Below are 72089 nucleotides of genomic sequence, written 5' to 3' on the forward strand. Positions count from 1 at the left end.
CTCTCTCTCTCTCTCTCTCTCTCTCTCTCTCTCTCTCTCTCTCTCTCTCTCTCTCTCTCTCTCTCTCTCTCTCTCTCTCTCTCTCTCTCTCTCTCTCTCTCTTTTGACTTTTAAAAAAGGGAGGGGATGGGTGGCGGGGAGGCCCTCCTCTCCCCGTTTTTTTTTTTCTCTCCACAGAATTTTTCTTTCTTTTTTCGAACACGAAAAAGGAATTATACGGCATAAATGATGTGGATGGGGGAAAAGAAAAGAAAAAAAAAAACCGGGAAACGTGATCAGAAAATGAACCTTACTGGCATTGTATTAATCAGTCGCTCGTGTTGATATGTAAACCCCCAATCACAGCCCATCATTTGATAAGTGTGCCATATAAGATCTTTAACTCTTAGAAGGTCAGAGTGAATGAGTATGTCAAATTTGTCTTTATATATCCACACGAGAGACATAGTATATCTCTTAGAAGGTCAGAGTGAATGATCATGTCAAAGTTATCTTTATATATCCACACGAGAGACATAGTATATCTCTTAGAAGGTCAGAGTGAATGAGTATGTCAAAGTTATCTTTATATATCCACACGAGAGACAGAGTATATCTCTTAGAAGGTCAGAGTGAATGATCATGTCAAAGTTATCTTTATATATCCACACGAGAGACATAGTATATCTCTTAGAAGGTCAGAGTGAATGAGTATGTCAAAGTTATCTTTATATATCCACACGAGAGACAGAGTATATCTCTAGCCTCTATGATGTCCCCCCATCTTGCGTTCTGACAGAGCTGGAAAGTCTTCATTTAGCGAAGGATGAAAACCTAACCAGACGAACCAAATTTCAAAAGGATCTAAAAGATTAGCGGAGCAGTCGTGATATGGACTCAGACAGTGGCTGGAGTAGCCAAAGTTGGAATAGCCACTGCTGGAGTACCTACAACTAAAGTACTCACTGCTGGAGTATACCTAGTGCTGGAACATCTACTGTACTGCTGGAGTACGTACCGAAGCAGTACCTACTACTGCTGGAGTACCTGCTGAAGCAGTACCTACTGCTAGAGTATAGCTAGCTACGGAAGCCTTGCCTACTGCTGGGGTACTTAAAAGAGCAGTACCTACTGCTGGAGGACCTACTGCCGTCGTACCTACTGTAAGAGTAGGTCCTGCTGGGGTACCCACTACTGGAGTACTGCTGGAGGAAGCTATTTCATGCCACTCAACCTTTTGCAGACGCCAGACATTCCTCTCTGTAACCGAGGCTGGTCGGTGATCAGCTGTTTATGATAAGATGGCAAATGAGGAGACTGTCACGGTGCGTCGCTTTTGTTTGACTCAGTGTGAACCAACGTATGTAAGAAGAGCATGACGTTCCTGTGTGTGTGCCAGTGAGCACTGTCCCTCAGGATATTACTCTCTCTCTCTCTCTCTCTCTCTCTCTCTCTCTCTCTCTCTCTCTCTCTCTCTCTCTCTCTCTCTCTCTCTCTCTCTCTCTCTCTCTCTCTCTCTCTCTCTCTCTGGCATTGTTTCTTTCACTCTTCTTTTATTCTCTTTTTTTCTTTCTTTCTCTCTCTCTCTCTCTTCTCCCTCCGCCTTGCCACTTCATCCTTTTGCCTTTTATGCCACCGCACTCCCCGCTGCTGCCTCTCTGTCTCTCTCTCTCTCTCTCTCTCTCTCTCTCTCTCTCTCTCTCTCTCTCTCTCTCTCTCTCTCTCTCTCTCTCTCTCTCTCTCTCTCTGCTGGCTCCGTCTGTTCTCTGCCTCCCACGACCACAGTGTATTACATGCAGGAACAGAGTAAATATCACGTATTCATGACATCGTCGGACTGTCACTTTCCCAGCCAGTGAATAGATTAAAGTTGAATGAGTGAGGCGACAGACACTTTGATCAACAAATAGAAAGGCAGAAAGTTAGATCAATTTATAAAACAAAGGACCACGGAATCGAATGCCTAGAAACCTCAAACCTCAATCCAGTTTTGGTCTTAATTAACTCTGTGAACATCATGTATCTTCTTGACAGTAGCTTTAGACCTTATCGTCATGCATTAATTTCGATGCGATTTAGATAACTGATCAATGCTTTTATTTTGCATGCATTGCCAATATGGTGTCGTTACCCCTGAGGGAGTCCTGTGATCATCTCAACAGAAAACGAGACACGTTAGCTTAAGATGGATGAAGATGGAATCGAAGAGAGAGAGAGAAGAAAGAGGGAATAAAGAAGGACCCAGAAAATGAAAGAAGGAAGGAAGGAAGAAGAAAATCCAGAAAAGGATTTATCCTTTTTCCCACACGGACGTTGAAGGTGACGGGAGGCAGGTTTGGAAGCTTGGAGTGGGAGACAATGAGACACTCTAAGGGTCAGAATGGGAGATTGGAAGAGACTGTGAAAGGCAGTAAGAGACTGTGTGAGACCCATTGTGTCCGTTGATCTATGAAGCCGGAAGCCATTGTGCTGAGCGGAAAGAGCTTTACCCCCAACGTTGTATATTTAACTAGGAGGTGGGGAGGAGGAGAAGAGATGGAGGAAGGGATGGGGGAGAGGGAGATAGACAGACATATAGACAGGCAGACAGGCAGATAGACAGAGAGACGTCCAATGCCGACAGCACACAAGTATCGAAGCTGTATAACAGAAGAGAATGTTCAGTGAGACTAGGCTCCACGCGTGTCGAACTCCCTCTTCATACAGACCAAATAGGTAGTTACAAATAGGTTATTACAGACAGACTAACAGACAGACAGACAGACAGACAGACAGGCAAACAGACGGAGCCAATCAAGGTCACCAGCGATACTACCCCCCCATGGGTGAGGAGGGGTAAAAAAGGTAGACCTTTCTATATGACCCACTATCTACTGGTGACCAGGCCTCTGTCCTGGTAAGAACGGTGACCTCACCAAATGGATCTGTGTTGTGGATGCGCCATCCACCTCCTACATAGAGTGCCTGATACTCAAGCCTCTGTCTCGATGCGAAAACTCGACAATCCCTCAAGAATAAGTTGACAAGGACGTCTGAATCCTATTTTATCTTCTTTGGAGGTTTTGTGGCATCGGAAACGGTAAGTTCCCAAGTGCACTTTCCTGTAGTGATCACATCATCAGGGGAGATACAAGAAAGAATTTATAACAGTCATAAGGTTTAAAGCCGCTTTAGCGGGTCAGGTTCAGCCCAAGAGCAGAAATAGTATCAGGAGATAATAAAACAGAAGGGGGGGAGAGAGAGAGAGAGAGAGAGAGAGAGAGAGAGAGAGAGAGAGAGAGAGAGAGAGAGAGAGAGAGAGAGAGAGAGAGAGAGAGAGAGAGAGAGCAGGTCTTCTCTGACAATATGTTATAATTCTAGGATTTTCGAGCATTAGAGAGCAACACACTTTTCCCGGCCATAACTCTTGGTCCGGGTTAGACCAGCTGCCACAGGAGGTTTATTGGCCATTATCATTGGGTTTTGGTTATTGGTCTCGGTTGTATTAATGGACTGTTAGTGTCAGGAGTTTCTTGTATTAGTCAACAAAACTGAAGACAAATGCGAGCGGGGCCCGAGGTAAGCCAAGTCAGACGTGAAATGCCGTCGTGGAGGAATTGAGAAGCAACGAGGACATACTGTATATACCGTATTATACTCTACTTCTGACGTCTATTTGCTTCCTTATGATATACTCGAGAGGTATAATATAACATACTACAAGGGATGACCATCACTTGACCGCTTCTGAAAAATACTTAGAAAAAAGTAGTTCTTTTTTTTCTTCTAATTTTTTCCTCTTGCTACTAAGGAAGTGTATCAGTGTTATGTACCGTGAGGAGCCTAATGTCTTAGACCTACTTAAATACATCGGATGCCTGGTGCCTTCAGAGCCATGTCGACGAACGCTGTGTTCTCATAATTCTATCCGCTCGTATGTTTCTTATTTCCTTCAGACTTCTGTTAATAACAGGACTTAAGAAAAGAAAATTAACATATCATAGACTGACAGACTAAAGAACATTATGTGTGTGCTTCTTCTAAAGCTGTATAAGAATCGTGTCTTTCGTGAGCTGATTCATACAAGACCACAGACACATGGTGGTTATCTGTGGGGTACAAGTCACACACACACACACACACACACACACACACACACACACACACACACACACACTGGTGATATGAGGTATTAGGTACCGACACATACGTGGATGTCCCTTGTAGTCAAAGGTGTATTCATCACTTATCACTTATACACAAGAACCTTCTCTCAGTGACACGGAGTCTCTGCTTAAAAGGCTGCTCTGTGTTCAGTAGCAGGAACAGGATGGGTCCTTATGAAGCGAAAAACTGTATATAAGGAGATCGAAGGCTGAATATACTCGGGACTGAAAACTAAACACTCAAAATTTTTGGAAGCGAAGTATTGAGGTTAGGTTATGTAAGACCAATGGAAATGATGAGTTATTAATGCGTTAAAGTACTGAACATAGAGAAATGTTCTTAACTATATGTTGTGACAGTAACAACACGGGAGCTAGAGTTATATTCGCCAACTCTGTGAATATATCGTGTTATGCATATCTTAGATAATTGCAAGTGTCACCAGCATAATGCCATCTAGTTAAGGCGTGGAGAGGGAGTGACGTTAATATTCTTAGTACGACGGTATCTTCCACAAATTACTCTCCTTAATTCTGGTCTTAAGACGTCAACACATGGAATGGTCTCATTTGTACTGAGGAGAGTGTAAACTCCTCGTGCTCTAGTGAGTATATGAAACGCTCATCTTTTCTTAATAGTCCAAATATATATATATATATATATATATATATATATATATATATATATATATATATATATATATATATATATATATATATATATACACACACACACACACACGCACACAAACACATATTCGCCATTTCCCGAGTTAGCGAGGTAGCGTTAAGAACAGAGGACTGAGCCTTAGAGGGAATATCCTCATTCGGCCCCCTTTCCTTGAACCAAACTGAGTACGTTCCCAAGTATCCAGGTCCTTCCTTTAACCCATAGGATTGAATCCTTTCAGTCATTCCTCTTCAGTCAATCATGTTCCTCTACATACGTGAATCAAGTCGTTGAGAGACGGTACCTACAGACAAGCAAGCAGTCAAGGGGAGGCGTGTACACTAGGCGTGGACAACCGCTCCTTCACCACGCACTGGGGAGGAGGGAATACACACTCCAGACCTCCTTCCCCTTCTTCCTGTAGTCTGCCAGTGTTTATCATGCATTATTTTCCCCCCGCCCGTTCTCCCTAGTGATTGAGGGACGTTGCTAAGGAGGGTGTCGCTATCTTCCTTCGCCAGTGGGGTGGGCCATCACCAGCGTTCATATGATATCATCGCTGCTGCCAGCATTCTCGAGGTGTTGCTATCGCCAGCGTTCGTGTGATATCCCATGAACGCTGTCATCAACGCTGTTGTCTTCAGCGTTGAGATGACGCCTTTAACACAGGCGTTCACATGAGATCACGTCATCAAGCAGTGATAGGAGATGACATTACCTGATTAATTCCGTGTGATAACTGACTATTGATAACGGATATCATACTGATAGGAGAACTAAGGAAGATATAGCAGGTGAATGAATCGTTCAGTTATGCATTCATCCATCTCTCTCCAATCATCTCTCCTTTACTGCCACATTGGCAAAAAGATTTACTTTTTTCTTATTACCTTTATAAATAGTGGAATATACAGACCTCAGTCCTCCTCCTGATGTCTGGCTAGTAAAGTTCCTCCTCCTCCTCCTGACGTCTGGCTAGTAAAGCTCCTCCTCCTCCTCTTGACGTCTGGCTAGTAAAGCACGTCCACCTCCTCCTGACGTCTGGCTAGTAAAGCACGTCCTCCTCCTCCTGACGTCTGGCTAGTAAAGCACGTCCTCCTCCTCCTGACGTCTGGCTAGTAAAGCACGTCCTCCTCCTCCTGACGTCTGGCTAGTAAAGCACGTCCACCTCCTCCTGACGTCTGGCTAGTAAAGCACGTCCTCCTCCTCCTGACGTCTGGCTAGTAAAGTTCCTCCTCCTCCTCCTGACGTCTGGCTAGTAAAGCACGTCCACCTCCTCCTGACGTCTGGCTAGTAAAGTTCCTCCTCCTCCTCCTGACGTCTGGCTAGTAAAGCACGTCCACCTCCTCCTGTCGTCTGGCTAGTAAAGTTCCTCCTCCTCCTCCTGACGTCTGGCTAGTAAAGCACGTCCTCCTCCTCCTGTCGTCTGGCTAGTAAAGTTCCTCCTCCTCCTCCTGACGTCTGGCTAGTAAAGCACGTCCACCTCCTCCTGACGTCTGGCTAGTAAAGCACGTCCTCCTCCTGACGTCCTGGCTAGTAAAGCACGTCCTCCTCCTCCTGACGTCTGGCTAGTAAAGCACGTCCTCCTCCTCCTGACGTCTGGCTAGTAAAGCACGTCCTCCTCCTGACGTCTGGCTAGTAAAGCACGTCCTCCTCCTGACGTCTGGCTAGTAAAGCACGTCCTCCTCCTGACGTCTGGCTAGTAAAGCACGTCCTCCTCCTCCTGACGTCTGGCTAGTAAAGCACGTCCTCCTCCTGACGTCTGGCTAGTAAAGCACGTCCTCCTCCTCCTGACGTCTGGCTAGTAAAGCACGTCCTCCTCCTGACGTCTGGCTAGTAAAGCACGTCCTCCTCCTCCTGACGTCTGGCTAGTAAAGCACGTCCTCCTCCTCCTGACGTCTGGCTAGTAAAGCACGTCCTCCTCCTCCTGACGTCTGGCTAGTAAAGCACGTCCTCCTCCCCCTGACGTCTGGCTAGTAAAGCGCCCTCCCTCATTCCTGAGTTGCACAGCCACTGAACCTGAGTTGGGTGTGGACTTTGGAATTCACACCAGAAGCACCACATCCACTGAAAGCAACAGAATTAAGTAAAAATGATAATTATCAATAAGATAAAAGAGATGAAAAAAAAAAAAACATTCAAGTTCTTTATGAATTGTTTGTTTAGTCAACGCTTTACTGTTGTTCAGTATATTAGGTACACGATAGCTCACAATTATCACAAGAAAAGACATTGAACTATTACGTTCTTACTGAAAGTTGCTAGTGAACATTTGTTCTTGTCCTTCATGAGTTTGTCGATACATTGTTCAGCCGAGCCTGGGCGTAATCAAGCAATTAGTTCCCATTTCGACCACATAAACCAAGTGATAAAAAAAAAAAAGAGGATAATTGCCATATAGTTACCTACGACTCGTAACAACATAGTTACAACCCACCACCACCAAAAGCCCCCGCACCTTCCAATAACACAGGGACCTAAATATATCCAGCGATACAATCCCGTGTAACTTCCACGAGCAAAGTTATCTACAACTCCCAACAAAATTGTTGCCCTCTACAGTTTTCCAACAATATGGATGCCAACAATTTCAAGCAACGGAGTTTCCGATCACTTCCAACAGCATAGCTCCACCTATGCATACCAACAGCATAGGTACCTATAACTACCAACAACGTAGCTACCTACAATTTCCAACAACATGGTTGCCAACAATTTCCAGCAACATGGTTACCAACAACTACCAAACACACAGTTGTTTTTTTCGAAACTTTCTCCATCTTTCTTTTCTTCTCTTCTTCACTTGTTTTCTTTTTAGCCTCTCAATTGTCTGGATCTACATTCGCTACTCCTTCATAAATTTCCTTCAGTGTTGTCTCAATTTATCCTTGTTGCTCTCTCTCTCTCTCTCTCTCTCTCTCTCTCTCTCTCTCTCTCTCTCTCTCTCTCTCTCTCTCTCTCTCTCTCTCTCTCTCTCTCTCTCTGAAACTTATAAGAGCATCGTGCAACATTGTCGAGAGGAACAAACACATGTTTACCAAATGGCGTCCTAGCTTCGTCTCTTCGATGTATATCAACTGACTTATATTTCTCTCCTGTGTCTCCCCTGATGATATGATTATTACACGAAAGTGCACTTGGGAACTTATCGTGTTTCATTTTCCCCTTGGACTCATAGGAATATATATATATATATATATATATATATATATATATATATATATATATATATATATATATATATATATATATATATATATACATACATACATATAATCATGGCTCCGTGATATTATGCAGCTATCGACTTCTGCAAGAACGTCGTAATATACTTTATGCTCGCCACGAGCGAGCGTCAGAGCCAGCAGCATTGCCTGGAATCCGTCGGCACAATATTCATATTTGTTTACGTTTCAGATCTGGAATCTGGTGGTGCCTCGGGGGTAAAGACAGAAGACATCTGCTGGTCACGGAGGGAAGACAGAAGACATCTGCTGGTCACGGAGGGAAGACAGAAGACATCTGCTGGTCACGGAGGGAAGACAGAAGACATCTGCTGGTCACAGAGGGAAGACAGAAGACATCTGCTGGTCACGGAGGGAAGACAGAAGACATCTGCTGGTCACGGAGGGAAGACAGAAGACATCTGCTGGTCACGGAGGGAAGACAGAAGCTCCAGTTCTGTGGCGCATCCGCTGCGGTGTGTGTGTGTGGCTCCATGACACAGGACTTCAGTTAGTATGCGTTTGTAAACGATCTCATAACACACACACACACACACACACACACACACACACACACACACACACACACACACACACAGGCCAACAGTCACCCCTGCGTGACATGTTGTGGAAAAAAAAAATACAGAGATAAAAATTGTGTTAATGTCAGCAGTGCATCGGATGACCTTGTCTCTTCCTCCCTAATTAGGTTAATCCCGGGAATTTCGCGTAAAATTCGTCGGGGCAACCATTGGGTATGATGAATGTGATCATTACTTGTAAAGTAATTAATTCATATAATGAATTCTGACAACAACCCGCTGCCCAGGTTCATGATACACTGACGCTAATTCCGGCCCGGGTGATCGTTATAATTCCATAAACACCTCAGTTCCTTAAAGCTTTGTGTGTGTGTGTGTGTGTGTCGTGTGTGTCGTGATAAATGAACATCGCTGGAGAACAGTATGCGTTGGTCTATCTGGCAATAAGAACAGTAGGGATAATGATCTCTATATAAACACGCGACGGAAGGAAATGACATTATTATTGTGTCCACATTTGTTTTTGTTTTCTTTTTTGTTCTGGTTGTAGCAAAGTGTGGTCGACCGACCCCTCCTCCGCTAATGATGTTTCTCCCACACATACCCAGCGGTAAGGAGAGAGAGAGAGAGAGAGAGAGAGAGAGAGAGAGAGAGAGAGAGAGAGAGAGAGAGAGAGAGAGAGAGAGAGAGATTACTGTCTCTCTTTATCATGTCCTCTCTTTCTCTCCCTTTCTCTCTATTTCGAATAAACGTGAAATACAACGGCACGCCAACTAATTTAATATTCCGTCAGTGATCGACCCTCGAAGCCATGTACCCAAGATCAGCATCTATGGCTTCACTTTGAGCTATAAGATTCAGGTCATCATTCTCAATTTTCCTGGATTCCAAATGTAAAATTCACAGATTTTGATGTCTGTACGAGAGTCCGTCAGGAGGTTGTGTGATGACGACAATGCAACCCTTCGTTACGATGGTTCCACCCTGGAGTACGACGGTAACGATCCTTGCGTACGACAGGGTGACGTTTGGGTTACGACGATACGAGCCTCAGAGTATAATGGCGTGACCTTTGACCTGACCCTAAGGGATCAAACGTTGTAGGTCTGTCACTCGCACGGCTAGACATGTGACCAGAAGCGGAATTGTGGCAAAAGAGAGATGTAACGAGCTTCCGTCTCATGTTACAACCCAAGACGTTTACAGTATGTCTCGTGTCACAACCCTAGATGTGTTACATGTCGCTCTCCACCTGCACATTGACCTAGTCAAAGTCTGATGGGAGGTTCGACATTATCTTTCTGAGGTCTGAGCCCAAGTGTTCCCAGATACATAACATTATCTTAGGAATGACTGAGAACAATGTGTGTGTGTGTGTGTGTGTGTGTGTCGGCAAGACAGGTATGAACATACTTCATCACTGGCATCCCCCATTCATCACCTTTCCCTCTTGTATAAACGGCATTTATATATTTTGACGGAAAGTTCTCCTTCAGCACTTCTGCATAGTAATGAGACTCATTAATTCCACCGAGTGCGTAATTATCCAGCGATTTATCTCCCCGGGCGTAAGAATTCGGTGCATAACTAATCTAGGCATAAATGTCGAGTTTCGTATGACCACAAAATGCAAATACTTTCTCCATATCTTTTATTCTTGCACCAGTGGAGGCGGCTCCTCAGGTGCAGATAACTTTTTATGACTCGAGGTCTCATAACTTTCCTGAATGTCTGTCTGTTTTCTTACGCTTTAAAGACGACAAGAAGAACAAGGACATTCGCTTTTGCTGAAGATACATACAAGAAGCACAGTTCATCACTGACCATTGCGACGTTTAGGATAAAGAGATCTTCAAAAAAAATTTGTATCCTTCATTGTGAGGGGCAACGGGAGGAAGAACCTGAGCTCAGCGAAAAGCCCCCAGCTTGAGCCAATACTTGCCAAACCCTCGTCTAACCATGAGCTCTACTCCTGACTTTTGAGCGCGTCCCTTATTGAGTTTCTAAGCGTAATCCTCCATGACGACCCCCCCTACCCCCCAAAGTAAATCTCCAGGAGTCATTTCAGAGAATCCATTTTCTTCTGGGGATTCATCTTTCCATTCCCCCCCCCACCCCACACCCACACACACACCCTCCCTCCCTCACGGATCCTTGAGGTATAAAGCCATCATAAAATCCTGCTGCTCCACCTCTTCCCTCCTCCTGCCTCCTCGTCAGTTCCCGACTGGAGGATTGTGGATAAATATCTTCCCATTTGGTATGTCGAGGCACCTTGCGCCACTAGGTCCTCTTGAAAGATGATTGGCATGACATTCAGTCGTATAGAGTTTCAGGACATTTGATCTTGATATGGTTTCGAGGCTGATGTAGTAACTACGATAACCAGAGAGCCATTGAAGAATATACGAAACGCAGAATAGCTGATTAGAATACATAGAAATATCTTAAATCAACAGTGGTAGAGTAAATGGTACTGATGACAAAAAGGAAATAAATTTTTCAATAAGTTGTCAATATGCTTCAAGGGTTTTTTTTTTTCTTAACATTTTCAATTAAGAACAACAGTAATTAGCGCTGTCATCTCGTCCTCTTCCTATTTGTTCGTCTTAAGAACTTGCCTTCATTTTTCACCGGTAACTTTCTCTTAAGTTCGGTGTATCCTCCATCACTCCTCCTTCGGACGAGGTGAGGGGAAACTTAGGTTTGAAATACAGACAATTTCTTTCCATTCTCACGAAATTACTTCCCAGCACATCATTTACCACGTCTGCTACTCCAGCAGGTGGTATTTTGGTCAGGCTGGGGCTCTCACCGAATGCCACTGGGGGGACGGCAGAGGACGCCCAGTGGGATCGTTGGTATACCACGTTCAGGTTGTAAACCAATAAAAACATCTACTAGAAAAGACTCACGAGAAATCATCCTCTATTTTTCATGTCACTGTGTTTTGCTGTCGGGACATCATCGCCAGAGGATGACATCACCAGAGGACGTCACTTAGGGATGTCGTTCTACGCCCTTGGTAAGGAGTGTTCACCAGAGGGCTTCCATGAGGAGATGTCATTACAGGATGTCACCAGAGGACTTCGCTAAGGCAAGGACATTCAAGGTCATCGCTTCTTGACAACGGTAGAGGACCGACCACGACGTGAGGTAGGAAACCATAGTATTTACCCTGTGTCAACTTTTCGTGTGACATCTGCTACCCTGGCTGAGTTGATCAACCTGACTCACGAACTTATCCATCGAGTGAGACATCTGAAGCTCTCTTCTGACCAGTTAACCATAGTTGCCATCATGACCTCCCAGTCCTGTGGTATCTGTGATATCTCCAAGGTGTATTTTCAGCTGAATGGTCGCCTTAGTACAATAAATAGTTATCTATTTTACCTATTCACACACACACACACACACACACACACACACACACACACACACGATAATATCAAAGTTTGTCTTCTTTACCTGATTCTCTCCTTCCCTAACTAGTGTCACACCTTTCTCTCTTTTGATTGCCTTTATCTCTTGTTTAACTGCTAAGGTCTCTTATCTACTTGTCTTTATCTCTTCTTCATTTATCTTTCTCTCTTGTCTAGATGCCTTTATCTCCTCTCCGATTATCTTCATCTCTTGTCTTATTACCTTTCTCTCTTTTTCAGTTATCTTTATCTCTCGTCTAGTGCCTTTAGCTCTTGTTCAGTTACATCTGTCTCGTTCAATTGCCTTTATCTCTCGTTCAGTTGCCTTTAACTCCTGATCAGTTCACGTATATCTCTGGACAATTTGGATCCCGATAGTAAGAAGGAATGCAGGCAAATTTTTTTTCCTCTCCCCTCGTGTCTGCGCAACATTATTCAAGACCTGGATGTGTGCGCACCAGTTTCCCAGTTTCATGAAATAGAGTCTCTGTGTCACCCGTGCACAGGAGCCAAATTCCTCTCCTCTGTTCCGGAAGCTGGAAACTCATTACCCAACTCTGATGATAATTCTCGTACATCAGTCAGGCTCGTACGATTATTGCTTCCATTAAGTCTTTTCTTCGAAGGAGCATTTGGGATGATGTGAGGGTACGCTGAGGCTTCTTTTAGCGCGAATTGTTACCGAACTCCGTCGATGCAGTTGCCTGATTAATATGATCACGTAAGTGATGAGGCATGATAATCAACGCAGTTAATCAGTTAAGATCTTGTGCCTGGAAGGTTGTCTTGCATTTGTCTCATGAATTAACGTGTCAACGACCTGGTTCGCGACACATCTGGTGCGTGGAGGGACTGGTGTGAGGAGGGTCTGGGGTATTGAGGGCCTGATGTGTGGAGGGACAGGGGTGTGGAGGGTCTACTGTGTGGAAGATTATGTGTGGAGGGATGGGTGAGCGGAGGGACTGGTGTGTGGAGGGACCAATGTGTGGAGGGTCTGGGGTGTGAAGGGAATGGGGTGTGGAGTGTCTGCTGGTGAAGGGCCGAGTGTGTGGAAGGCCTAGTGTGTGGAGGGAATGGTGTGTGGAGGGCCTGGTGAGTGGAGGGTCTTGAATATCACAGACCATCATACTTACTGACCAACAAAGTGGGTAAACCATCATTGGTTTTTGTTGTTCTCTCATTCATAGAACAAAAGCCTTACGAAGAACCTTCGCCCATTTAAGCTTGAATATCGAAAAAGAAAATGTATATTTGATTGGCATCAACCTCGCAGACAAAGCTGAGAAGAAAAGCGTCTCGTCTTTAAGTGAAAAATAAAAGAACTAATCAACTAAAAGGAACCAAATATATTTTTCACGAACCTCCACTAGAGCAGCGACAGGCGCAGCGTCTAAGAGTCAACACTTATATGATGGAGATGAATCAGTGAAAGAAATCAGTCTCACGAACCATAAAAAGAAAAGAAAGCTTTAACTCACTCCTGCCAGACTTCCCTTAATAAAGACCAGCTTTCGCAAAACCTAGGTTGTCTCGCCTTTTCCCCCTACACACATCAGAAACGTTAAAAAGGGACCCTAGGAAAACACACTTCTTGGCCTCCTCTCACCACACACTCCTCCTCGAACCAAGTTGTAGATCAAGGCACCACAGAGAGCACCTTCCACCCATTAAGGATCCAGTCCCAAGCCCCTTAAGGATCCTAGTCTATCAGTCCCAAGCCCATTAAGGATCCCAGTCTATCATCTTCAGAGATAGACAGTACAGGGCGTGGCTGTCAACTCATGAAGATATCCTCGGTACGTTTTCCCCAGGTGTCTTACCTTTACCACTTGAGTCTCGTCTCTAAAATGACGTTCATTTCATCACCAAAGGCACCAGGTTCTCGAGTGGTGGCAGATGTGTGTGTGTGTGTGTGTGTGTGTGTGTGTGTGTGTGTGTGTGTGTGTGTGTGTGTGTGTGTGTGTATGTGTGTATCTTTTAGATTATAATTATTTCCCTTGTTACATACTGTCAGGGGTAGTGAGGGAGGAAATGAATGATGTCACTGGAAGAAAAACAAAAAGGAACAATTTATGTCTGATCTTAAACTCCAGAGAAAAAAAGAAAAAACTAATCTATAGACAGACAGCTGCTTGGTTCTGTCAATAATCACTTCCTTTTGGATTCCCACCAGACTCCTATGACGGTACCATATGGGACAAGGAAGACGAACACTGGCCAGAGATGAAGGAATGAATGAAGTGTCTTAGTATCGTAACACCGAAGAGCATGAAGTCTTAGGATGATCAGAGATATTCTAGTCAGGGAGAATAAAAGAAGAAAAACGTAAAAAGTGTGGCAAGTGAAGAATATATGATTTTCATTTCATGACTGGCTTTTTAGTTTGTCCCTGACGATGGTAAGAGAGAGAGAGAGAGAGAGAGAGAGAGAGAGAGAGAGAGAGAGAGAGAGAGAGAGAGAGAGAGAGAGAGAGAGAGAGAGAGAGAGAATGGACGAATCTTATTCTTACTTCCCCTCATCCCTCGATCACTCAGAGCTTATCTCTCTTATCTCTCACTCGCTCGTCTTTTTTACCCAAACGTTAACTAACTTACCTGGGACTTAGCTACCATTATCTCTCATCCCCCCCCCCCCAACTTACCCACATTCATTTCTCCTCCCACTGTTATCTTTCGACATTTCGTGTCACCAAATGGAAACGTGTTCCACCCGCGCGCTTCCCTGTGTATTGGCACTGCATTATTCTGCCCCGATGTATGCTTTCTGGTTCTTCTGCGACCCCGGGATTATCAGCTCTCCATCACTAGTCCTTAAGAGGGATACTCCCTTGATCTCTTATTGGTGCTAGAAGAACTCATTACCCCAGCTCTGTGATAATTCTTTCGCATCCGTCGGATTTAAATTATCATTGCATCCATTAGCTCCAATAATCATGTCTTCTCTTTTGAGGGAGCATTTAAGGCACTTTATCATTTTTGCACTCATTCCTCCTTTAATGGCACGTTTATTCCTCTTTCTTCATAGATATTTTTGACAGAATCTTTCTTTTTTCTTTCTATATCATTTCATCATCGTAATTCACGTTTGCCATTGTGATTATCATTCATTATGAGGTTTCAACAGCGGGAATTAAACCGAACATTTGAAATGATTCCTCTGATGTATAGTGAAGGATGGGTGGGTCTAGTGTGTGTCTGTGTGTGTGTGTGTGTGTGTGTGTGTGTGTGTGTGTGTGTGTGGTGGGTGAGGTTGAAATGGTATGCAAACAACCAAATGTGTGGAGGATTTGGTGGGTGGAGGACCTGGTGTGTGGAGATTTTGGCGTGTGGAGGACCTGGTGTGGAGGATTTGGTGGTGTGTGGAGAACCTGGTGTGTGGAGAATTTGGTGGTGTTTGGAGGACCTGGTGTATAGGATTTGGCGTGTGGAGGACGTGGTGTGTGGAGGATTTGGCGTGTGGAGGACCTGGTGTGTGGAGGATTTGCTTGTACGAGCTCTGCCAGGCATAGAGATGATAGGGTCTCTCCCAAGTAAATGGATCGTCGAGGGAGGAGGAGGAGGAGGAGGAAGGATTGCTAAAGAAAAAAAAGACATTATGAAAATAAAAAAAGACCTTGCCTTTCATCTCGCTCTGAGGAAAAAATCGACCACCTGACCAGCTCTTACCTAAGGTCGTCTGCATGGAAATAATCGTCGAAGAGAAAAACAAACAGAACACGCAGGTCCCTAATGTAGCAGCATTAATAGAAACGTCTTCACACAAAAATGGAGGATCGCTATTAACCAGAAGACGTAAAACAAGTATGTTGTGTGATCCACACTGACCTCCCCCTCCCCTGCACACACACACACACACACACACACACACACACACACAAAGGCAACGTCTCAGAGCCAACAGTCTGCATGACGAAGAGAAATCACTGACAAAAATGAGAAAAGTAATGATGTAACAATGACCATAGGGATATATATATATATATAACGATCATCGACGACTATAGCTTATAGTAGCCTAATTAATGGCCTTAATAGAACCCAGAAACAAAAACAACTCTATTCTCTAACTCTCGTTTATAAGACCATATCATAAGTCCAGAAACAGCAAATAACGCTTACGACCTCGGTGCTGAGATATTGATCTTCATCTGGAAATGACTGTAGATTATCGAGACCCAACAAGTTCACAAAATATGACTTGATTAAGTTCCGTAACTTGACACTAGTACTCCTAACTTCACCACTTTGAGTCCCGTCCCTACATAACATTTATTTCATCAGCAAAGGCACCAGGCTCTCAAGCGGTGACAAATGTGTGTGTGTGTGTGTGTGTGTGTGTGTGTATCTTTTAGATTATAATTGTTTCCCTCGTTAAATACTGTCTCGGGAGGTGAGGGAAGAAATTAATGACTCCACTGGAATAAAAGCGGAGGGAAAATTTGTGTTTAATTTTAGAAGAGGGGGATAACGATCGGTGGACAGACAACTGCTTGGTTCTGTAAATATTCACCACACTTTGGAATCCCACGAGATGTCTATGACGGTACACGGGACAAGGAATGATGTACATTGGCGAGAGATAAGCAACTGAACAAATGGTACGGAATGGTACGAAGTAAAACGCACTTGATGACTGTAAGATGAAAGATCTGGAGAGGAAAAAGAAATTAGAGAAATGTCTAAAGATAAAGACGATTGGGAGAGAGAGAGAGAGAGAGAGAGAGAGAGAGAGAGAGAGAGAGAGAGAGAGAGAGAGAGAGAGAGAGAGAGAGAGAGAGAGAGAGAGATGTGTGCAATTCCCTCCACATTAACATTCACATTTTGTTTGGGGGTCTTGCATTTTGGTGGGTGTGCAACATGATCGTAAATAAAAGCACACAATCGCTGTGAAATTATCATGGTCATTACTTTATGCAAATTATAAACGGTAAATTTTCGAAAGAGAACGGTAATTAAACTGTGATAAATAGTTTGAGTAAAGTATAGCTCTATTTAAAGAGTAATTTAGAGCTAAGATGGGTAGCCTAGTTACAGAAACATAGCCGAGGTAAGTCATAGTTAAGGACCCTAATGACTTTAGCATTTCTGGAATGTACAGTGAGAAAGGGTTTTGTAATATATATATATATATATATATATATATATATATATATATATATATATATATATATATATATATATATATATATATATATATATATATATATATATATATATATATGTCACCAAATTGGCAGTTTTACAGTTGGGTGTTGAAGGCAATCAAATTTCTGTTCGTGAGCAAGCAACAGATATTATCACAAATGATGATATACAAAGCAGAGGATCATTTCAAGGCGAGAGATGATGTATAATGAATTTACTTCACAAATATCTTACGTAAGTTTTCGTATAGCCGTTTACATTTTGTTTTTGGGGGGTGGAGGGTTCTCCGTGCAATGAGGTGAGGAAGTCAATGTAATCTAAGACTTCTTTTTTCACCTCTTGTTGAAGGAAAAGAAGGTCTGTCACTCATGCTTTTTGTGAATAGTTATATTCATTGAAAAACATGAGAGTTCTAAAGTCTAAAGACTTTTCCTTTTAGTTTCTTTTGCAAGTGAAATGTTTGGCGTTAAGTCGAAGTATATCTTTCCTGTATAAGTGAGACGAGATAAGTTATGTCGGAAAGTGTTCGTGTGAGCATCAATTTTATTTGTTGGAGCGGCGGCTTTTAAACGTATAAGTGGTTTCTGAAGCCAGAGTAAGCAATCCTAGAAAAAAAAACCATACTATATGATGAATGAATGGGAAAAAAAACTGCATCACTATTTCATTGTTATTATAGACGTTTGTGTGTGCCTAATAGGCAATTCTAGTGTAACAATATCCCAGACAACATAACATTTGAGAGAGAGAGTTTTCAAATAGATTGAGAACACCTTTCTTTCATACTCATCACCGATTCATGCTATCTAAAAGATATTAAATGATGTTGCATGGAAGACTAACATTTTAAATATCAGTTCCCTTCCAGGCTCGTGGCGAACTCGCAAAGTAATATAGAATAATTTCTTTGACAATTATTTGATGCCTTGTCACACTGGAGGGGAAAAGCTTCATCTGAGGACGACGTATAATTAAAAGAAATAATATATGTTGCACCCTCGGGTTATGAAGGTTTTATCCCCACAGAAGCATTTCCAGCTGTTTGATACGTTTGTCCATATGTAAACAACTCCTACACTAAACGTTTACTCAATGATCATATTATTTCATTTTGGTTCACCAGGACAGAGAAACCTCGAACCTTTTCATAGAATAGATAGCAGGTGAACAGTTGAAGATTGGTGTTTGAACTCATCAGTAAAAATCATCATCATTTAGACACTCGCAACAACAGTTACGGCTCATCACAGAAGAAGAAGAAGAAGGAGAAGAAGAAGAAGAAGAAGAAGAAGAAGAAGAAGAAGAAGAAGAACAAATGATGGAGAGTTAATGATGTATGCAATGCAGGATGAACAATTAGCCACCAAACTTTGTCCTCCTCGTGAGTGAAACACATTCTTTTGATCATTAAAGATATTTTCTCTCTTGCAACAGTGTAGTTCCACTGCGAAGGTTGGGGGAAAATATTCACGTTTTCTATAAAAATGTGAAATTCGGACTCTCGTAAAATGACGCCTCTTTTCTCTCCTAAGCAATTTAAAATTTCGACTTCATTTCTCACCTAAATTTTCCTGTGTCTGCCTGTCCACAAATTCCTCTCCTTCTGCAATATGGAACATTACTTCTTCTCATGACTAACAGTTAACTCTTTCCTCTGAAATTTTCTATGACTTCTACCTTCTTATATATCCAATCATTACCAATTCATTTTTACCCAAGGATGACTGTTTCTTTTATATCAATACGGGTCACAGCTACGGATACGTGTGCTGAAACACCTTTGCCGTGAGATGCAGGAGGGGTTGTGGGTGCTGGTGCTGCCACTCATTAGTTAGTTCCTTGGGTCTTCAAGAGGGAGGGTACGATCTCCTACACCACACTGGGATACAGAAGTACCATATCCCAATAGAAGTCATTGGTACCAGCGGCTCCCATAACCGGTCCTCATGGAAGCCTAGTCAATTGACCTACGAAACCAATGCCACTCAGAGGGGATGGGGGTATCATTATGTTTAACAAGACTCTCTCTCTCTCTCTCTCTCTCTCTCTCTCTCTCTCTCTCTCTCTCTCTCTCTCTCTCTCTCTCTCTCTCTCTCTCTCTCGGGTCGAGAAGCAGCTGAGGGGAGGAAATATGTCGAGATAATAGGCTCCTTTGTGGTCCGTCATCACAGGTCCGCCTGGAGCCAGCTGATGGAAGATGGTTTTGGTGCCAGCACACCCCAGGCAGGCAGCGCCCGCCCGCGCACCCCCGGACCCTACTCATGTAAGACTTCCTTTGAGGAGGTGGAGACAAGCAGACTTCTTGGAGGGGGGAAAGAATTACCATTACAGACATATTTCCCTGAGATGTACTGACCATCTCCGCCCGTTAACTCAGATCGAATATCTCACCGTCATCTTGGGCGAGAGTGGTGGACTGTCGTGTGAGAAATGGATCTCTTTCACTTGCATCGTTCCTCTCTCTCTCTCTCTCTCTCTCTCTCTCTCTCTCTCTCTCTCTCTCTCTCTCTCTCTCTCTCTCTCTCTCTCTCTCTCTCTCTCTCTCTCTCTCTCTCTCTCTCTCTCTCTCTCTCTCTCTCTCTCTCTCTCTCTCTCTCTCTCTCTCTCTCTCTCTCTCCGTTATTCATTATCATCCCTTTCTCACCCCGTGTTCTCTTACTTACTCCTTTCTCAGCTTCATTCGTCTCTACTCCTCCCTCCTTCTTCATCTGTACCTGACCTGTAGTTATCCCTCTTTCCTTCACCTGTGTCTCATCACCAGTTATTTCTCTCTTTCCTTCCTTCCTTCCTTCCTTCCTTCCTTCCTTCCTTCCTTCTTTCCTTCCTTCACCTGTGTCTGACCTTCAATTACCCTCATCTCGCGTTTGCTTCCATCATTGGTTCGTCTCTCGAGGGCTCTGGGGGCCACAGCCCAAGAACAGCAACAACTATTTTTTTCCTTCCCTCCTTGTGTCGGCGCTGCGCTCCTCCGTGCCCCTTGTGAGTCGCGCCGATTGTCCACCTTCCGGGAATATAATCTCTCTATCAGCTGTATGTTAGACCCAAACTCCTCTGATATCTTACGTGGCTAAAGAAACTCGCTACCTAATTTCCTGATACCTCCCGTACGTCTGTCTGGTTTATGTTATTATTGCTTCCATTACCTTCTGCTATATTCTCTTTGGTAGAACGTTTAAGTTGATTATACTCCACTTTTTCAATACTGCAATGTTGCCCCTTAATTTCATGATCTTTGATCTCTTTCGCGGTAATGTTCAACTCTCATGGTTATTGTAAGGTGCAAGGGGTGTGTCTAATGATTATTCTATAAGGGGCTAGAGTGTTTTAGCCAGAACATGCTTAGCATGTCCTGCATACTTGATGGGTGTGTGGAAGGTCTTCTGGTGTTTGGTGTGTAGAGGGTCTGGTGTGTGGAAGTGGTGGCGAGTGGAGGATTTGGTATGTGGAAGGTATGGTGTGTGAGAGGTCTGGTGCGTGGAGAGTGTCTGCTGTATGTGTGTGTGTGTGTGTGTGTGTGTGTGTGTGTGTGTGTGTGTGTGCGTGTGTATACAGAGGGTATATAGTATGTGGAGGGTTTGCTGTGTGTTTACAGAGGTCTTGTTTGTACATGGTCACCTTGGCAGCGGAATCTCTGCAGCTACTGCCATCCAGCTGGTTTGGGATCTTGTTCCAGATTATCAATTTACCCCAGTGAGGTAAAATGTTCTCTGTGTTCCAAATGGCTTCACCAGCAGTCTCCGACAGCTCTCCGTCGACGCACTCAACTCCAGCTGACTTCTGTGCTCCGACGTGACCCTTCCTCCCCATCAGGAGATGACCTTCAGGACCTAGTTAACAGATCAAGGGCCACAGTGATCACAGCAGAGGCAAGAGTCCCTTTGTCAGAGGGTCTTCCACAAATGATTCCTCACAGGTGCCAGTCATTGGTACACGCGTATCATCGTAAATGTTTATAAACGAGACGTTCAACACTTATTGGATCCAGGCCATATGTGTTGTCGGTTCTTTGTGAGCAAGACAGAGGCTGCTTAGATATAAACCCTTCTCGACTCTTTGAGAGGACCTTATAGCCACTGGAGACATGTCCTTATGTAGTACTATACCGCAAGCAGACCTACCAACACGAACGAAATGCTCAGCTAAAAACCCTTTAGCTGACCTTGGCTAAGCATGTAAGATATCTTGGCCATTGTTACGTCCTAGGCGATCCGCCCACCATTTTTACAACCTTTAAGCAATGTATACATAAATTCCTGCGGATATATATATATATATATTTCGTGTGAAGTATAATGTGCTACCATTCATCTTTGCTTGAAATTTAAGAAGGATATATTGGCAAAAAGTAAATGACGAATGTTTCCTTCGAGTTGCTGTGAATACCGAGTGAGAGCTTCACCTCTCAGAGTCGTGGGGTTTGAAGGATGGTGATGATAATTTAAGATAATGTATCGACTTACGCAGAACAGAACAACCATTTTTCCGCGCTGCAAAAGTTTCACAAAACTTGGAGGTTTTGGAGAAGACCCGTTATCTCACATGCTGGGGATGTGGATAGTGCAGATGGGAGCTCGCCCAAGAATTGTCTCTTCTGCTTTAGAGGAATGAAATACATCAGCAAACGTGAAATAAGAGACGCTTTACCGATCTATACGGAGCACCAGACGGGACAAGGACCATAGATACAGCGAGAGCGTAAGTAAAAGTCTTGGAATTATCTATAACACCTGAAAGTGTTATTCTTATCTTTTTTTTTTCGTGGATGTTGAAGCTTGATGTTGCCAACCCGAACATCCCTGGAAGTTGACAGGACCTAAAGCCCAAAGAGCTAACCCACAGACCGAACCTGCCGAAGAAGGAAAATCTAAGCGAAGATAAGTTGAAGAACTCAGCGACTACACTCCCTTCTTGGCCTCCACCTCTCAAAAACACTTAAGACTGAGTTATAGGTCAACAAACATAGTGGCAATTGCCAGCAGTTACGACCCAGGAACTACAGGCTGTAAGGACCCAGGGCAATTACCTTCAAGAATAACTAGAACCTTTAAGTATCCAACTCATAACAATTTTCCAATTATAACTTCCGCAGTCCATTGAATTTACCACACCGCTTTCAGTTCTGGCGCCAGTTTATTTCATTTCCAGAATTCTCAGGGCTGAGCTGGGAACACATTTGATATACACAATTTTTCGTAATTGTATCCCAGGTTATTTACGACCAAGGAAGACTGAGAGGAGCGGATAATTCTCCTAAAATGAGAGTAAAGAAAATGTAGATCTAATCTTGAACCCAGAAACATACAACACCGAACGAGCCAACAGGGTTTGGAAATCACAGGACCCGCTTGGACGCCTGGTTCGTCGGGTTTGCCCCTCATACTGGGAGAAGGATGTATAACGAAACAAACGAACATAATAATAACAGAAGAATAACTCAGTATACACCACGTCGCGTAGAAAACTATACTATTGAAACGAGTCTCTTAATTTGAGGACAAATGACGCGGATAGGTAGACTGGTGAACCCAGATTGGTGGCTGGAGTTATTATGTCATAAAGGAAAAAAAATTGAGGGGAAAAAAATAAAGGCGTTGATGGGATGAAAACCAATAGATAAAGTGACCTGGGAAGGACTGTGGAAAAAGGAGAGAGTGAAATAAGGAATGACCTGATTATAAGTGTGGAAAGGACTAAAAGAAAATAAGGAGAAAGAGAGAGAGAGAGAGAGAGAGAGAGAGAGAGAGAGAGAGAGAGAGAGAGAGAGAGAGAGAGAGAGAGAGAGAGAGAGAGAGAGAGAGAACTAGCAATACTTAAGTCGAAATTTTGCTAGCACTTAGCGCTTACTGCTTATACACACACACACACACACACACACACACACACACACACACACACACACACGGAGTGAGAAGATATGGTTACGTTCAACATGTTTATGTTATCACAATGCTGAATTGCGGTGTTCTGAAATTGAACTGAAGAGAAACGAGTGACCTCTCGGTAAAGAGATATAGCGAGAAATTGCGTTCTACCGCTGATAGATATAACCTGGTTATTTCTTCTCCAAATGCGAGAGTAGAGGTATGGTCAGCAAGACAAGGAGGACGAATATTAGAAAAAGGAGAGAGAGAGAGAGAGAGAGAGAGAGAGAGAGAGAGAGAGAGAGAGAGAGAGAGAGAGAGAGAGAGAGAGAGAGAGAGAGATGAAAAGCGAAGAGTGGAATCACCAGTAAGAGTGAACAAGTCTTGGGATATAGAGAGACCATTGGTGGAGAATAGGCGACAGGATAGAACTCTGAGGAAGGATTGCTCCCGTGGATAGAGACGGGGAGAAGGAGGAGGAAGGGGAAAAGGTCGCTCCTACAGTGAGTAGACTCCTGCAGGAGAAGGGGCCCTAGAAGTGAAACCTTGCATCAAGGAACAAAGACTGAACACGGTGGACCAGAGGAATGAAGATGGGAGAACACGGAGGACCAGAGGAATGGAGATGGGAGAACAGAGACTTATACCACATCATCTCCAGTGCTCTGAAGATGCCTAGATCTGAGAAAAGCTTCACCAACATCCCTGAGAGAAGAGAAGACAACCCTCCCTACGCCGTTCATCATCCCCTCCCCCTTTCCTTAGTTTACGCTCCTCAGCATCGTTGCCAGACATAGCTAATGACCGAGTTCTATATGAGCCGAATGTATGAGTTTGCATGTACAAAGTCCATTATCAGATGTGTCATCACTATTCGTGTGCTGCGAGGTAGATCGTAAAGCGTGGCAATGACATGGTGCATCAATAAGACGCCTTGATAACGCGTGTGTATGCGTTATCTTGATACACATGGGAGGGGTGAGGTGAGGTGAGGTGAGGTGAGGTGTGGTGAAAATCGTGCATTCTTGATACACTTGGGAGGGGTGAGGTGAGGTGAGGTGAGGTGAAAATCGTGCATTCTGACTTTGTGATTATCTTGTTAGGTAAGGGAGTAAACAGTGCCACTTGAATGGTTCCAGGGGGTAAATATGACCTGAAAATCTTTCATTTGACATTACGACTCTCAGACGTAATTGTCGCATCGCGTGCTTCCTAAAGCGGCAATTCATTCTCTAAAACGCTATCTAACACCAGTGAACGAATGATTAATTGATATCTTTTGTTTAACATGTCATAAAGAACGTACGATCAAAAGTAGGTACACTGGTCTATATTTAATCAAGGTGCTCACCCACGCCATGCGAGACTTCCCTAATCAATTCTCTGGATTTATACATAGATTGTATCAGCTTTTCCTCCAACACTCACTCCATACTAATTAACCCCTGGCCTTGAACCATGACCTTCATGTCAGACTCACTCACTAATGTACCAAGCTTGAAGTCCTCTGTAGGACACGAAATCCAAACGAACAAATCTATACTTTATTCTCAGCTCCTGGTGAAAGACAGTGACCCCACGGAAGGATATATTGTCATCAAACCAAACGCAAACAAAAAGTAATCAACAACTTTTGTTATCACACGCCCACAGGACTTTAAGCTCATCGTCAACAAATGCCTCAGTGTACAAATGATTTTACGGATGTGTGTAGATAGAATATGTACCTCCAGACGATAAACAACCTCAACATAAAGGAAAGATTCACATATAAAGAAAATGAACAAGTCCAGCGTTGATTTTGCCTAGCCAACACCATGGACTGTGTTGGTTTTACGCAGCCAACGACATGAGCTGTGTCGCAACCCAGACACACAAACCAAGACACAGACACCTCTATGCTACTGTATACAACTGTCTCAGTTTTACTCCCCTCGTTGCTCTTCATTTCTACGTGTGATTGTGAAAACAAATTCATAGAAATGATAGATTGTGGTCATCAAGAGAAACTTTCGAGAGTCTACGAGATATCTTCAGACCAAGACAAGCTGAAAATTTGAAATACATCCACACAGACACACAGAGAAGCCAAATTATCATCGCGAGATTAATATCATATATATATATATATATATATATATATATATATATATATATATATATATATATATATATATATATATATATATATATATACATATATATATATATATATATATATATATATATATATATATATATATATATATATATATATATATATATATATATATATATTGTACCCTTCTCTCACGCTTTTACGCACTATACCTGCGTTACATCAAAATACCACAAGCCACTAAGTAACTGTGTTACTGCGTCAGTTTCCCATTTACTCCCGGCGTAAAAAAAAAAAAAAAAAAAAAAAAAAGGATATAAAAGAGTACTGGAAAGCTGTGTCTTCCCCTTCTGCGAGTCGCCCATCTTATTGGTTCAAATGCTTCACTTCCCTCGAGCCAATCATATCCTCGTCTCGTGCTGAGCATAAGATGGAAAAACTCGAGATCCCCTTGACTGACTGAATTATAAATGTATAACATTGGATATTCATGGTTTCTGAGTGCATACATCCGTGTAGACTGTCTTAATGGCGGGTTCCATTATAGAGCGACTGAGTAGAATTCCACCCAAGGTTCTACGAGGAAGGATCAGCACCTGTCCTCAGCTGCTGGCCCTGAGCTGATGCAAGACTGACACCTGTAGACACCTGTGTCTAACGACTGTACGTATAGCACACGCTGACACCAGCAGTAAGAACTAACATCACACACTGACACCAGCAGTAAGAACTAACATCACACTCTGACACCAGCTGAAAGAACTAACATCACATGCTGACACCAGCTGGAAGAACTAACATCACACGCTGACACCAGCTGGAAGAACTAACATCACACACTGACACCAGCTGGAAGAACTAACATCACACACTGACATCAGCTAGAAGAACCAACATCACACACTGACATCAGCTAGAAGAACCAACATCACACGCTGACACCAGCTGGAAGTACCAACATCACACACTGACACCATGAAGTCGGCTGGGGTGTGGGGTCGTCTCGCATCTCCCTAAGACCATCACGTCACCATGGCTGGTGACAGTGGAATGCTGGAATGACATCATGACATTAGATAAATCCGAGAATTCTTCTTATCCTTTGAATACATCTACTCTCACATGATCGCGGATGATAACAGTGACGTGTAGGTATGAGAACACGGAAGAGCATCTTGAAACACCATCATTTCACTCACCATCACCTTCACTAGGGGGACACCATACCAAAGCCCATTTTCACCACGCCCACTACATTACTAGCCTTTGACCTAGCCTGCATAAGGGGTCAGGTCAAACTCGGGCTGGTCTGAAACGCTCATCCTTCTGAAATAAAAGAAGAAAATGAGAAGACTTTGATAAACATGTATTTCTTCTTCTTTTTCTTCTTCCTCTTTCCTACAGTTGAAGAGAGGAAAAGAAGAGAGAGAGAGAGAGAGAGAGTTCTTCCTCCTTCCTATAGCTGAAGATAGTAAGAGAGAGATAGATAGATAGATAGAGAGAGAGAGAGAGAGAGAGAGAGAGAGAGAGAGAGAGAGAGAGAGAGAGAGAGAGAGAGAGAGAGAGAGAGAGAGAAGGAGGAGGAAGAAGGAAGAAGGAAGAAGGAAGGAAGGGAAGGGAAGGGAAGGGAAGGGAAGGGAAGGGAAGGGAAGGGAAGGGGAGGGAAGAGAGGCACAATCCCCACCGATGGAGTTTCGGGAGTTGTAACTTTAACTGTGACAGACGTTTCGTCAGAGCTTTACTCAGATTTACAGAGTTAGAGAGTCCTAAGTCTCGTAAGACGGGCGAGACTCGACGAGAGATTCCTCCCCCAAAGTTCAAAGAACTTCCTTGTTTGACGGCAAATTACAGCAGAGACTTTCTTCCCAGCAGCAACAGCAGCAGCAGTAGTAATCTAGTAATGCGATTTTTATATTTACCGGACGATTCTCGGCCATGTTCTTGGATTTACGATTGTCTTTTTTTTTTTTACGTTCGTGAGGTATCCGCCTGGCACGATCCAGTGTTGTTATACATTCAAGACCCCTTTTTTTGTCTGGCTCTAGATACGTGTCATTATCTTTTTTTTTTCCAGCAAATGATCATCCAATTAGTGGAATAGATTCAAGTGGTGGCTCAAGCACTGTACGGGAAAAGAATGTATATTGCTCCTCGCCGCTTACAAGGTGGATTCATTTTTAAGGAAAGGCATAAGTGGAATGCAAATGATTGTTGTCTGTACAGAATTATCTTTCAAGTTTCAACCACAGACTCCTGCATGAGGTACACGAGCTGTCCCGGCCTTCCACGGGGTCGTAACTGGCTTTAGAAACAATGAAAAATAAACACCAACCTTGTATAACTGAATCTGGGAATAAAAGAGGAGAAAAAAAACGCGCTTCTTTATAGATTTATCTTCCACAAGTGCTCTGTCGTGTGGTGGAATTCAGAATGTACTAGAGAAAGTCAGGGGGATATCAATGCAATGGATTTTCACGGGAGTCCTATTTCTTGGAGTAATATGGTGCATTTGATGAATATGGTCGGGGTGGTTTTGACATCCTTGTTCATTACTGGTTCGAGATTTAGTGTTGTTGATTGCTGCATCCTTTATCAAAGTTTTTCCTAAAAAGATTCTTCTTCTTCTTCTTCTTCTTCATCATCATCATCTTCTTCTTCTTCTTCTTCTTCTTCTTCTTCTTCTTCTTCTTCTTCTTCTTCTTCTTCTTCTTCTTCTACTGCTTCTTCTTCTTCTTCTTCTTCTTCATCTTCTTCTTCTTCTTCTTCTTCTTCTTCTTCTTCTTCTTCTTCTTCTTCTTCTTCTTCTTCTTCTTCTTCCTCTTCTTCTGAAGGAAATTATTTTTGAGGAGGTGGCCATTCAATGACAGCTCGTTATTTTCATTTGGGTCATTACTAACATCTGATCCTCAAGGTTCGTAAATTTTGGTGGTATAAAAACATTCCAGGACTAGATTTCAAGTTAGATTCACTGCGAAAACCAGCGGGTAACACTGTGTTGTTCCCAAGGGTAGGAAGCCCTAAAGTTGAAGATCATAAAAGAAAGTTGAGGGGAAACTCCTCCAGTGGAAACATTGGTCTCCCAGCGTTGGACTTAGACCGTAATGCGCGTGTAAAATTTCAGGGAAAGTGGTGTGTTCTTCATGGACCTCCAGCTGTCACAGTAAAGAATAGAGTAATACCTAAGAGTAAAAGGGGCAAGAAATTACACTTTTGTCTTATCAATATAGATACAATGCTTTGAGAATTTGTGCAGACAAATGACACTGACACGGACGGTAAAATTGATATAGATAAAAGAAAACTGTTCGGTTTCTTTTGCACCATTTACAGTGTTACAGCAGAATCTTATGAAGCGTATAATTAAAGCACATACTGTATTAAGATATGATTAAGAATCTAAGCAATATATACTCCAGAAGTAAAAATCTCTCTATTGAATATTTCTAAGAATCTAGATAAGCAACCCAAATAATAAAAGAAAGAAAACGGATAGTCTAATTCAGAGAAAACTGATATTGAGGGGACTAACAATCGTAAATGTCTTCAGAATCAGAGCCAGCGTATAAGGGATTTTCCTTTTTTCTTTCCTTTGATTTGTACTGTATTCCTGAACAAAGAAAAGGTAATTCACCAGAGAACGAAACTAAGAGTTCCTTCTTTTTTTCTTATTTTGACTATCACCATTATATCTAATTGTTCGATAATGAATAAGCTGATAGTAAGTGATGTTACGAAGGAAACTGTGGAGTTGAACAGAATTAATGTAAGATACCAATGTAAAAGTAAAAGGTAACTAGCGTGTCTGAACGCTGCATATGACACAAAGTGGTTCTAATCCACTTATAATTGTAATATCATCTATCAGTGATCAAGAAAAGTAAACTCAAGAAAGTAAGAATTTGATTTGTTTATTGACTGATGCCATAATATTTAGCATAACACATTTCTTTTATCTTCTGGAAAACCATGAAAAACATGATCTGGATTCTCTTATCTTTTTAACAAACTCACTGTAAAGTTTTTGTAACCAAACACACAACTCAAGCAACGGCAAGTAGTGCCATCTGTTGACTCGGCGCTGAATTAAAGCTGCTAGTGCTCACCCCTCACGATTCGTGCAGTGTCCTGTCCTTCTTAAATAGTCTTTGGTTTGTTGTTATTCAAGTTAATGGCTGATCAGCAGTGGTGTTTTTGAAATTTAAATTCCTACAGAGACGAAAGTAATGAACTTGTTTTTCGTCTGAACATGTTCCACACAAAGTTTCTTTGAAGAAGTTACACACAAAAGTCTTCCTCATTAAGGCCAATAAGGCATACTTGAAAGAATCTTAATACATCTCTCTCCCAAACAGAAACGTATCGGCCACAACGTAGAGTGTTCCTTTTCCTTCAAGATGTCCGGTTAGACGTGGTTAGTGGTGTTGTGTGTGTCCCTTGCCTGATGCTGCCAGTGTAGTTGTCTGAGTCTCCTGGATTTAATGAAGGAACTAGATAAGTACATCCTTGTTTCATGTGTGTCAAGAATTACAAGCCTTCACAACCAGTGGTCGATACCAAACGGGGTATAAGTAACTGTTTTATCGTGTTCTGTAGTTCAAGGCGATACAGTGTAGTGAAGAAAATGAATATAGATTGACGAGAAATTACATGGCCTTTAAAACTTCCAGGAAAACATCATTAGAGTGGCGCAGAAGAAACGTGCAGGGCCCATAACCCCAGAGGTCCTTGGATCGAAACTTCAGTCTTCTAGGCCATCTTTTCAACCTGCTTTCTCAGGTATGTCTAACTTCGAAAAAGTTTCTGAAGTCCCTAAGGATTATCTCATCTGGTCCACCTAGATATTTGTGTCCTTTAAACTGGTAATAGTCAGAAAAAAAGAGGGGGATGCGGAAGTGAATAAACTATCATTTACCAGAACTATGAACGATTTGACAACTTTATTTTAGCTTAAATTATATCTCATTTCTTACACATCTACAGACTTGAGGAAGGGGGAGCCCTCGGAATAGACCCGAACTGAACCAGTTCAAAAAAATTTTGACCTTGTTCATTTCGAAGAAAATATTTGTAACGTTTTCCTTGTTGTAATGTTTTCCTTGTTATTTTCATAGGTTTCTATTGAAGTTCCTAAATCACATTAACTTATTTTAATTAGTTTGAACTTCCTTATATATATTGAAATAACACTTAATAAGTTTGGCGGTAAATAAAAAAAAGAAAATCCGAAAAACTCGCCAAGGCGCTAAATACGAAATTTAGGCGCTAGATCTAGCGCCGAAGTCGCTAAGTTCGCAAGTTTCATCTGAAATTTAAATGTCTTGTGTTTAGTAACTTTATCCTATTTACTGAACAGGTAAAGTAATATAACTCGTTGTTGACAGTACTATTTGTGGCCCATGAAGGACAGCAATACTGCTGGCCGTGCGTGTGTGTGTGTGTGTGTGTACTGAACAAACACAATGATGAATAAAAAATATATTCAACATTTTTAGAGCAGAGTGGTTGGAAAAAAAAAAGCATGAAAATAGCTCAAGAAAAATAGAAGGGGATGACACAAAATGGTATTTTAAGTACTGCCACTGTCTATTGTCTGCCAAAATTAGTGACATTGAGAAACACAGCAAAACAGCTAAACACACAAGTGCAACAGGACATGTGAGGGGTTAAGGTATGGTCGAGATATTCATTTTGAAGCTGACAGTTGATGATATTCACCGGAGGCATTATTAGTAGGTCTAGGACTCCATTCGAAGGTAGTTTGGCCTCCCAAAATAGCCAGTTTTGCAGAATTCGGATAGTTTTCATGTGTTGAGTCATTTTGTTGTGTAAAGTTGTTGGTGGTTTTAGATTTATATAACTTTTTGTTGTTGTTGTAGTAGAATAGCTTTGCAGTTGTAGCTTTGATTATTGTCTTACGGGGTTTAGCAGAATATGGTAAATGTATTACATTTTCTTGTGTAATATGAGAAAAAAGGAATGATCCTTTACTTCAAGGAAAATGTGGACATAATTAACTTAAAAGTAGGTAAAACAATTGCAAAACATCACAGTTGAACTACCATAACCAATAGATTCCACACCGAAAAACCAAAATGGTTGTAGAAAAAGAATTAATATGTTTGCTTCTGTGTTAATAGGTGTGCTAACTTCTGCCACCACATTATTGGTGCGTACTCATAATTACAATTGGTATATTTTGCTATTATATTTGCTATTAAGATTGATTTTGTTGGATAGGGAGGCTTGGTGAGGTTTCCATTAATTCTGTCTTTTTTTTTACATTAATGAACCCAGCAGTCTGCCTAATATATTTACTGTTGCTGTAACTGAATGTTATTGAATAGGAAAAATAGAATAAATTGGTCCTACACAGATATGTCTAATCATGCTGAACCATATAAAGCACATAAATCGTAAAATAACCATTTTCTAAAGGTAGGCTCGATGCAGGATTTTCCAGATTATTTTTTAGTGTGTGTTGTAGGGGTTGTTGGTTATACTGTCTGTTAATGTTCTAGGATGGTTAGGAATTGTGAAACAGCTTCCCCATGTCAGACTTTGAATATGATTTAGATGAGTATGATTTGCTACTTAAGTAAGGTTTACTTTGAAATTATCTAGAACAAATTGAAAGCAGAGTAATTAGGTATTTTTATCCAAGAAAATAGATGAGGTTAGGTTTGTTGGACAGTAGGTTGATACTTCTTATCTGATACAACAGTGGTATTCATTTGTGTAGGAACAAACGGAAAATCAGACGTAAGACCATCCTTGCAAGACTTGCAGTTATGGTCCACAATATTGATATGCAGAAGAAAATAACATTGGAAAATCCACTTGAGTTCTGCATCAGATACACCTTGAGAATGAGTGTTCTGCAGTGGTAGTGTAGTGTGAAGAGGCTAGAATGAGTCGCACAGCATGATATAGATGATTATTTAATTCTGTTGCGTTAGATAACTTGAATTTTGTAATCAGAGAAAATTTATGGTTATAAGAATTTAGATTCATGAAACATAAGGAGGCAGTGGAATTTAAACACCCTTACTCATCTTCCTCCAGTAGCCAACATTAAAGTGTTTTAAGTGTCATTTGAAGTATGTGATTGTTATGGTCCTTTGGGTGCATACACCTTTTGGTCTGTGTTTATTTATATTCGCACAAACTTTTTATAGTACACAATCATTTTAGCAAATGTCCTTCAACATGTGGGACATGGAAGATGAGTGGTTTGTGTCATCTTTGATATCATATTTAAAATTAAGGGATATGTTGGTGACAAGGCAAAGTTAGGTGAGGCTCACACAGGTTTTGTTGAGTTCTACATGTGTTTCACCAATTTTCATGGTAATTAGCCCAACCTTTTACCATATTTTCAACACCCTCCCCACTAGATGGGGTGTGGGGGGCTGAAGTGACACCTGTGCCTTTATGTCGGATATATTAAAAAGAGGATATAACAGTAGCACTTTGGGAATTTTTTTTTAGTGTAGGTTAGAATAACATATTTTGAATGTGTAGACGACGAATCATGATGGATTATACAGGGGTGACAATCAGATTTTAGGCATTCTGAGATTTTATTACAGGTTTTTCCTCAGCTGTTATATGACTGTCATAAAATTGATCTTATATAACTTGTCATTGTGTCTGTTGCTGTCAGCTTAGATTTTAGTTAAATGAAGTGATAAAGCTTATATTCTTTCCTTCAGAATACATCCAGTTGGAACCATTTGCTCAAAGGATCTGCAGATTTTCACTGGAACATATCCTTGAACTCATTAGAAAGTCTATATATGCATTGTACCTTTATGTAATTGGGATATATCTATGGCAATTCTGAGAAGGATTTTTTTCTCAATATATTGACCGACATGACAAAGGCAAACATACCCATCATGGCTGTCTTGGATGAAAAGAGAATAAAATACTATATGAGAAAAAATGAAGAAATTAATCAGAGCTTCTTCGATCTTAGTAGACTTTACTCTTAAAGGTGAAATAGTTATAGGAAGGAGAAATGAAAGAGGGAAGAGAATTTTACATTTTTGCTGTTCAGCAAAAGAAGGAAGTACCATTATGGGCAGTTCTTATATAGCAAATCTCCACATAAACTACAGACATTCCTTAGGTTCAAGCCTTGTTAGGAGGGACACTCACAGAAAGCTTACAAGAGCAGTTGTTGAAATGATTCCATTTGAACAAGGAGAAGGGAGCTGCACCATGGTGGGCAGAAGATCCAGTTGAAGAGAGGCACTTCCAAGTGAATTATTGTGATGAAGGGCTTCTGATTTTGATTGACCTGTTTGAAGTCTTAGAATGAAATCACATAACTTGTGGCTGAGATATTGTTCTAAACTACAACTATTACCTTTATCATAATCCAGATTTTGTGCTCACTTTTTTTGGCCAGAGTTAACACAATGGCTGAAGTTATCCATGTGGGTGTGTTGACTGTCAGTGACCGATGTTCCCAAGGTGAGGCTGTAGATGAGAGTGGGGCCAATCTTCAAAATCTCATAGCTGTTGGTGAACTCTTTAGGGGAAAGGTAGGTGAACTGTCCAACTAGATATAATGATTTTCATGTTACTGAAGTTAGCATGTAACCTCAAAATATCGACATTTTTATTTTCAGAGTGTGTATGCAGTCATATTTTATTGTGCCTAGTTATTCAGTTTAGCCCATTAAATAAGAATTTATTTGCCATTCTTCTTTTTAACTCATCGTGAGATCATTGACGGTGTGTTTAGGGATTATTGGTTTTAGTTCTGCGTATAGAAAATTTTATGCAAGTTGTATGACTTCTTGTAAGTACTGTATGGTTTCATTAGGTTAGGTTAGGTTTGTATTTTCATAGTTCACATAATGCCATATAATGTAACACTAATTTTCACATTTTACCAAGATCTAAGAGGTTGTTCTGTCTTTGTTTCAGTACTTCTAATCTAAGCTTCGGCTGTAGGTTGTTCTGTCTTTGTTATAGTACTTCTAGTCTAAGCTTCGGCTGTAGGTCAAAAAGTACATGCAGATTATACAAATGTTTTGTAAATAGATGTGTCACTTCTGGGGAAGGGGGGAGGTGCCATTTCATGTGTGGCGTGGTTGGCGACGGGAATGGATGAAGGCAGCAAGTATGAATATGTACATGTATATGTGTATATGTCTGTGTATGTATATGTATGTGTACGTTGAAATGTATAGGTATGTATATGTGCGTGTGTGGTCATGTATGTATATACATGTGTATGTGGGTGGGTTGGGCCATTCTTTTGTATGTTTCCTTGCACTACCTCGCTAACGCGGGAGACAGCGACAAAGTATGATGAATATAGATAATATATATATGTATTTTCATACTATTCGCCATTTCCCGCATTAGTGAAGTAGCGTTAAGAATAGAGGACTGAGCCTTTGAGGGAATATCCTTACTTGGCCCCCTTCTCTGTTCCTTCTTTTGGAAAATCAAAAACGAGAGGGGAGGATTTCCAGCCCCCACTCCCTCCCCTTTTAGTCACTTTCTACCTACGAAACACAGGGAACATGTGGGAAGTATTCTGTCTCCCCTACCCACAGGGATATATATATGTGTGTGTGTGTGTGTGTGTTGCTTTTTTAACTTGTATTTGTTTGAAAATGATTGCTCTACATTATATACATCAGTTAGTAAATTTTATTCCAATGCCACCATTATACTAGTTTGTTGAGATGTATACTACTGCTAGTGCATAAATGTTTACAGTAATCATAAATTTGTAAGGGTTATTAATTTTATATTTTTTACGTGCATTTATGTGCAAATGATTTCTCAGCATTATCATATACACCAAACATTAAGTCTCTCACCAGCATTTTATCATTATGAAGTAAGTCTTGACTGCTGCTAGGAATATTATTTTTTCTCAGTTGATATGCAATTATGGACAGATAATGCATCAGTTATATTGGCTTACATTTTTGGACCATAAAAGCATGCTTATAGACCTAATATTGGATTTCTCATGAATCTTTCAAGATTTTGATCCCTGGGGATAGGGTAGAATACTTCCTACATATTCCCCACATGTCGTAGAAGGCGACTAAAGGGGGCGGGAGTGGGGGGCTGGAAACCCTCCCCTCCTTGTATTCAATTTCTAGAAAGGGAAACAGAAGAAGGAGTTAAGCAGGGAGTGCTCATCCTCCTCAAAGGCTCAGAGTTGAGTGTCATTGTGTGCAGATGTAACCAAGATGAGAAGAGAGGAGGGATAGGTAGTCTGTTTGAGGAATGAAACCTGGATGTTCTGGCTATGAGTGAAACAAAGCTCAAGGGTTAAGGGGAAAAGTGGCTTCGGAAAGTCGTGGGAGTAAAGTCAGGCATTGGTGAGGACAAGAGCTGAGGAAGGTGTAGCACTACTGAAGCAGGAGTTGTGGGAGTATGTGATAGAGTCTAAGAAAGAAAATTCTAGATTGATATGGGTAAGACTGAAAGTGGATGGAGAGAGATGGGTGATTAATGGTTATTATGTACCTGGTCATGAGAAGAAAATCATAAGAGAATGTTTTGGGAGCGGCTGAGCAAGTGTGTCAGCAGCTTTAATGCAAGAGACTGGGTTTTAGTGATGGGTGATTTAAATGCAAAGGTAAGTAATGTAGTAGTTGAGGGTATAATTGGTATACCTAGGGTATTCAGTGTTGTGAATGGAAATGATGGAGAGCTTGTGGATTTGTGTGGTGAAAAAAGACTGGTGATTGGGAATACCTAGATTAAAAAGAGAGATATACATAAGTATACGTATGAGAGTAGGAGAGGTGGTCAAAGGGCATCGTTGGATTACATATTAATTGATAGGCATGTAAAAGAGAGACTTTGGATGTTAATGTACTGAGAGGGGCAGCTGGATGGATGTCTGATCACTATCTTGCACAGGTGAAGGTGTTGAGGAAAAGAGAGTGGTGAGAGTAAGTGAGCTCAGAAAGGAGACTTCTGTGAGGAAGTACCAGGAGAGATTGAGTGTAGAATGGCAAAAAGTGAGAGCAAATGACATGGGAGTGGGTGAGGAATGGGGTGTATGTAGGAAATCAATGATGGCTTGTGCAAAAGATGCATGTGGCATGGGAAAGGCGGGCGGTGGGCAGATTAGAAAGGGTTGTGAGTGGTGGGGTGAAGAAGTAAAGTTGTTAGTGAAAGAGAAAAGAGAAGCCTTTGGACGATACTTGCAAGGAAGGAGTGCAAATGACTTGGGGATGTATAGAAGAAGGTAGCAGGAGGTCAAGAGGAAGGTGCAAGGGTTGAAAAAGAGGTCGAATGAGAGTTGGGGTGAGAGAGTATCATTGAACCTTAGGGAGAATAAAAGGATGTTTTGGAAGGAGGTGAATAACAAGAGAACAAATGGGAACATCAGTGAAGGGGGCAAATGAGGAAGTAATAACAGGTTGGGGTGAAGTGAGGAGATGGAGTGAGTATTTTGAAGGTTTGTTGAATGTGTTTGATGTGTTTGAATGGTGACTGAAGTGGTAGGATTATGGTTTTAATCTTTCTTTAGCACTTGATTTTATTGTAAGTGTATGATTGAAACTGTACTTCCAAACCATAGAACCCTCTGAACAGTGGGTTGTAGCAAGTACAGCAGAAGAGATATCATAAAGTGAAGAATTTAACAAGCATGGTTACTGTATTTTGTACACTTTCATGACCTTTATTAAGATCACCTGTGATATTCAATATTAATTCATAATGAATGTTTGCCTCTTCAGGTAAGCAAGTATATGTGCATTGCTGATGATCTGTTGTTGATCAAGGAGACCCTGATCAAGTGGTGTGATGAAATGAAATTGCAGCTAATCCTTACAACAGGTGGGACAGGTTTTGCTCTCCGTGATGTCACACCTGAAGCTGTGAAAAAGGTCAGTAATGTATCTGACACTTTGTATCGATCAAGTATTTACTTTTATAACATAACACACCAATCTGACTTTGAATTTACATATCACACTATTATTTATTGTAGTAAAGTATTTGCAAAAAGAAAATTAAACTTTTGCTTATGTTAATATTTGATAGTTGCTGTTAAAGAAAGATTGATTGGATTGAAAGTTGAGACTGATATGATATTAGTGACATTTCTTAAAGCCCTATCTATTGCAGAGTTAAAGATCTTTATTTTATTATCGTACAGTAGTGTGATGATCATAGAATGACATTGGTTGATAATAATTTGTTATGATTAGGTTGAAAGCAGTGATCTATGTCCTAAAACCTAACTGCCACTGGTTTAAAAAGGCTTGGTGGATTCTTGATATTTAACTAATGATGACCCATTTTCCTTGAATAGGACTTGAACAGCATTTGATCATGGGTTTTTATGGGATGAAGATGCAGGTGTGAGGATGTCACAGCCTCAAGGCAGGAGTTTAGATAGTTGAGGAAAGATACAAAATTTGTAGGAGAGTAGTAGGGAAACAAATGAAAAGTGTGGTAGTTGGGAGACAGACCTTAAGCCAGATACCATCAAAGTTTGGGGAATCAAGGTCCTTGAGTCATGCAACAGGTGTGTTGATGTTAGAAGAAGCACAGACAGCATCCTTGAACTGGAATCATGAGTAGATTATATAATTGAATAGGAGAAAGGTGCTTGTGAGAATATCATTAGACAGTTGGGTCTCAGAGAGAAGTAAGATATTAGGAGAAATAGTAAACAGCTGGTGGTCAACAGAAGAGAGGCTACAAGAGAAACCATGAGTGCTGGTATAGTGAACAGAAAAAGAGGCAGGTATGTCAGAGTAGGAAAGGTTGTGGAAGAAGACGTTACTACTTCTGTCTGAGCCCTCTCTCTTATTGGCAGTAGAGTCAGGCTGGCATTCAGGAGATTCTTAGCTCCCCATGATGCCAGGAACTAGGGGCCATAGGTTTGTTGGACTCTATGATGATTATATTCAGAGAAATATTAAGATTTTACCCTGAGGCTGTAGTTTGAATGGCAAGGAGGTGTTAGTACAAAAAAGGTGAACATTTTTGTTTAGGATAACCAGTCTACAACCTTGAGAAGGTTTTATTTACCTTATAGGGAATTTTTAACTTTTGTTCAGAGTTTCTTTTTCTTTTAGTCAATACATTTAAGCCATTTTGGAAGACATGATTATCTTTGTATATCGTGCATTATTGATTTCTAGGTAAGTGCATTGCATTTTCTTATGACTTATAATATCTGTGGTTTCTAGGTAATTGAACGAGAGGCACCTGGACTGTCTACACGCATGGTGACAGAGTCTCTTAAAGTTACTCCATTAGCAATGTTGTCAAGACCCGTATGTGGTTGTAGGGGACAGACATTGATTGTAACTTTGCCAGGAAGCAAGAAAGGTTCAGAAGAGTGTTTGAGGTACGAAAGATGTATTCCCATTTTCTTCTTCCTCTATTGCTTCTTTTTTTCTGTTCTCCCCTCCTCCATTTCTCCTGATCTTTCTCTCATTATCTTCCATCTGTTATTTCTTATACATCTTTATCTTCTCTGCTTTCTTCCCTCTTTCTCCTCCTCCTCTAACCCCTATTCTCATAATTGTCATCCCCTTTTTCAACCTTTCTTAATTTGTATTCCTCTTTCTTCTCTTCACGTGTTTACTTTATTTTTTCCATCTGCTGCTAATTTCCATGATCCTCTGCCTCATATTTTTCCTCCTTATACCCATCTTCCTATTTCCCTTCCTCCTCTTTCAATACTTCCTTCACTTTTTTCTACCATTCTTATTTGTAATTGTATACCCCCTTCTCATCAGATTCATGTTATATTTCTCTCGTGTCATTACTGTCCCCATGTGAAAATTTCCTGTTTCTTTGATATTACTATGCATCAGTGTATTCATTATTGAATGAATTGTACTTTTATATTTTGAGCAGGTTCATAGCACCTGGTATTTCACATGCTGTTGACTTGCTTATGGGTTGGAAAATGCAGGTAGAGAAAACCCATGCTGCACTACAGGCTGAAGGCATTAAATGTGGACATTCTCAACATCAACATAATCATTCACATTGCCGTGGATATAGTCATCACCATCATCATCATCATCATCATCATCAAAAAGAAAAAGCTAGTAACGAAGAATCAAAGGCAGATATCTCCCGTGTATCCCGGCGGCCCAGAAAGTCTCCATATCCAATGATATCTGTCTCTGAAGCCACAGAGATTGTTTTATCAAATGCAGAAAAGTGTGCCACCAAGACACTCGCTATACAGGATGCTCTTGGTTTTGTCTTATCCCAAGATATCTTTGCTAAGGATCCACATCCTCCATTTCCAGCTTCAATTAAAGACGGATATGCAGTGTTAGCCTCAGATGGTACTGGGTTACGCACTGTAGTGGGTGACTCAACAGCAGGATGCAGTCCAGAGATGTCTCATGTCAGGAGTGGGATGTGCATGCGAGTGAACACTGGAGCACCTGTACCACCAGGAGCTGATGCTGTGGTCCAGGTACAGTGTAATTTTTTTTGAGAAAACAGGTTTTAAAGTGCTTGATCACAAGAAAGTAAATGTAAACCAGTTTACATATTGAGGAATAATTTGAGAAGAGTGAGTAGACATATTTTAAAAGAGAACACGAGAAAAGATGAGTATCTATCACCATCTATCCCTTATGCTTAGTTCACCCCTGGGAACCCTTGTAGGGGCTTTTCCCACACACCTTCCCAGGTCCTCTCTCCATAGTGTGCCTTTATTTTCTTTCTCTCACAGATAGTTATTAGGTGCTTGGTAACCATAGATGAGGAAGGTATGTTAGTACTTCCTACATGGATATCAAAAGTGTTGGTGATGGCTGTCAAGTGTTACTATTTTGGACCAGGTAGATCTCTTTTCTTCTCCCTCACCCACAAGTGGGCTGCCGCTTTTCAGTCTTCGAACATACAATCTATCCATTTATACATAACGCTTGACAGTTTGACAGCTACTTGTTCATCGTAGCTCAGTATTTTCTTGTGTGAGTACTACATGCTTGTCCAGCTGTTTGATGAAATCTCATCATAATCATTAGTAAGTCTACTTATCCTAGGATATTAGCTGTCTTCTTTGAACTGCATCCTTTTACCTCACTTCTAGATATTTTCTGTACCAGCCTACTATCATTGTCTATCCTCTTGTAGTTAGCAAATCACATCATGGTATTTCACTAACCCTTTTCTATAACACCTTATACTATATCATTTTCTCTCACTTTTACATCCCACATCTGAATATTTCACCAATTTCTACCCCAACCCATCACTTAACACTACCAGCATCCATCAGATAGCTTGATTCTGCAAGCTGCAGCCTCAAACTATTTGTTCCATTTTTTTTCCATTTTTCACACCTGTAAATTAAGTATTGTCAGACCTGTGCTGCTCCCCATTTAGTTTTTTTCTATATGGTCAAACGTTTTTCTTCATACTTCCTCTTGAGGATCCAGTCATTTTCCTCCTTTTGAAGAGGTTTCGCCTTTATTTCTCTCTCCATTGTGCTGTGTTTATACAATGTGAATTCAAATACTTTAATTCTTTTAACTTTTTCTAACTTTGTACACTGGTTCGCTATTTTTATGTATCCTGTATATCTCAGTAAGTCTACTACTACTCTTTCCCTCCTATCAAAACTTTCACCTTACTTTTTTCCTTCACAAGCAGCATAAAACACATTGATCACCTGTATGTACTCTTCAATCTTCTTAAGTGATACTAAAAAGTTTGCAGAAAAGTAATGATCAATGGCTATTTCTCTCTTTCCAACTTGAGTGTGCCAAGCCTGAATTTAAAGGGACCTTGTCATTGCAACACATTTGAGGGTGGAACCAAATGAAACAGGCTGCCTTGGATTCCATGTTAGTTTTTCTTTTCTTTCATCCTGCGAGTTTGTGTCTTTCCAAAGGAAGGAAATGTGTTACGTTTAACTTGTTTCAGCCTACAGCACATTTTAGTTGAAACAGGGCAGGTGTGTTTGACCTAACCTGTAGGGTTTAAGTGAAATGCATCTCCCGTATGTTTTAGGGCCTTGACTTGACCTGTAAGAGGCTGGTAAAGGCCAGTAGTTTTGAATGTGTAGTGAAGATGACTTTTGACCTATCCCATAAGGGAGTATAGGGGATGGCCTTTGACCTGCTTCCTAAGAATCAGTTCAGTGTGGAAGGAGAAATCATTATCTGTTAGGGCAAAGGTGAGCATGTTTGAAGGCTTAGTAGTCCTGAAAGTATTGTATGGATGTCAAGCTCAGGCCCTGAATGCAAAAGAACAAAATGGTTTGGAGTTGCTGGAAATGAAAGTCTGAGGATGACATATTGTGTGAGGTGGGTTGATAAATGGAAGGGATGACAGTGCATGAGTGAGGTTTGGTAGTACTTGAAGTATGATAGCGCGAGCTGGCAGGTTGTGCTGAAATGATGTGGACAGAAAGAGGATGATTGAGGATATTTTTGTCAGAAGTGGAGGGATTATGGGGGATAGGGAGACCAAAAAGGATTTGGAAGGAAAGGGTGAAAGTAAGCTTTGACCTATTGGAGCCTGAACATTCAGGAGGATGAGAGGCATGCGTGGGATAGAAAGAATTGGAACATTGTGGTATACAGGAGGTGGTGTGCTGTTGATGGGTTGAAGTAGGCAGGGGAAACCACGGAAAAGTCTATGGTATTTGATTGTAGATGGGGGTGCTTTAGTTTCAATACATTATACCTGACAGCTAAAGAGAAGGTTTGAGCAAATGCAGATGTTCTTCTGTTCTTGGCATTATTTTGCTGTGGTGAGAAACAGTGAATTTGAAAAAATAGAGGAAATGTGTTGTGGAGGGTAAGTTCAGTGAAACTTTTAAGTTACACAGGAGAAGGAGACAGAGCTGTGTGAGATCACCTTGACTTCTTAATAATTATTTTCACAACTTAATTTTCAACTTATGATTTAAAGTATCCAGCTTTGGTAGGTAGTAGTTGGTTGGCAGCCAGTGACCAGGTAGGTATATTACCAGTACTACCTGCCTGGGCATCAGGAGGGTTAGTGACGTCTGCTTAGTGAGCAAGCTTTTTAGTGGTTGTCAAGTTGCATTCCTCTGACCCAGACAATTGTCTTTCTGCCTTACTAACGAGGACTTCTGGCATTCTTTCCACAAACATACAATCTTTCCTTGTCATGTGTAACACTTGACAGCATGTAACTCACCCAGCTCATTTTTCATAACTCTAGATTTTCATGTGTTGAGCTCTATGTGTTAGCCCTGCTTTTTGGCAAAATGGTAGGAGCAGTAGATACAAATAGGAGGTAGGAACAGGAGTGTTAGGTAGAAACATTAGGTAGAAATAACAGGTAGGAGTATTGAATAGAAGTAGTCATTAGGAACATTAGGTAGGAGCCTCTGCAAACACTGCACTAGACTTACTCTCGGCCAGTGGTCTGTTAAGGTTGAGGCACTAAAGGCTAAGAAGCGGCACAAGTTTTTGAGTTATGGAGACTCTGTTGCTGTGGACACCCCTCTGAGGGAGTTCCAATTGGAACGGGTAGACAAATGGCGTCCAAGCTACTTCTCTTTGTTGTATATCAACGGACATACATTTCTTTCTTGTGTCTCCCCTAATGATGTGATTATTACACAGAAGTGCAGAGGTTGGTGACTGAGTTTGGAAAAGTGTGTGAAAGGAGAAAATTGAGAGTAAATGTGAATAAGAGCAAGGCTATTAGGTTTGATAGGGTTGAGGGACAAGTTAATTGGATTGTAAGTTTGAATGGAGAAAAATTGGAGGAAGTGAAGTGTTTTAGATATTTGAGAGTGGACTTAGCAGTGAATGGAACCATGGAAGCAGAAGTAATTCACAGGGTAGGAGAGGGAGCAAAGGCTCTGGGAGCAATGAAGAATGCATGGAAGGAAAGAATGCTATCTCAGAGAGCAATAATGGGTATGTTTCTAGGAATAGTAGTTCCAACCATTTTATATGGTTGCGAGGCATGGGCTATAGATAGGGTTGTACAGAGGAGGGTGAATGTGTTGGAAAGGAATGTTTGAGGACAATATGTGGTGTGAGGTGGTTTGCTTGAGTAAGTAATGAAAGGGTAAGAGAGATGTGTGGAAATAAAAAGAGTGATTGACAGAGCAGAAGAGGGTGTGTTGAAGTGCTTTGGACATATGGGGAGAACGAGTGAGGAAAGACTGACAAAGTGGATGTATGTGTCAGAGATGGAGGGAACAAGGAGAAGTGGGAGACCAAGTTGGAGGTGGAAGGATGTAGTGAAAAAGATTTTGAGGGATCGGGGCCTGCACATACTGGAGGATGAAAGGCGTGCGAGGAATAGAGTGAATTGGAATGAGGCGGTATACCAGGGTCAGCATGTTGTCAGTGGACTGAACTAGGGCATGTGAAACATCTGGGGTAAACCATGGAAAGGTATGTGGGGCCTGTTATGTGGATAGGGAGCTATGGTTTCGATGCATTACACATGACAGGTAGAGACTTAGTATGAGTGAATGTGGCCTTTTTTGTCTGTTTTCTTGGTGCTTCTTTGCTGAAGCAGGGGGTTGCGATGCTATTTCCTGTGGGGCGGGGTAGTACCAGGAATGGATGAAGGCAAGCAAGTATGAATATGTGCTTTTGTATATATGCATATGTTGATATGTGTATGTATGTATATGTGCGTGTTTGGGCCCTATGTATATATATGTGTGTATGAGTGGATGGCCCATTCTTCATCTGTTTCCTGATGCTACCTCGCTGATGCGGGAGATGGCAGTGCTATTTCATGTGTGGTAGGGTGGCGACGGGAATGGATGAAGGCTGCAAGTATAAATACGTACATGTGTATATATGTATATGTCTCTGTATGCATATGTGCATGTATGTGCATCTTTGTATATATATATGTGTATATGAGTAGTTGGGCCATTCTTCGTCTGTTTCCTTCACTACCTCGCTGACGCAGGAAACAGCGATTAAATATAATAAGATAAATAGATAAATAAGATAGATAGGTAAACAGGTGGGTAGATAGAATTGAGATTTGCATCCAGAAATATTTCATCAAATTTCTTACTCTTTCATGTACTTATTCTCAAATTTGTGCTGTAAACTATTCTTTCTCATGGTTTTGACTATAGTCATTTTGTTTACCACTGTGTTTTCAATCACTTTTCCTTTTGTAAGTTTTCCATCTTGTAAATTCTCCTCTTTATATCCTCTGATGTACTTTTTTACATTCAATTGAATTCACTTTCCCACCATATTTTGCTGATGCACTTTGCTATGTGAGACTTGTACTGTACATTGGGCTTTCTTGGGATCATACGTCTTTGACATATCTGCTGTAGAATATATATTGAGTTCATAATTCATATTTCGTAAAATGAAGTGATACATTATTGCTCAGGTGGAAGACACAGACCTAGTGAAAGAAGCAGATGATGGTCGCATTGAAGTTGAAATTAAGATCTTGAAGATGCCATACCAGGGACAGGATATTCGTCCTGTGGGCAGTGACATACCAGTTGGGGAAAAAGTTTTATCCTCTGGCACTTTTCTTGGACCTTCAGAGATGGGGCTCCTGGCCACTGTGGGAGTGACAGATGTGATGGTAGCTAGCAAGCCAGTAGTTGCTGTTCTCTCCACTGGTATGTTGCTTCTTAAATAGATTTAGCTCATAAACATAAATGAATTATGTAGTTTTGTTCTTACGTATATTATTTTTCAGCAAATGTTTAGAAACCTTACATCACTAACAGTACTCAAGCAGATGGCATTAATAATGAGATACACTTGATATAATTGAAAATACCACCTGCTGTTAGTAAAGCTATTGATTGATAGTGATAATAACTAATATTGTATTAAATTGATTGCAGCCATAGACAAAAAATATACATAAATGATACACATAGTAAAGACATGAGGCTCGGTTAGGTAATATTAAACAGATAACCATAGCAGAAACAGTGGGATGGCTTTCCATTGTTTGTTCAAAATCTTCAAAGAAGTTGGGATGGGGCTTTTTTTATATTGGTTATTACAAGTTCAGCTGGGCTCTATCCAGTTTTCATGCTAATCTGGAATTGTTGATTTCTGATGTCAAATTGTAGCTTCTTAGACTGTCAGATGTGATACAGATGTTAGAGGGAATTGGAAAGAGCAGTATGTTTAGCATCTCTTGATAGGCATCATAAAAGAAGGCCTAAGGATGATCTCTCATGCTCATTTCTGCACTTTTTCTAGTAGCCTTTACTGTGTTGCAGTGTGGTGAAGACCAGTCATGCAAGGCATAGGAGAGTTACATGGATGTTTTTGAGTTATGCTGTATGGAGGCTGTCTTGAGTGTACAAAGAACATAGAGACAATAGCCGGAGGTTTTGATGTTGATGCTGGCATATTCTAACTTCTTAGTTTATCATTTGGGTTTCTGACTGTGTGTCTCATGCACCCCATCACCAAATTCTTAGTCTGTGTACCCCCACAATAAAAATTTTATATTGACAAAAGGAATGGATAAATACAAAATATTTATGTAATTTCACACTGTGTGATAGAACCAAAACATTTATTTCCATTTTCAGTGAATATGACAAAAAAGCAAGAAGATTGTAGGTAGGAGTTGGTAGGCAGCCATCGACCAGGGAGGTATATTACTGGCACTACCCACCTGGGAATTGGAAGGGTTAGTGATGGCTTCATAGTGAGTCAGCTCCTCACTAGTTGTCAAGTTGCACTCCTTTGACCCAGGCACCTGTCTTTTCTTTCTACCTCACCCACAATGGAGTGCTGGTATTCTGTCCACAAACATATAATCTATCCATGTTACAAATAAAACTTGACAACCCTTAACTCACACAACTCATTCTTTGTAGCTTGCATTTTCCTGCGGTGAACACTTTGCACAAGCTTTGCATTTTAGCAAAATGGTAAGAGCAGTAGATAGAAGTAGGTAAGAACATTACAGAGGGTCTTTTGGTACAAACATTAGTTTGAAGTAGTTGGGAGCATTACATAGAAGTAGTAGATTGTAACATTAAGCAGGAGCATTGGTTAGACAGCTAGAGAATGCATGTGAGCAAATTTTGCCTTTCTTCTTTTGTTCCTGGCACTACCTTGCTAATTCATATATTTATTTCTTAGGCAATGAACTCCAAGAACCAGGACAGCCATTGCAGAAAGGACATATCCGTGACAGTAACAAGATGACCCTTATATCACTCTTACGTCAGTTTGGCTACCCAGTCATTGATGCAGGCATTGCAAAGGATGATCCAACCACCCTCTTAACTATACTTAAGGGTGCCTTTAGCCAGGCTGATGTATTGGTCTCCACTGGAGGGGTGTCCATGGGTGAACGTGACATATTGCGGCCTGTACTTGTGTCAGATTTTAATGCTGAAATTCATTTTGCTCAGGTAGGTAATCTTTGCTTTGACGAATGTATGTGAGAAATACTTAGAAAAGCAAATGGATTTGTATGTAGCATTTATGGATCTGGAGAAGGCATATGATAGAGTTGATAGAGATGCTCTGTGGAAGGTATTAGAATATATGGGGTGGGAGGCAAGTTGTTAGAAGCAGTGAAAAGTTTTTATCGAGGATGTAAGGCATGTGTACGTGTAGGAAGAGAGGAAAGTGATTGGTACTCAGTGAATGTAGGTTTGCGGCAGGGGTGTGTGATGTCTCCATGGCTGTTTAATTTGTTTATGGATGGGGTTGTTAGGGAGGTGAATGCAAGAGTTTTGGAAAGAGGGGCAAGTATGAAGTCTGTTGTGGATGAGAGAGCTTGGGAAGTGAGTCAGTTATTGTTCGCTGATGATACAGCGCTGGTGGCTGATTCATGTGAGAAACTGCAGAAGCTGGTGACTGAGTTTGGTAAAGTGTGTGAAAGAAGAAAGTTAAGAGTAAATGTGAATAAGAGCAAGGTTATTAGGTACAGTAGGGTTGAGGGTCAAGTCAATTGGGAGGTAAGTTTGAATGGAGAAAAACTGGCGGAAGTAAAGTGTTTTAGATATCTGGGAGTGGATCTGGCAGCGGATGGAACCATGGAAGGGGAAGTGAATCATAGGGTGGGGGAGGGGGCGAAAATCCTGGGAGCCTTGAAGAATGTGTGGAAGTCGAGAACATTATCTCGGAAAGCAAAAATGGGTATGTTTGAAGGAATAGCAGTTCCAACAATGTTGTATGGTTGCGAGGCGTGGGCTATGGATAGAGTTGTGCGCAGGAGGGTGGATGTGCTGGAAATGAGATGTTTGAGGACAATGTGTGGTGTGAGGTGGTTTGATCGAGTAAGTAATGTAAGGGTAAGAGAGATGGGTGGAAATAAAAAGAGCGTGGTTGAGAGAGCAGAAGAGGGTGTTTTGAAATGGTTTGGGCACATGGGGAGAATGAATGAGGAAAGATTGACCAAGAGGATATATGTGTCGGAGGTGGAGGGAACGAGGAGAAGTGGGAGACCAAATTGGAGGTGGAAAGATGGAGTGAAAAAGATTTTGTGTGATCGGGGCCTGAACATGCAGGAGGGTGAAAGGAGGGCAAGGAATAGAGTGAATTGGATCGAGGTGGTATATCGGGGTTGACGTGCTGTCAGTGGATTGAATCAGGGCATGTGAAGCGTCTGGGGTAAACCATGGAAAGTTGTGTGGGGTCTGGATGTGGAAAGGGAGCTGTGGTTTTCGGGCATTATTGCATGACAGCTAGAGACTGCGTGTGAACGAATGGGTCCTTTGTTGTCTTTTCCTAGTGCTACCTCGCACACATGAGGGGGGAGGGGGATGGTATTCCATGTGTGGCGAGGTGGCGATGGGAATGAATAAAAGCAGACAGTGTGAATTGTGTGCATGGGTATATATGTATGTGTCTGTGTGTGTATATATATGTGTACATTGAGATGTATAGGTATGTATATTTGCCTGTGTGGACGTGTATGTATATACATTGTGTATGGGGGTGGGTTGGGCCATTTCTTTCGTCTCTTTCCTTGCGCTACCTCGCAAACGCGGGAGACAGCGACAAAGCAAATAAATAGGTAATCTTACATTTGATATGCTTTTTTTGGTGCATGCTGAGTTTTAAGTGCTCACCCATAAAAGAATTTATTAGTTCTTGTCATTTCCCCATTATACATTTGTAAATTTTAAAACAATTGCCTTCTTTCGTTTACAAGGCTGCATTGAAAGATCAGATTTTCCCAGCATACCTCCAATCCTGCAGGATGTAACCAGCATCATTATGTTTGTTCGTTAGTCATTCATTTCAGATTCCTTTGTGTGAAGTGAAAATGTCACCTTTGCTGTATTTGTGTGACTTTATCCTGAATGATACATGCAGATCTTGTATGACTGATTTCAGCTGACTTTGTTTCATGATATTGTGGCTATGTTTATCTTTATCCTTCTCATTATCCAGCTATGTCAAGATTGCTGTGGTTTAGTTTGTAGCCACTCTGATAGTTGAGATGGACTGTTTAAGAATAAAAGCTCCTAAATTTATTATTAGGAGTTTAAGGCTTCTGTGTTTAGTGTAGTAGTAAAGTGTGTGCATTTCGGGTTGGTCTATAAGGCCCATAGATTAATGTGTTGTCCTCTGTGAATGAAAGATTCCAGTAGATTAGTGCTAGAATGTTAAGTTCAAGGATTAATATTTACAGCATGATCAACTGCATACTGTGACATTGTGTCCATATTGTAACATTGTTTCATGTTTTCAGTTCACTCTTTTTGATTTTTATGTGAGGTTTGGCAACAGCATCTTAATCTTCCTCATTTAAAAAAAAAAAGCCTATATGGTTACTTTTGCATAAAATATCAGTAAAATTGCTGAAGTACTGCGTTATCATAATTATGAATCTTTCTTAAAGTAGTAAGTTACCTGGTTTTATGAATGAAATGCAGTTTGGACCCACATGATTGAAGCCATCTGTCTTATAGTGTTCACTGTAAGATATTCACATCAAGGTCAGGTTCACACTTTAAAAGGAAACATTTCAGTGGTTTAGTTATTTATGGTTTACTGTGCTGTAACTGAGTGCTTTAACTTCACTAAACAAGAGAAATATGCTTATAGCTGATTCATACTGAAAGATAGTGCTACTTATTAAGAGATAGTAATAGAGTGCTACTTATTAAGAAATAATCATAGTTAAGAAAAAAGGCAATATGATTAATGATTATTCTTTTCCAATATTAAACGAGTGTCTCCTTGATATGGAGTTCCTTTGGCGACGATGCAAGTTGAGTTTTTTCTGCTATTTTTGGTTGAAACTGTCATTATACGGGTACACCACCGATTTTCCAGCAACTGATGGCTCAGCGCTTCCTTTAGTCCGGACAAATCTATGTGAGGGAACTTGAAATTATTGTGGCCACCAGATTAGTTTACTGGGTGGCCACAGATGACGTTGTGTGTAGGGAGCACTTATTTACATTCTTACACTGCACTTGTCAGTGGTGATACTGCAATTCTGTTAGATTCTTAGTTTATTTTGCTTGAATTTAACCCTAGCTGTGGCTTCTAAGACATATGAGAGTGTCAGCCATGGTGTCAAACATAAACACCAGTCCATATCAATCCAAGATGAAGTAAAACTGTTGAAAAATGGACCATGGTGTTTTGGTGCATAAGCTGTGTGACATCTACAGTATTGGTTCATCAACTGTTTAAGGGAGAAAATATTGAAATTCTATGCAGACAGCGATTCCCGGAAGCAAATGACAATTAGAAAAACTATGATGGTAAGAGTACTGAGCACGACAGAGTGATGATGGAATGGTTTCAACAGTGTCAGAGTGATGGAGTGGACTTGTGAGGTAGCATGATAATGGACCAGGCTAAGCTGTTCCATAAATAACTTAAATTACAACATGAGCATGACTATAGTGAAGGATGGATTCAAAGATTGAAGAAGCATCATGGAATTTCCATCAATAAAGTGTGAGGAGAAAAGCAGTCTGCAAACCACGAATGAGCTGCTAAGTATGTGGATGAATTTGCAAAACTCTTAGTCGACGAGCACCTCAGTCCTGAGCAGGTGTATAATGTATTTCATTTATTCATTCAATTTACATTTAATATTTGTTTGATTTAAATTTCTAGCAGTCCATAGTATACTTTAGACAGACACATGGGGGATGTATAATTAGTGGGTTAGAGGTGTGTTGATGAATGATTGTCACCACGGTTGGTCCGGCAAAAATGGTTAATTCGGCAGGGCTTTGGAACCAAGAATGCCAGAAAATCAGTGTGTACCTGTAATTAGAATCATGAGTTTGGTAACAGAAAATGTTTCAAGAATCATTTGCAAAGTGCCAATTTGCTGCTTGGCTCTAAATTAATGTATTTTGTTTTATTTAGGCCAGAACAAGTTTGGTGAAAGAATATCATGGCTGCGAGTGGAGTTAAGAGAGTTAGGCACTTCAATAGGTTGGGTGTGCTGTATGTTGGATGATCCTCAATTGATATTGGCTTCTTGCACTGGTGTAATACTTTGAAGATATAGAATCAGTATTGCATTATGAAGGTCCAGTGTGTCATTTAGACATGATTTAAATGAGAAAGTTAGCTCAAATGTCACCAGAATTCAGAGGTAGGCATCTTCCTTACCAGACCTGTGTTTAGGTATCGTCAGGTTCATTATTTTGTTAATTCTTTTTCAGTTCATTTATATTTCCTTTCCTTGACCTTTTTATTTAGTTTGTGTCTTGCATGAATTGAAAGAATATTTTTGAATCGCTCTAAATTAAGAGGCATGGTAAGGTATTAATGGTCAAATAGGAGTGTATTGCAAATAAAATCTTGGCTCTTAAGAATTTTTTATTGAGTTGTGGTGACTGAAAAGCCCTATCTATTATTTCAGTTTCAGCAGAAATAAAAAGGGTATGTAATTAAACATTAAATATTCGAATTACCTGGGTATGTTGATTTTATATTTAGTATGCTTTGTTCTCACAGCAAGGATATTTGAATGCAAATTGAGGTATCATTGATGAAAGGTAGATAGGTTAATTGATGAAAGTGTAAGGAAAATAGTAAAGGGAAAAGTTATGAGTCATCTGCTGTAGCAGGGCTAGTTGTAAGAAATTTTAGAATTAAAAATGTTGTATGATAGTGAAACATGGCTCTGAGATAGTAAAGTAGTTTGGGGAATTTAAGCTGATGACTTGTTTGTTCTAAGAATGGGTGTTGTTTTAGAAGTGTGGATTAAATGAGGAAATCATATAAAGTGTTATATTATGATGGAGGGGTTATATAAAGAAAATTACAAGAGAGATTAGCAGTAGATGGAAATGGAGGTGGAAATAGTATAATAGAAGGTTAAATGAATGAAGTAATATATATGATAGGTGTTTCTTAATAAAGGAATATATAGAGATGGGTTGAGATCATAATGTTTGGATTAAATTTTGCATGGACTACCATGATTTAGAGCTGGTCACTTTCACCTGACAGAAAAAACTTTTCATATATTTCATATTTTTTTTTTTTTTTTTTTTTTTTTTTTTCAAAAGAAGGAACAGAGAAGGGGGCCAGGTGAGGATATTCCCTCAGAGGCCCAGTCCTCTGTTCTTAACGCTACCTTGCTAATGCGGGAAATGGCGAATAGTTTGAAAGAAAAGAATATTTCAAATAATGTAACTCTGAGGTTCGCATTATTATTATTTTCAGGTCTTTATGAAACCTGGTAAGCCAACCACCTTTGCTTCATGCCAGTTTAATGGAAAGAAAAAGCTGATTTTAGGACTTCCTGGAAATCCTGTTTCAGCCATTGTGACATCTACTTTATATCTCTTGCCTCTTTGCCGCAAAATGAGTGGCAGAACAGTTTGTGAAAATACTTGCATAAAAGCAAAGGTATGTAGTTAGATGCTTTGTGTATTTTGTGAATTATTGTCATTCAAATTAAGGGGGCTCAGATTGAAGGAAGCTTGAATCCAGGTTGCTGATCAGATAGAATATAAATATTGGCATTCATGTGGTTTTTGTTGACATGGTTAAAACCTTATTTCTGTAATAGTAACCCACTTCCATAATACCTCTGTAGAATGCATAATAATGAGTATGACTTGCTCCTTTTCGTTTTAATGAACAGAATAACTGATCATGTCTTGTGATTTTGGTTCATTACAAGCCCTCAAGATAAAATCTCAATTAGACCCAGAATGAACCCAAATTGCCACACAGGACATCTAGAAACAAAAATTTTTCAGGAGCCTAAGGCAGACCTCTAACTCCTACCATATAGGAGTTTGATTCCATTATCATGTATTCAAAGATTAAGGTAATTATTTACTTTCAAGGCACAACAAAAATAGCTTTTCAGCATCAACAAAAATCGTATTAGGTGGATTCATTAGTTATTTTAAGAACTCGATTCTACTTCCACTGATTACATTAAAGAATGCTAAGGTTTAAAGGCCTAGGCTAGGTAAGGTTAAATTAAATGGATTTATTGTTTTTAATACATTTTTACTGATTTACAAAAATATATTACTAGCCTGAGAAATACAACATAGTGTAATGTGACTTAAATGTAACATAACATTCTTAAAGTGATTCATGTGTGTAATAATATTCTGCTGATTTTAGTGAATCCGTTGATCATGATCTTCATTGACACTGATACTTTTGCCTTCCCTCTTTGTAAAGAATTTAATTTTTTTCATCATGTAAGTTAGGTTTGTCTGGTTATATCATTCAGCATGGTTCACGGTTTTGTGATGTGTCCTTTATCCCTATAGACATACTTTACTTTACCATGATTTACTGGGTAACATTAATTTTCAGTTATCAGAAGACATACAGCTGGACCCAAGACCTGAGTACCACAGAGTTACTCTCTTTTGGAATCCTGGAGCAGAACTTCCTGTTGCTCACTCTACTGGCAATCAGATTTCTTCTCGTCTCCTCTCAATGGCCTCAGCTCAGGCTCTTCTGAAACTTCCGCCAGCAACTACAGAACTGAAAATTTTACCAGTTAATTCTGTTGTTGATGCACTTCTTTTAGGAATGTAGTGCAAGAACCATCTGCACTGGAACATTTCTGCAGATCAGTTATGTTTAAAATAGTAATAGCATTGTTATACTTACTATGTATGCAAAGCATTTGAAATTCAAGAATTAGAATTTATTCTTTATTTTCTATTGTATCAGAAATGTCTTTATTTGTTTGTTCTTTATCTGTATTATCATAACAGCAACTCAGGGATATTTATCCACTTTATTCTTGCACTAACCACTATTCTGGGCTTCTAATATATTTGGCTGTGAATTGTTTCATAGTGTAGTGTATATGATTATTTCTCTGCACTGGTACTGACATCTATCTTTTCTATCGATATCTATGATACCCATTCCCTCTGGGACTCCCATTAAGGGGTGGCCATGGCAAAAGAGCCTCCACTTATCCCTGTACTTACATGTCTTCCTTGCATACACCATTCCATGCATTCTTCCACTATTTCTCACCCTCCAGTATCCCTCTACCCTGTTTGCCCATTGCACAGGTGGTCTTCCACTCACACCAACCCCTTTAATTGTACTGTCATCATACACGCTCCCTTCAAACTCCTAGTTTTGCATTCTTTCCACATGCCCAAACCACCTCAAAGTAGTATGTTTCACCCATTATACCAGTCCACAATTCACTCCCTTTGCATTCCCTACCATACCACATCTCTCATACAACCTTTCATTTCTTTCTTTATTCCATTTAGTCACACCACATGCTCTTCTTAAGTAACTAATTTCCACAGCCTGGATTCTTGACTTTTGTACCTCATTCTGTGTCCATGTTTCAGAAGCATAGGTCAGGGTTGGGAGGATTATGCTGTCCCTTAATCTTCTCGTCACTTCCATACTTACACCTTTACTCTTCATTATTCTATTAAGGGACCTAGTGGCACTTCTCCCCTGTACTACTCTCTCCCTTATCTCTCCTTCCATATCGCCACACTTACCCAAGACAGCTCCCAGATACTTAAATTCCCTCACTTCTTCCAGTCTTTTTCCCCAATATCCATAGCTCAGTTTAGTACACTTTCTTCTTTCACTCTATAAGGTTTTACAAAATCTATACTTTCACTCTGTTTCCTTTCAGACACCATTACTTTACTTTTACTTGCATTTACCTTCAATTACCTACACTTACACACATCATAAAACTCACCTACAACATTCTGCAACTCCTCTTCTCTCTCAGTGAACAACACTGTAACATCCACAAACAGGCTTGCCACTAGCCACCATATCTTACTGCCACACTCCACCTCTGCAACCCCCTTCCCTAGTTTTGCTTTCATCCCTCTTATCACTCCATCTATATATATATATATATATATATATATATCTGGGAGTGGATCTGGCAGCGGATGGAACCATGGAAGCGGAAGTGAATCATAGGGTGGGGGAGGGGGCGAAAATCCTGGGAGCCTTGAAGAATGTTTGGAAGTCGAGAACATTATCTCGGAAAGCAAAAATGGGTATGTTTGAAGGAATAGTGGTTCCAACAATGTTGTATGGTTGCGAGGCGTGGGCTATGGATAGAGTTGTGCGCAGGAGGGTGGATGTGCTGGAAATGAGATGTTTGAGGACAATGTGTGGTGTGAGGTGGTTTGATCGAGTAAGTAATGTAAGGGTAAGAGAGATGTGTGGAAATAAAAAGAGCGTGGTTGAGAGAGCAGAAGAGAGTGTTTTGAAATGGTTTGGACACATGGAGAGAATGAGTGAGGAAAGATTGACCAAGAGGATATATGTGTCAGAGGTGGAGGGAACGAGGAGAAGTGGGAGACCAAATTGGAGGTGGAAAGATGGAGTGAAAAAGATTTTGAGTGATCGGGGCCTGAACATGCAGGAGGGTGAAAGGCGGGCAAGGAATAGAGTGAATTGGATCGATGTGGTATATCAGGGTTGACGTGCTGTCAGTGGATTGAATCAGGGCATGTCAAGCATCTGGGGTAAACCATGGAAAGTTGTGTGGGGGCTGGATGTGGAAAGGGAGCTGTGGTTTCGGGCATTATTGCATGACAGCTAGAGACTGAGTGTGATCGAATGGGGCCTTTGTTGTCTTTTCCTAGTGCTACCTCGCACACATGAGGGGGGAGGGGGATGGTATTCCATGTGTGGTGAGGTGGCGATGGGAATGAATAAAGGCAGACAGTGTGAATTGTGTGCATGGGTATATATATGTATGTGTCTGTGTGTGTATATATATGTGTACATTGAGATGTATAGGTATGTATATTTGCGTGTGTGGACGTGTGTGTGTGTATACATTGTGTATGGGGGTGGGTTGGGCCATTCCTTTCGTCTGTTTCCTTGCGCTACCTCGCAAACGCGGGAGACAGCGACAAAGCAAAATAAAATAAATAAAATAGATTTATTTATATATATATATATATATATATATATATATATATTTATTTATTTATTTATTTTGCTTTGTGGCTGTCTCCCGCGTTTGCGAGGTAGCGCAAGGAAACAGACGAAAGAAATGGCCCAACCCACCCCCATACACATGTATATACATACACGTCCACACACGCAAATATACATACCTATACATCTCAATGTACACATATGTATATATACACACACAGACACATACATATATATACCCATGCACACAATTCACACTGTCTGCCTTTATTCATTCCCATTGCCACCTTGCCACACATGGAATACCATCCCCCTCCCCCCTCATGTGTGCAAGGTAGCGCTAGGAAAAGACAACAAAGGCCCCATTCGTTCACACTCAGTCTCTAGCTGTCATGCAATTATGCCCAAAACCACAGCTCCCTTTCCACATCCAGGCCCCACACAACTTTCCATGGTTTGCCCCAGACGCTTCACATGCCCTGATTCAATCCACTGACAGCACGTCAACCCCGGTATACCACATCGATCCAATTCACTCTATTCCTTGCCCGCCTTTCACCCTCCTGCATGTTCAGGCCCCGATCACTCATAATCTTTTTCACTCCATCTTTCCACCTCCAATTTGGTCTCCCACTTCTCCTCGTTCCCTTCACCTCCGACACATATATCCTCTTGGTCAATCTTTCCTCACTCATTCTCTCCATGTGCCCAAACCATTTCAAAACACCCTCTTCTGCTCTCTCAACCATGCTCTTTTTATTTCCACACATCTCTCTTACCCTTATATTACTTACTCGATCAAACCACCTCACACCACGTATTGTCCTCAAACATCTCATTTCCAGCACATCCACCCTCCTGCGCACAACTCTATCCATAGCCCACACCTCGCAACCATACAACATTGTTGGAACCACTATTCCTTCAAACATACCCATTTTTGCTTTCTGAGATAATGTTCTCGATTTCCACACATTCTTCAAGTATGTCCTTCTTACATACCTTTTTGCTTTAGGTCCCTGATTTTGTAGGCTCTTCCATACTCATGCATGAAACCACTGCTTCACCTTCCAGTTGAGTTTCTAATCCCGAAACTTTTAACTTTCTTCCAATATCTTGATCTACTCTTTCCTTCCTTTCCACTATCAGCTTTTAAGCATATATCGTCATTAGGGTGGATATATGTTTATTGGTAAGTTTTATTTGTTGATATTTAGAAAAGAGGATTTTCTTTAACATTAATAACAAAGTACTTGGATAGAATTTTTTTTTTTTAACAAGAAATTGTCATTAATGGAAATGGCATAACATAGTTACATTGTTGTGTATGATATAGTACAAACAAATAGTATTTTAATTTTTTTTATTTGAATCAAAATTAACAATTATGATGTTTGCATATCTTAGAGTTACAAGTTGTTATTGTGTGTTTAACATTTACACAAGTTGGATTAATTATGAATAGTTTGTCACTTCTCTTATACAAAGGAAAAATTTAGAATTTTTATAAATAATTCACTGCCCTTATTAAGTATATGTTGTGGAAGATTTTGATATAGTCAGTAGAATTTCTTGATTACATAAATTATTACATTTTAGTATTCAAACTTTTTTAAAAATATTGTTGCATATTCAGAAGGTTTAAACTATGTGAATTTAAGCTTGCAAGAACCTTGAAAAAAAAAATCACAATTTTGATAATTCTATGTACAGAACATATTGAACTGTATATTATTACTATGAAATGAATTTGCAGAGTTCTGTATCCAATGATTTTTGATTCAAGTTCTCTGGTAATGTTTGCATATTATTTACCTACCAAACTATTATAATTCCAGTACATAGAAATATCAGTTAATTTTAATATTATAAAAGATTACATATACATTGATGTAGCATGCCACAATACTTTTTTTTTTTTTTCCACTGAATTACTAATATCTTTCTACCTAATGCTCTATTTGACTCAATGATGGATATTTATATCATATGGTGCATGTGCAATCTTTGGCAGAATATACCTTTGTTAAGCTAAACATGCACTTGCTTTGTAATCCGTTATGGTGCCATTCTTAGAAAATATAAATGCTTCTTATTGTGTGTTAAACTAGCAACTTCAAATATGTTTCACTGGAATTCCCTGCATGTAAAAAACAGAGGGAGTGGGGGAGGCTGGAAATCCTCCCCTCCTATATTACTTTCCATAAGATGAAACAGAGATCATCCATTTATCATGCTATCTTGCTCACATGAAAAATGGCAAACATTTATAAAATTGGAGGAGAAAGTTTCCAATACTCCTCCGCTCCCCTTTAGTCGCCTTATACAAAACGTGGGAAGTATTCTTTCTCCCCTATCCAACAGGAATAGATGAAGGTAGCACATACGAATATGTATACGTTGAAATGTGTGTCTGTATGGGCGTTTATGTATATACATGTGTATGTGGATGGGTTGGGCCATTCCTCATCTGTTTCCTTGCGCCTACCTCACTGACGCGGGAGACGGCGATTAAGTAGAATAAATAAATATATATTTCATTTATTATATATAATCAGTTCCTCATCAGCGAGGTAGTGCCACAAAACCGAAAAAGAATGGCCCACCCACTCATATACACATATATATATACATACTGCCCATATGCTTACACACAACAGGCATCTACAATATATACACGTACATATTCATACTTGCCTGCCTTCATTTCCTGGCACTACCTTACCTCACTGGAAATAGTGATGCTACCCCCTGCTTCAGTGAGGCAATGCCAGGAAAACATACAAAAAAGGCTACATTAGTTCACACTGAGTCTCTAGCGGTCATGTATAATGCAATGAAACCACAGCTCCCTATCCGCGTCCAGGCCCCACAGACCTTTCCATAATTTACCTGACGTTTTTCATGCCCTGCTTCAGTCCACTGACTGAACCAGGTGAAATTACACTTCAGTAGTTCATACAATTTTTGTGGTCATCCCTACATACTGAATGATGGTGCCAATAACACCTCTCTGTTACAGTTTTTCCTGTCTGGCCAACAAAAATATTTTAATATGCCTTGCATTTGATGGCTTAAAGACTCCCAATTGTTGCATGATTTGGCCTACTATTTATTAAGGTCTTACAGATGGTGTTATTGCCCTGGAAAGCAACATTACAAGCACCAACAGTAAGACCTTAATATACAGTAGGCCAAATCATGCAACAACTGGGAGTGTTTACATCATCGAATGCAAGGCCTGTTAAGATATCTATATAGGCCAGACAGGTAAAACTGACAGAAAGGTGTTACTGGCACCATCATTCAGTACACAGTGATGACCACAAAAATGTGATTGCTAAACATTGTCATGAAAACAATTGCCCCATAGATCTTGAAAATCCCATTATTCTACACCCCTCTGCTGATTATGACACACGCAACATCACTGAATAACTTAATTGCTAATACTAAGAACTTTAAATTGTCCCTAGGCAATTCTTAAGCCTATCCTAGCATTAACCAAATCATGAGAATTAACAAAACAATAAAATATAAAAAAAGTGGTTCAAGGCACACCCAGCTACCCAGGTCAACCCCCACCACATGAACCCCTTCATCACTCTCCCTTACAATGGTTACTGCTAGCCAAAGCAATGCTTGACCTATACAGATTGGTAGTGGGATGTGAATAACTTTAAGAACTAACATATGATGAGGTAAATTGTCTCCTCAAAACATGTTGTGACACATGTATAGAAAAATTACATTAAATAAAATTCTATGAACATCTACTTAAGTTCGATTTAACCTTTATACTATCGTTACAGACTAGTGTGATCATCATATCTTTATCATTATACTTAACTGCTGTTTCCCACATCAGCAAGGTAGCAGAAAGAAACAGACAAAGAATGGCCACACCACTTATATATACATTTGTTTTTTCATACATATTCACCACTTCCCACATTAGCAAGGTAGTGTTAAGAACAAAGGACTGAGCCTTAGAGAGAATATCCTCACCTGGCCCCCTTCTGTTTCTTCCTTTAGAAAATTACAAAACGGGAGTGGAGGATTTCCAGCTCTCCACTCCCTCCCCTTTTAGTTGCCTTCTATGACATGCAGGGAATACGTGGTTAGCATTCTTTCTACCCTATCCCAAGGGGTAAACACATATATATATACATAAATGCCAATACACACACATGTACATATATATGCATATCAACATATACATATATTTATTTTGCTTTGTCGCTGTCTCCCGCGTTAGCGAGATAGCGCAAGGAAACAGACAAAAGAATGGCCCAACCCACCCACATACACATGTATATACATACAGGTCCACACACACAAATATGCATACCTATACATCTCAATGTACACACAAAGACATATATACTTTTTTTTTTGCTTTGTCGCTTTCTCCCGCGTTTGCGAGGTAGCGCAAGGAAACAGACGAAAGAAATGGCCCAACCCACCCCCATACACAATGTATATACATACACGTCCACACACGCAAATATACATACCTATACATCTCAATGTACACATATATATACACACACAGACACATACATATATACCCATGCACACAATTCACACTGTCTGCCTTTATACATTCCCATCGCCACCTCGCCACACATGGAATACCATCCCCCTCCCCCCTCATGTGTGCGAGGTAGCACTAGGAAAAGACAACACAGGCCCCATTCGTTCACACTCAGTCTCTAGCTGTCATGCAATAATGCCCAAAACCACAGCTCCCTTTCCACATCCAGACCCCATACAACTTTCCATGGTTTACCCCAGACGCTTCACATGCCCTGATTCAATCCACTGACAGCACGTCAACCCCGGTATACCACATCGATCCAATTCACTCTATTCCTTGCCCTCCTTTCACCTTCCTGCATGTTCAGGCCCCAATCACACAAAATCTTTTTCACTCCATCTTTCCACCTCCAATTTGGTCTCCCACTTCTCCTCGTTCCCTCCACCTCCGACACATATATCCTCTTGGTCAATCTTTCCTCACTCATTCTCTCCATGTGCCCAAACCAAAAAAAAAAAATATATATATATATATATATATATATATATATATATATATATATATATATTTTTTTATTATTATTATTATACTTTGTCGCTGTCTCCCGCGTTTGCGAGGTAGCGCAAGGAAACAGACGAAAGAAATGCCCCCCCCCCCCATACACATGTATATACATACGTCCTCGGAGAGGAAAAAATGGGTATGTTTGAAGTAATAGTGGTTCCAACAATGTTATATGGTTGCGACACACAGGCTATTAGATATGGTCATGCATAGGAGGGTGGATGTGGTGGAAATGAAATGTTTGAAGACAATATGTGGTGTGAGGTGGTTTGATAGTAAGTAATGAAAGGGTAAGAGAGATGTGTGGTAATAAAAAGTGTGTGGTTGAGAGAGCAGAAAAGGGTGTGTTGAAATGGTTTGGTCACATGGAGAGAATGAGTGAGGAAAGATTGACAAAGAGGATATATGTGCCATAAGTAGAGGGAACAAGAAGCGGGAGACCAAACTGGAGGTGGAAGGATGAAGTGAAAAAGATTTTGAGCGATCACGGCCTGAACATGCAGGAAGGTGAAAGGCGTACAAGGAATAGTGAATATGTATGTATGTATATGTGTATGTATATGTCTGTGCATTTATATGTATGAATACTTTGAAATGTATAGGTATGTATATGTGTGGGCATTTATGTATGTACATGTGTATATGGGTGGGTAGGGCCATTCTTTCTTCTGTTTCCTTGTATTACCTCGCTAATGCGGTAGATGGCAATTAAGTATAATAAATATAATAAAATAAATATATACATGAGTGGATGTGTCTTCCTTCATCTATTTCACGTCACTTTTTATAACATATACATATATGTGGTTAGTATTCTTTTCTCCTCTCCCAGGGATATGTATACACACTACTCATACTTTTACTGATTACCAACAGTGCAACTGAGTCTAGTTATAACTAAATATATCAGTATCTTCACAGTACAAAGGTATGCATTACAAAACACACTATCAACCATGGGTGATTGATAATTAGTGAAAAGCAAATTGAGACAATAACTGCAAAATTCGATGAAGGTATTATTTAAATGCAAACAGGTAACCAGTAGTGTGCAGATGATGCTTGATTCAGTTGGCCTTCTCTCTCATGAAAAGAGTATTTGATGTAGCAGGGGTCTGAAAAGAGGAAAAGATTGTTAATTCCCCCAGTTTCTAGTTGCATGCACGACATATTTATACTGGAGTAGTTATGATAACACAGGTTAGAGTACAGAGATTCATCCAGTGTTTGACACATTTGTCTTCCTCAGTGGACAAATGGCCCTGGAAGTTCACAGGACTAAAAACAACCACCTAACCTTCCTCCTCTTGACGTCAGATACTGTGGGTGATCACCTACTAATCCTTTCACCGCATATTTCTCAAAATAAGTAGTAAGTACAATCTTTTCCCATTCTTTAAAGTTCATCTTCATATTTCATTTCAAAAAATGTGGTTCAACTCCTTGTAGCTCTTCTCCTCTTATCATTCATTTATCAAGTCCCCGTCTTGTTTCCTTTATTACGCGTCACTTACAATGAGTTCCATCTTGAGTAACATGTGAAGGCTCTTAGCAAGAAAAGCTTGAGTCAATTTTCAAACTAATATACATCAAGATAAAGTCCAGCATGGATGATCTTTTTGTTCCTCTTACTGTAATATGTTCCTTCATAAGAGGGAACAAAACATTTTCTTGTCAACTTACAACGAAATTTTAATTCCACAAATCATCAACCATATGCAGATTCCAGTCTGAAGAGTTTCTATCACTGTCGTTACATCTCAACTATTGGTAACTTTTGTACAGCAGATATTAATGCTTTCTTCATCTTAATTATTCCTTCACCTTTCTCATTAAAGTCCTACTCAAGTTGTTTAGACCATCTTCGTGGATTAGATGCTCTTACAAAAATTAAACAGACTTTGTCAGTCAATACTATCTCAACTGACAAGTGACTGAATGGTTCTCCCATGTCATTCATCAAACTGTTGAATACAGTCCTCCTCTGTCACTAGACTGGGCAGTTCCTCCTTCCCTTGTTTCTTGCTTCTATGCATCCTTGTCTTCAGGAAAGATCAAAATTTAGGTTTCTTTATACAATCTCAACCCTTCCCTATATGTGACTACTATTTCTGTGTTATGGGGAGACGGATTTACATTCGCGTTACCCCATCTTTTAATCCAGTACAGTATTTACTCTCATGTATATAACCCTGTGTAGTATTTACACTTTTGTGTACAAAATATAGACACACAAAAGCCCAAACTAGGTAACCATTTATTAACCAGCCCTGAGGGAAGGATTAACACTTGGGATAAAAGGGAGTCAGTTTAATGACTTAAGAGATCTTGTTTAAGTGGCAGTCTGAAATCTGAACACAGTACTAATCAAAAAATAACAGATAACACTTAAAAGTCATATGTCTTTTATAAATAAAAGTGAAGAAGGAAACAAAGAGAGAAGTGAAGCTTAAGAATTTCCAGGAAGCTTTACAAAGCAAGAGATGAAAAGAATATTTAAAAGAGCAGGAAATTGAGATGCAATTAAAGTATGGATAAAGCGGCAGCAGAAAAGGATAAACTCACAAGTCCAACAGATAAGGTCAGCACAGTTATATGTCAAGCAGTTGAAGGCCTCATAAAAAGGTTTCTTCATGTTGGAGTATGCTGTATCTGTATACTTGTAGTCAGTACCATATAGAATCTTGAAGTGATATTCCAAGAAAAAAAAATTCAGAGCAGTTCAATTTAATATGGTTCTTTTTGAAACCAGCAAGAACTATGTAAATAGTATGTAGGGAAAAATAGCAAAGAAATGCATTTAAGATGTACAACACAGACAATGAATATGAGATATGATACTAGAGTTTGGATAGAGTTGACTCACACTCAAAGTAAATGTACAGCAGGTATACCAGCTGAAGATAATACTGTATAATGAAAGGATCAAGATCAGCCACCTCAAAAGCTCAAACTAAGAGCAGGGGGTGAAATAATGAAAAATATAAAACCATACCTCTATTTGCATCCTTTTGGTCCATGATCCAAGAGCACCTGGTGAAGGCATAAAAGTCCAGGCTGTTGTTGGACTTTCCACACAATGGCTGCTCATAGTGAACACAGGCACTATCCATAGGGCAAGGATTAGAGGCACGTGGGTCCTAAGGATGATTGATCATATGTTACTCTGTGAATGTAGGACCTGAGAAATGCATCATCGGAAGATGATGACTGGCTACGGCAGGTACAAGATGAGTCTTGTCGGCTATCTTTGTCTAACAAAGGACAATTGTCAGTCATAGGAATAACCACAAATTAACCCATTGCCTATGATGGTCAGTTATGCTGGCTAACTGGTAGCTATGGCAAAACAGGAGTGAACCTACAGGGGCTGTTCATTACTAATTGATCATGATGGGTTATATATGGGTACTGTATAAGGCCTGAGGTATTTTGGTGTTGGTTAAGTTAGGTTCAATCCATTGACAGCATGTCACCCCAAGTATACCACATTGTTCTAATTCACTCTATTCCTTGCACACTTCTCACCCTCCTACATATATATATATATATATATATATATATATATATATATATATATATATATATATATATATATATATATACTTATTTTCTTTCATACTATTCGCCATTTCCCGCATTAGCGAGGTAGCGTTAAGAACAGAGGACTGAACCTTTGAGGGAATATCCTCACCTGGCCCCCTTCTCTGTTCCTTCTTTAGGAAAATTAAAAAAAACCGAGAGGGGAGGATTTCCAGCCCCCCGCTCCCTTCCCTTTTAGTTGCCCTCTACGACACGCAGGGAATACGAGGGAAGTATTCTTTTTCCCCTATCCCCAGGGATACATACACAGACATATACATATATACACATATACATAATTCATACTTGCTGCCTTTATTCATTCCCATCGCCACTCCACCACACATGAAATGGCATCCCACTTTCCCCCGCGAGGTAGCACTAGGAAAGGACAAAAGGCCACATTTGTTCATACTCAGTCTCTAGCTGTCATGTGTAATGCACCGAAACCACAGCTCCCTTTCCCTTGAGAGAGTAAAGGTATGTACAGAGCATCAGAGGGGAAGAACAGTGTGGTTTCAGAAGTGGTAGAGGATGTGTGGATCAGGTGTTTGCTTTGAAGAATGTATGAGAAATACTTAGAAAAACAAATGGATTTTTATGTTGTATTCATAGATCTGGAGAAAGCATATGACAGAGTTGATAGATATGCTCTGTGGAAGGTATTAAGAATATATGGTGTGGGAGGCAAGTTGCTAGAAGCAGTGAAAAGTTTGTATCGAGGATGTAAGGCATGTGTACGAGTAGGAAGAGAGGAAAGTGACTGGTTCTCAGTGAATGTCGGTTTGCAGCAGGGGTGCATGATGTCTCCATGGCTGTTTAATTTGTTTATGGATGGGATTGTTAGGGAGGTGAATGCAAAAGTTTTGGAGAGAGGTGCAAGCATGCAGTCTATTGTGGATGAGAGGGCTTGGGAAGTGAGTCAGTTGTTGTTTGCTGATGATACAGAGCTGGTGGCTGATTTGGGTGAGAAACTGCAGAAGCTGGTGACTGAGTTTGGTAAAGTGTGTGAAAGAAGAAAGCTGAGAGTAAATGTGAATAAGAGCAAGGTTATTAGGTACAGTAGGGTTGAGGGACAAGTCAACTGGGAGATATGCTTGAATGGAGAAAAACTGGAGGAAGTGAAGTGTTTTAGATATCTGGGAGTGGATTTGGCAGCGAATGGAATGATGGAAGCAGAAGTGGATGTGCTGGAAATGTGATGTTTGAGGACAACATGTGGTGTGAGATGGTTTGATCGAGTAAGTAATAATAGGGTAAGAGAGATGTGTGGTAATAAAAAGAGTTTGGTTGAGAGAGCAGAAGAGGGTGTTTTGAAATGGTTGGTCACATGGAGAGAATGAGTGAGGGAAGATTGACCAAGAGGATATATGTGTCAGAGGTGGAGGGAATGAGGAGAAGTGGGAGACCAAATTGGAGGTGGAAAGATGGAGTGAAAAAGATTTTGAGTGATCAAGGCCTGAACATGCAGGAGAGTGAAAGGTGTGCAAGGAATAGAGTGAATTGGAACGATGTGGTATACTGGGGTTGACGTGCTGTCAATGGATTGAACCAGAGCATGTGAAGCGTCTGGGGTAAACCATGGAAAGTTCTATGGGGCCTGAATGTGGAAAGGGAGCTGTGGTTTCGGTGCATTATTACATGACAGCTAGAGACTGAGTGTGAACGAATGGGGCCTTTGTTGTCTTTTCCTGGCGGTACCTCACACGCTTGAGGGGGCAGGGGGTTGTTATTCCATGTGTGGCGGGGTGGCGATGGGAAGGAATAAGGGCAGATAGTATGAATTATGTACAAGCATATATATGTATATGTCTGTGTGTGTATATATATGTATACGTTGAGATGTATAGGTATGTATATTTGCGTGTGTGGACGTGTATGTATATACATGTGTATGTGGGTGGGTTGGGCCATTCTTTCGTCTGTTTCCTTGCACTACCTCGCTAACGCGGGAGACAGCGACAAAGCAAAATAAATAATATATATATATACACACACACATACATGAGAAAGGTGGGCACATTAGAAAGGGTAGTGAATGGTGGGATTAAGAAGTAAGATTATTAGTGAAAGAGAAGAGAGAGGCATTAGGCCAATTTTTGCAAAGAAAGTAGTGCAGATGACAGGGAAATGTAGAAAAGAAAGTGGCAGGAGGTCAAGAGAAAGGTGCAAGAGGTAAAAAAAGAGGGCAAATGAGAGTTGGGGTGAGAGAGTATCATTAAATTCTAGGGAGAATAAAAGGGTGTTTTGGAAGGATGTAAATAAAGGGTGTAAGACAAGAGAACAAATGGGAACATCAGTGAAGGGGGCAAATGGGGAGGTAATAAATGAGGAGATGGAGGGAATATTCTGAAGGTATGTTAAATGTGTTTGATGATAGAGTGGCAGATATAGGGTGTTTTGGTCAGGGTGGTGTGCAAAGTGAGAGACTCAAGGAGAATGGTTTGGTGAACAGAGAAGAGGGAGTGAAAGCTTTGCAGAAAATGAAAGCCGGCAAGGTGGCAGGTTTGGATGGTATTGCAGTGTAATTTATAAAAAAAAAAAAGAAAAGGCAGTGACTGTGTTGTTGATTGGCTGGCAAGGATATTCAATGTATGTGTAGATCATGGTGAAGTGGCTGAGGATTGGCGGAATGCATGCACAGTGCCACTGTACAAAGGGGATAAAGGTAAGGGTTCAAATTTCGGAGGCATAAGTTTGTTGATTATTCCTGGGAAATTGTATGGGAGGGTAATGATTGAGAGGTAAAGGCAAGTACAGGGAAATTGTATGGGAGGGTAATTATTGAGAGGTAAAGGCAAGTACAGAGCATCAGATTGGGAAAGAGCAGTGTGGTTTCAGAAGTGGTAGAGGATGTATGGATCAGGTGTTTGCTTTGAAGAATGTACGTGAGAAATACTTAGAAAAACAGATGGATTTGTAAGTAGCATTTATGGATCTGGAGAAGGCATATGATAGGGTGGATAGAGATGCTTTGTGGAAGGTTTCAAAAGTAAATGGTGTGGGAGGTAAGTTGCTAGAAGCAGTGAAAAGTTTTTACCATGGATGTACGGCATGTGTACGAGCAGGAAGAGAGGAAAGTGACTGGTTCCCAGTGAATGATGGTTTGCAGCATGGGTGCGTGATGTCTCTACGGCTGTTTAATTGGTTTGTGGATGGGGTGGTTAGGGAGGTGAATGCAAGAGTTTTGGAGAGAGGGGCAAGTACGTAGTCTGTTCTGGATGGGAGGGCTTGGGAAGTGAGTTAGTTGTTGCTCGCTGATGATACAGCACTGGGGGCTGATTCGGGTGAGAAACTGCAGAAGTAGGTGACTGAGTTTGGTAAAGTGTGTAAAAGAAGAAAGTTGAGAGTAATGGTGAATAAGAGCAAGGTTATTAGGTTCAGTATGGTTGAGGGACAAGTTAATTGGGAGGTAAGTTTAAATGGAAAATATCTGGAGGAAATAAAGTGTTTTAGATATCTGGGGGTGGATTTAGCAGTGGATGGAACCATGGAAGCGGAAGTGGGTCATAGGGTGGGGGAGGGAGCGAAGATTCTTGGAGTGTTGAAGAATGTGTGGAAGGCAAGAACATTATTTCAGGGAGCAAAAATGGGAATGTTTGAAGGAACAGGGGTTCTAACAATGTTTTATGGTTGTGAGGCAAGGGCTATAGACAGGGCTGAGCAGAGGAGGGTGGATGTGCTGGAAATGAAATGTTTGAGGACAATATGTGGTGTGAGGTGGTTTGATTTAGTAAATAATGAAAGGGTAATACAGATGTGTGGTCATAAAAAGAGTGTGGTTTAGAGAGCAAATGAGGGTATGTTGAAATGGTTTGAACAAATGGAGAGAATGAGAGAGGAAAGATTAAAAAAGAGGATATATATGTCAGAGGTGGAGGGAAGAAGGAGAAGCAGGTGACCAAAATGGAGGTGGAAGGATGGAGTGAAAAAGATTTTGAGTAATCTGTTTTCTAGCACTAGAAATAGAAATGACAGTACTTGAGTGCTCTGTTTGTCAGAATGTTAAGAGTATGTCACCCAGCACACCTAGAAAAATTTGAAAATGGCTTAACCGATCCCTTTCAAAAAGTACAGTCATTTGTGATAAGGGAACAGACAAATTTTTAAAGATAATTAACAATCAACCAAAGTGGACAGATGTTAAGCACATGTATAGTAATAATGCCGGGAGCACCACTGATGAATTAAGACTAACATTTGCCGAACATGGAATACCAGAGGAGGTAGTATCTGACACTGTTCCTCCATTTCAATCATTAGAGTTTAAAAACTTATGGAGACTCAATGTACTAATCCTGTCAATAAAGTATGTAGATCTAATACATATTCTGTCAAATGTGGTAACTCAGTAAGGTATGTTCATGTCAAGCACATCATTCGTGCACATGACAAGATGAATGTAGCAGCAGAACATGATGATAAACTTGATACAGTTGCAGATGACTGTCAAGGTAATGAGGTCAAAGATGATGTTCCCCAGCATTCATTCGAAGTGTCAACTGACTATAGTAGTGATATGTCTGTCACTGATCAGGCACTGAGTACAAATAAAACTGTAAAATTTGATGCAGGGAATATACCTAGATGATCTAACAGAGTTAGGAAACTTGTAATAAAATTAGACCTCTGATTACCTGAATTGTGAGCAAGTCGTTCAAAGCTGTTTGGTTAGGAAGTTATATTTCTTGTGTCCTATTCTCTTCCATGCCAAATGTAAAACTGAAAGTTTTGATTCTTTAAAATTTGTGGCAACCATGATTTCTTTCTTTGAAAATGAGTGTTCTATATATATGTACGTTTATATATATATCCTTTACTGATTTATATATATACATTATTAGTGATGTTATTCTTACCAATGTTAAAATATGTTTAGGCCAGTATAAATGTATTATGCTGGTGGTAAAAGAATGGCAGAAATAAACCACCTGAATTAGAGTTTGTCTGTGGCTTCCCTTTCTCCCATTAAATCATGCAAGACCTTACATATATCAACATACAAAGCAAATTAAACTCTAAACAATCTGCACAAATATACATGTTTTATGTCAGTTGTCCACGGGATGGTCACTTAGAAAATAACACTGGGAGTCAGGAAGCCATTAGCATCCCTTCTGTTCATTTGCTAAGGGCAAGATGTCACAAAAAGTGTTACAAATGCATCACTTAAAACTGTCCACTGTTGATTATGAGTGCTTTTACCAATAACTTCCCTCTACTTCAAAGCCCTGCCCACTTAATAAAAATCTATAAACTGAAGGAGTTACAGATGCTAAAATTAACTTCACTTTGTAAGGAATCCACTGATGCCAATTTCATATTCTTTTAACAAGAAACTGATATATATATTTTCAGGACAATCACCTTCATTTTCCCTATCTATTAATCAACCACAGACAATAACCCATCTAGTCTCGCCTGAAGTCAGCTGCCCAACGCAACACCGTGACACTATGATCTATCTGAGTCTGGAGCTAAATGACTGACCCCCCCAAAAAAATTATACTTTGAATTAATTTGATGTATGCATGACATTAAAAAAAAAATTCCTTCTAGTCACACATTCATCAGCATTTTACTCCCAAGAATGGAGTGACACACGCTTGAGTTAGAAAATATATTGTGCACTATTGACACACGATCTCCATCATCTATGATGGTAAATCACTTACCCCATAAGGTAAACTACTTTCCTAGATATTCATAGATTCTCTTGTGTGTGTGTGTGTGTGTGTGTGTGTGTGTATATTGTCCCTTTGTAGTTATGGTTCTGTGCTTGGCTTTCACAAAAGAGATCTAGTCTGGCTTCAAGGGACTGTGTTGATAGTTTTTTATACCTTTCTCTGGTAGGCTGTCCCATGTTTCTACTGTTCTATGTGTAAACGAATATTTCCTAATATCTATATAATCTTGAGCTTGATTTATACAGTTGGATAAAACTGGACTCATGTCCATCATGTATTCCGGTTCTTATAAACTAATCACCTGTGGGAGTTTAACTCACCCTGATCCTCTGTACAGGTTATGTATTTCTGTATGTAGTATTTCCAGCCGGTTCCAGCCACCATCTGCAGATCTAACTTCTTCCTGGAGGCGGTGTTCGGCAGCTGGCACTAGCTGTGTCCCCTTCTGCAAACAGGAGAAACTATTGAGGACTTTCTGTTTACATCATTCAGGTCAAGTGGTGTTGACCTAGGCTACCGTCTCCGGACAGACGAAAGCCTTGAACACAGACCTGTGTGGCACTTGGAGGCCTTGAACACCAAACGCAGACATTTTCAGTTTAATAAGATATCCTGGGCACAAATTCTCACTAGTCACTGTATCCCGTCGGCCATGGGGAAGAGTTAATCATTGACATTTGCCATGCGAGCAGTAGCTGTTGATCACCATGAGCATTCATATATACCTTTTACTTTCACCAAATTCAACAAAATTTGAGGAACATTAGGACTTCATCCATTTTCAATGTCACCATTTTTTTTCAACTGGAAATGAAGCTCATTACCTAGAAGTGTGGTTCAACATATCGCATGTCCGTGGCATCAATGATAAATTCAATCCTGGTTTGAAAGCGGCGAGGACGAAAAACAAAGGACAAGCGATACGGGTTCCCAACTGATGCTACTAGCCTAAACACGTCAGTGGTGACCCACACGACCTCTTTGCACAGGTCAGATGAGACTGGTATAATCTACCTTCATTCGCCCTACCAAAGGTATTCGAAAATGGTAATCTATACTGACTGTTTTGACCCAAAACGAATCTTCAGACTTAAGCAAAACCTCATCCTGAATCTCATCCACAATATTATGCATCAACCTCATCCTCAACCTCACCAAGCTGTCACAAAAGAGATTGTAAATCAGATAACTGCTCACGGTGATATATAACATATAAATAAACGCGAAACGGCACTTAAACCTCAATCACGTTATCATACATCAACCTCACTCTCAATCTCATCAAGTTGGCACAATGAAGGTGTAAAGAAGCTCAAAAATAACTGCTCACTTTAACATAACGTTTAAGCTCACTCACAACTTTACCCACAACCAACCCATTAAACCTTACCCTTAATTCCATCCTCAACCTCACCAATGCTACCGGTTACCCCGGTCGACAGTCACCTCATGGCACTGGGCCCGCACAGGACATTGAAAAAAAAAAAACAGAGCAATTTAGGCCAATCTTCAACCAAACAGTACTTCTTGTAATGAGCTTTTAAAGGAAATCAATTTTTCTATGAAAATGGCAAAAAAAAAAAAAAAGTAATAGTTCAGGGTATTTTTTAGCTCAAAAAACTTTTTGTTTTGAAATTGAAAGATAAGATATTCAAAGAATTCTATGCTTGAAATAATTAAGGAAAATGTATCATAATTCATTTAGTCACCTATACATACCCAGTAAATAAGATACAAAGGATAAAGGATAAGAAAATATTTAAAATTGAATTCATTTAACAGCTTAACTGAATGTCATAAAGGTGACTAAACGATATTCTAACACCTGGTATATGTTCAGCATGAAAAATACGTCTTATAATGAGCTTTGAGGATAATAGTTCAGGGTATTTTTTAGCTCGAAAAACTTTTTGTTTTCAAATTGAAAGATGAGATATTTAAACACTTCTATCCTTGAAATAATGAAGGAAAATGCATCATAATGCTCTTAGTCACCGATATATACCCGGTAAATACGATACAAAGGATCAGAAAATATTTAAAATTAAATTCATTTAACAGCATAATTGAATGTCATACAGGCGACTAAACGATATTTTAACACCTGATTTATGTTCAGCATGAAAAATATTTCTTATAATGAGCTTTTAAAGAAATTCTATTTTTCTGAAATATGAGATATTCAAACACTTCTATCCACGAAATAATTAAGGAAAATGTATCATAATGCTCTTAGTCACCGATACATACCCGGGAAATACGATACAAAGGATCAGAAAATATTCAAGATTGAATTCATTTGAAAGCTTAATAGAAT

General features: G+C 40.3%; 1 protein-coding gene and 1 long non-coding RNA gene across 8 annotated transcripts; one reads left to right on the forward strand and one right to left on the reverse strand.

The window, feature by feature from the left end:
• The first annotated feature begins 29233 nt into the window (after window positions 1-29233).
• Window positions 29234-53970, forward strand: cin (Molybdenum cofactor synthesis protein cinnamon). 6 transcript variants are annotated; one of them, XM_071656400.1, is made up of 10 exons: window positions 29234-29305; window positions 29438-29861; window positions 33499-33634; window positions 36818-36967; window positions 38282-38442; window positions 38958-39534; window positions 44433-44673; window positions 46169-46443; window positions 51692-51877; window positions 52811-53970. In XM_071656400.1, exons 3-10 carry the CDS (start codon window positions 33509-33511, stop codon window positions 53036-53038), a joined length of 1944 nt encoding a protein of 647 aa, XP_071512501.1. In that variant the 5' UTR covers window positions 29234-29305; window positions 29438-29861; window positions 33499-33508; the 3' UTR covers window positions 53039-53970. The 6 variants fall into 6 exon arrangements, with proteins under 6 accessions (XP_071512501.1, XP_071512502.1, XP_071512500.1 ...); XM_071656401.1 differs by lacking the exon at window positions 29234-29305 and having other exon boundaries at window positions 29354-29647; window positions 29753-29861; XM_071656402.1 differs by lacking the exon at window positions 29234-29305 and having other exon boundaries at window positions 29356-29496; window positions 29753-29861.
• Window positions 53971-56174: 2204 nt separating this feature from the next.
• Window positions 56175-70704, reverse strand: LOC139746039 (uncharacterized). Of its 2 annotated transcripts, none has more exons than XR_011712049.1 (4): window positions 70597-70704; window positions 70093-70217; window positions 63499-63643; window positions 56175-61618 (listed from the first exon to the last, which is right to left on the reverse strand). It is a non-coding gene; the product is annotated as an uncharacterized lncRNA (long non-coding RNA). The 2 variants fall into 2 exon arrangements; XR_011712048.1 differs by lacking the exon at window positions 70597-70704 and adding an exon at window positions 70324-70530.
• Window positions 70705-72089: the final 1385 nt, after the last annotated feature.

This window comes from Panulirus ornatus, chromosome 63 (assembly GCF_036320965.1).
Source record: "Panulirus ornatus isolate Po-2019 chromosome 63, ASM3632096v1, whole genome shotgun sequence".
Classification (NCBI taxonomy): domain Eukaryota; kingdom Metazoa; phylum Arthropoda; class Malacostraca; order Decapoda; family Palinuridae; genus Panulirus; species Panulirus ornatus.

What these genes read in the sequence shown, in the direction of transcription:
- cin (XM_071656400.1), top strand. Translation starts at nt 33,509, where the DNA reads ATGGCTGAAGTTATCCATGTGGGTGTGTTGACTGTCAGTGACCGATGT. An exon ending in AGTTGCTGTTCTCTCCACTG is followed by an intron (nt 44,674 to 46,168) that starts GTATGTTGCTTC and finishes TTTATTTCTTAG; the next exon opens with GCAATGAACTCCAAGAACCA. An exon ending in CTGAAATTCATTTTGCTCAG is followed by an intron (nt 46,444 to 51,691) that starts GTAGGTAATCTT and finishes TATTATTTTCAG; the next exon opens with GTCTTTATGAAACCTGGTAA.